Source organism: Heptranchias perlo, chromosome 35 (assembly GCF_035084215.1).
Source record: "Heptranchias perlo isolate sHepPer1 chromosome 35, sHepPer1.hap1, whole genome shotgun sequence".
Classification (NCBI taxonomy): domain Eukaryota; kingdom Metazoa; phylum Chordata; class Chondrichthyes; order Hexanchiformes; family Hexanchidae; genus Heptranchias; species Heptranchias perlo.
This window is the reverse complement of record NC_090359.1, coordinates 3,330,612-3,402,700: the sequence shown is the minus strand read 5'-3', so window position 1 is coordinate 3,402,700 and position 72,089 is coordinate 3,330,612. Positions and strand designations below refer to the sequence as shown.

The 72,089-nt window shown below is 45.4% G+C and overlaps 1 protein-coding gene and 2 non-coding genes across 3 annotated transcripts; 2 read left to right on the top strand and 1 right to left on the bottom strand.

Moving 5' to 3' along the window:
- The first annotated feature begins 13,981 nt into the window (after positions 1-13,981).
- On the top strand, positions 13,982-14,053 carry trnaq-uug (transfer RNA glutamine (anticodon UUG)). The gene has a single exon. It is a non-coding gene; the product is annotated as a tRNA-Gln (tRNA).
- Positions 14,054-26,267: 12,214 nt separating this feature from the next.
- trnaq-cug (transfer RNA glutamine (anticodon CUG)) lies at positions 26,268-26,340 on the top strand. Its single transcript has one exon. It is a non-coding gene; the product is annotated as a tRNA-Gln (tRNA).
- A 9,484-nt stretch (positions 26,341-35,824) lies between these two features.
- On the bottom strand, positions 35,825-40,530 carry LOC137301977 (probable G-protein coupled receptor 139). Its single transcript, XM_067971693.1, has 2 exons — positions 40,458-40,530; positions 35,825-36,714 (listed from the first exon to the last, which is right to left on the bottom strand). Exons 1-2 carry the CDS (start codon positions 40,528-40,530, stop codon positions 35,825-35,827), a joined length of 963 nt encoding a protein of 320 aa, XP_067827794.1.
- Between the last annotated feature and the right edge of the window lie 31,559 nt (positions 40,531-72,089).

The following is a 72,089-nucleotide window of genomic DNA, read 5'->3' as shown; positions in this document are numbered from 1 at the left end:
CAATCATTCCTTCTTGGTGAAACAGTGATTTACTTTTACTTCTTTCAATTTACTATCCGGTATTCGCTGCTCGCAATGCGGCCACATCTCCATTGGGGCGACCAATCGCAGATTGGGTGGCCGTTTTGCTGAACACTTCTGCTCGGTCCGCAAGCTTGACCCTGACCTGCTGGTCGTTTGCCATTTTAATTCTCCGTCCCACTCCCACTCTGACATCTCTGTTCTCGGCCTCAGTCACTGCTCCAATGAAGCTCAACGGAAGCTCGAGAAACAGCACCTCATCTTTCGATTCGTCTCTTTACAACCTTCTGAAGTCAACACTGATTTCAATAATTTGAGATCATAACCATTACTCCCATTTTTTTCGGAGAGCAAGTGTTGGTTTTAATGGTGCCATTTACAGCTCCAAGAGACCCATCATTTGTTTCTTTAATTTTCCCAATACTACCCTTCTTGCACCATGACCCCTTTTATTTTTGATTCACCCCTGCCCTCCACCCTATCAGGAACATTCCCTTATATTCTTTCCTCCCCTCTCCCTCCACCCCCATCCCTGTTCCTGGCTCTGTCGTTGCTTAAAAACGATGTAATCTTCAACTTTTTCCATTTCTGACGAAGGGTCATCGACCTTAACGTTAACTCTGTTTCTCTCTCCACAGACGCAGCCTGACTTGTGGAGTCTTTTCAGCATTTTCTATTTTTAGTTCAGATTTCCAGCTTCCGCAGTATTTTGATTCTAATATCTCCTTATGTGGCTCGGTGTCAAATGTTGTTTAATAAAGTTCCAGTGAAGCGACTTGGGACGTTTTGCTACGTTAAATGCGCGATATAAATGCGCGTTGTGTTTGTAGTTGTTGAAACTGATTAAAATGTCACTGTCAGCCAGTGTCCATGTCAGTGTTTCTGTCAGTCTGCAGCAGAAAGTTATCGGATGATCAATGGCGATTACAACAATTATTCATCTTTCACAGAGTTTCATTACTTTTCTGTAATTAATGTCATCAGGTTCTTGTCGCTGCAACCTCAAACTTTAGCTCGGTGAATTAATGGTTTAGTTTGTAACAAGTCGTGTTACCTGCGCAAAGCTGCCGCACAGGAGTTCCAAATCCACCCTCTCGCCACCATACGACGATAAGACCATACGAGATTGGAGCAGGAGTTGGCCATTTGTCCCTTCGAGCCTGCCCCGCCATTTAATGAGATCATGGCGGATCTGATTTTTACTTCAACTCCAATGTTCCGCCTTTTCCGCATTTCCTTTGACTCCCTCGCCACTCGGCAATCACATTAACTGTACTTTACTCTGGCCCAGTGTCACCGCGTTGAAATCGCGGCTTTCTCTGGCAGATGATTTTAACATCAGTGTTGCTGGTTTACGAGGGTAAAGTGATCCCGCTTCAATCTAGGGGCGTTGGACAACTTTGTAGATGCCGTGTAGTCGGTGCTGGGACCACTGCTTTTCTTGGTATATATTAATGACTTGGACTTGGGTTTCCAGGGCACAATTTCAAAATTTGCAGATGACACAAAAATTAGAAAGGTAGTAACCAGTGAGGAGGATAGTGACAGACTTCAAGAGGATATAGACAGGCTGGTGGCATGAGCGGACACGAGGCACATGGAATCTGACGCAGGAAAATGTGAAGTGATTCATTTCAGTCGGAAGAACGAGAAGAGGCAAAATAATCTAGAGGGCACAACTCAAAAAGAGGTACAGGAACAGTGATATATGTGGGGATATGTGCACAAAACGTTGAAGGTGACACGGCAAGTTGAGAAAGCCGATAAAAAAGCTTACGGGATCCTGGGCTTTATAAATAAATGCAGAGAGTTAAAAATTATGGAAGTCACGATGAACCTTTAAAAAACACTGGTTCGGCACCGCACCTTAGGAAAGATCGGATGGCCTTAGAGAGGGTGCAAAAGAGATTTGCAAGAATGATTCCAGGGATGAGGGACTTTAGTTACATGGATAGACTAGAGAAGCTGGAGTAGTTCGCCTTGGAACAGAGAAGTTAGCGAGTAACTTTGATAGAGCTGTTCAAAATCATTACTGGTCTCGACAGAGTAGATAGAGAGAAACTTCTCCAATTGGCAGAAAGTTCAAGCACCAGAGGGCATAGATTTAAGGTGATTGGCAAAAGAGCAAATGGTGACAAGAGGAAAAACTTTTTTACACTGCGAGAGGTTAGGATACGGGATGCACTGGGGTCAGGGTTGCGAGTTAAGGTGTGGCGCCGAGATCGTCTTGTAATCAGTGCTTTGCGTTGTAATCGCAGCAACATCGATTCGAATCCACATCACGACATGACTTTCTAATTTCCTTTGGCCTCTGCCACACATGCGAAAAGAATGCAGCAACATATGAATCTTTAATGTAGACAAGAAATATTATTTTGTTGGTGGCGAAAACCTACTCATTCCTTCAAACGCTAGCACTCTCACATGCCTGCACTTGATGTTCCACAAACCCGCCTCCTCTCCCAGCTTTTTATTCCTTCCACAGTCAATAGGCCGCCTTTACTTTCCTCCTTTATTTCATGCACACTTTCCTGCGGCATTGCGGACTCCAACATTCACTTTCACGATATCACGCCTTTAAGTTTGTTCTGCTCCGACCGCTGTTTCTATTGGGCACATTGCCCATTCTCACCAATGTTTATTTGTGCCTTGGAACCAGTCGATACATTTCGATCTGCGTGACCGCTCGGCAGACAGGACGACGAAAGCAGGGCTGGACTCTGGAAGGACAGCCGCCCGATTGTTCACGAAATTTACTTGGAGAATCTTTTCAAACAGGGGACGGTAACTGAAGAACTGGTTTTTGTTTTGATACGTGTTGGCTCTTTTCTCCAAGCAGTTGAGGTGCGTGAACGACGGGCAGCGCTGCAGAGCTGCGAATGGCGGTTGAAAGGTGCACATTTGGCTAGTTAGGCCTGTTGAAATTTGTGATTGGATCGAGTCGACCATGAATGTGAAGAGCGGCTGTGCCGAAAAAGGAGCGGTGACAAGCCATGAGCGGGAGGCCTTTCAAATTTTCGTGGCGCAGGACGCTGTGTGTGGAGATGACAGATTTTGAAGCGCGGGTGTGGGAAAGAAAAGTGTGATCTTTTGTGTGAGAAGAGCAGAAGAAAGTTGTGCTTGAAGCTGCGCCCTTGAAGCAAGTTTCAGTTTGTCAGGAAAAACTGCGATAGTGAAAGGTCAAAAAAAAACCCAGAAACTACTGGCAACACTCAGCAGGTCAGGCAGCATCTGTGGAGAGATACTCAAATATTTATTCGATTCTCCTTTTAAAGTTACGATTGAATCGAGCTCCACCATCCGTTAAGGCAGTGCGTTGCAGATCATAACAATTCGCTGTTTAAAATAAGCTCCTAACTTCCCTTCTCGTTCTTTTGCCAATTATCTTAAATCTTCGTCCGTTGGTTGCCGACCCTCCCGCCAGTGGGTGCAGTTTCTCCTTATTTACTCGATCAAAACCCCTGTTAATTTTGAACAGGTGGATGACTTCTACCCTTAACCTTCATTGCTCTCAGTGGAACAATCTCAGGTTCTCGAGTCTCTCTGCACAACTAAACCCATCCCTGGAATAATTCTGGTAAATCTCCTCTGCATCATCTCCAAGACCTTGACCTCGTTAATAAATTATCGTGCCCAGAATTGGAAACATTACTTCAGAAGAGGCCTGAACAATGATTTATCAACTTTCAACATAAGTTCCTTGCTTTTGCCCTCGATTTCTCTATTATTAAGCCAAAGAACCATATGCTGATTTAACAACTTCACCAACTTGTGTTGCCAGACACAAAGATGTTGATGAAAATAACCAGTGACACATTGAATCAGCTCACTCAGCACAGGCCGGGATGGCGGAGAGAGAGAGAGACACGTGTTGTGAACAGTAGCTTTTTGTAAACATTTCAGTTTATTTCACTCCGTGTCCAGAAACGTGCTGTTTTCCCTGTGTTTATATTGAGTGTAATGGATTGAATTGTGTCTTGGATCACACGGAGTGTCAGACGAGGGTCTGTGTGTGGAAGGTTTGGGGGGTGAGCTCTGATTCCCGCCATTTTCTGGATTGAATGAAAAGAATGAATGAGAGAGAGAAGCGATGTGGGAGAAGGGATGATGGAAGAATTTGTCCATGAGCCTGATTAAAGTGGCCCAAAAACAAGATAATATTAAGATATCATCAGCAGAACATTAATACAAGCTGTAAAACATAGGCAAAATACCGCAGATGTTGGAAATCTGAAGTAAAAACAGAAAATGCTGGAAATACTCAGCAGGTCAGGCAGTATCTGCGAACAGAGTTCTGATGAATGGTCATCGACCTGAAATGATGTTTCTCTCTCCACAGATGCTGCCTGACCTGCTGAGTGTTTCCCGCATTTTCTGTTTTTATTATTAATATAACCTGAGCTCTGTCGAGCGTTTGGTGGTCGATTCACTGATGAAGCTGGGAATTGAGGGGAAGCTGGTTCATGGCGAACCCCAGCTCTGAATCCCCCCGGCAGAGAGTTCAAGGAATGTTTGACATAAATGAGATTCAACGACAGTTTCAGAAAATCTTAACTTGATGTTCGGTCTCATTTTCCCGAAGTGAGGAATGAGCGGGAGGGGCAAGTCCACCCGGAGTTATATTTTATTCCAACAGGATGACCAAAAATACGTTTTCTGCTGGGTCCGAAATAGCTCATTTGAGAGAGCGTTAAATTGAAAATTTAAAGGTCTCTGGTTCGATCCCGGGTTTCAGCAGTTTTGGATTATTTTATTTGTTCTTTTGCCGATTCTCGAACATTTACTCACACTGACATTTTTACCCGACACTGAACGGTTGGGGATGGAATAGAGAGACATCAAGAATGTCTGTATTTACCTTTTATTTCTCTATTTCCTTCTGCCTTTCTCTCTGGTTTTTGGTTCTCTCGGTGCCCGATGAACATTTGATTTGATGCATTTGTCCTAAACTGATGCATTTTCCACATCTCAGGGCGGTCAGACACGCTCTGTCTGTCTGTTACTGCTTGTGACCATTAACGGGAACAGGCCGCCAGTTAAACATTTATCAGCACACTGCCAGAGAGATAACACAGCGGGAATAAAACACCTGGGGGGGAAAATAGGATCGGGTTCGGTTTTGGGCTGGTGTATCGTGGTGTGCTATTACCCAACGCCCAATGAGCCCTGCGCAGGCAGGATACAAGTTTCGGCCCACCCCAGGACTCACCTGCAATCAGCATTCCGTTCCGGTCCTTGCACCGGGAATCAATGCAATTCACACTTTCCACCACCAGCAGAAAGCTGAATCTCAGAAAGGGAGGTTGTTTCTCAGAAATCTCTTATAGGCAGCTGGTACCTGTTGTTTGATGAAAATAACAGTCTGCTCTGTGCATGGAGTCTGAATGCAGATCAGACATCGCGCACGTAAAACACAGATGCAGGTCCCATCCGTTTGTTTACACATTGATGAATTATGTTAAAACATTGAATAAAGGTTGCGCACAACGAAATCCCACATCTTCCAATCTGCACGCCAGACCTCACCAATCTACCGATCTGTGTTGGTACCAGGCCTGCGAGAGTGCATGCAACAAGATTCTCTGCTGATGCACCACAGACCTTGGTGCAAGAGGGGGACAGAAGGGGGACATAATATATCCGCAGAGTGGTTTGCGGGGAGCAAGGGGCCCTCCGCACAAATATCCAAAAGGCTGTGGGAGGCAACGGGGGAGAAAGTCAATTTCAGCGCACAGCATCTGGATGCAGTGCAAGAACAAGTTCAATGCTTTGACATGAGTGGGCAAGCTGAGTGAGGTCAACTCTCAAGTGGCGTATCATACCAACTGCACCACGCACGACACCTCCATCTCCGTCCGCGAAAGTGTTGCCAAATATCAGAGCAACAAAACGCTCCAACTAACATCAACACCGGGAACAAACCTCTCACTACAAAATCCCCCATCAGACTAAACAACTCAATTCTCACTTTACCCTCCGACCAGCAACATTTATACACAACCTGCAGTAACCTGACTCCAATTAAAAGAATCGCGGTTTTGATCTGATTGGCTGCTTTTCGGACGCTCCAGAGGGCAGTGAAGAGTCAACCTGGCTGCTCTTCCATCCCACACACCTGAGCTGAGCGGAAATGCGAAAAAAATAAAAAGCTGTTTTTGATACTCCTTTCATTCAATCACGTCCATTTTCCTATTTCATAAGTTTATTTTCTTCATTTTAACCTGCCGTTTGTTTTTCTGTTACTTGTCTGTTTTTTAATCTGTCTTCCGATGATTTCACCCCATGCTCCACATCTGTTCTGCTCTTTTCTCCACATCTACCCCATTCCATTTATAATCCCCAGATTTCCAACAATTCCCATGTCCCCTTGTAACGCCGTGCAGTCTGCAGCCTGTGTGCATGTCCCTGTGCTTCAGTCAGCCTCAGTCTCTCTCAGTTCGTGTGAGTCACTGCACCACATGTTTTTAATCAGCCGTCTCATTGTCTGTTTGCATCACACAGAACAGAGCGGTTCGAGTGACACAGAGAGACACCAGCAGAGGGAGGTAGAGAGCGGTGTGACTGAGCACAGAGATGCAGAGAGACACCCGAAGAGTGAGGTGGAGAGCGGTGTCACTGAGTCCAGAGATGCAGAGAGACCAGGATATGGCGATTGTGAGCGGCATATCTCAGTGAAGAGACATGGAAAGACATCAGCAGAGTGTCCAGCAAAGCCACCTTGTATCTGAAATATTTGGCGAGATCTAATCTGCACAGACTAGAGGAAGCATTTTGTGTATCTAACCTGTGTTGTCTCTGCCCTGGGAGTGTTTGATTTGACGGTGTAGAGGGAGCTTCATTCTGCATGTAACCCGTGCTGTACCTTTCCTGGAAATGTTCAATGGGGCAGTTCAGAGGGAACCTTAATCTGTACCTATCCCGTGCTGTGCCTGCCCTGAGAGTGTTTGATGGGACATTTTGCCAGGAGCTTTAATCTGTATCCAACCTGTGCTGTAGCTGCCCTGGCACCGTTTGAAGTCACAGTGTCGAGCAGCTTTGCTCTTTATCTAACCCGTGATGTTACTGCCCTACTGCAACTGGAAAGTTTCTCCTTATTTACTCTATCAAAACGCTTCATGATTTTGAACAACTCTATCATACCTCCCCTTAACCTTCATTGATCTGAGGAGAACAACTCCAATTCTTCAGTTTCTCCACACAACTGAAGTCCCTCATCCATGGCACCACTCTAGTAAATCTCCACTGCATCCTCTCGAATGCCTTGAGATCCTTCCTAATGTTTTGTGCCCAGAATTGAATAGAATACTCCAGCTGAGGCCGAACCAACGTTTTATCAAGGTTTAGTATTAATTCCTTGCTTTTGTATTCTATGCCTCAATTAAAAAAGAGAAGGACCCCATTTGCTTCTTTAACAGCCTTCTCAACTTGTCCTGTCACCTTCAAAGATTTGTGTACATGCACCCCATGTCTCGCTATTCCTGCACTCCCATCAAAATTGCACCATTTAGTTCATATTGCCTCCCCTCATTCTTTCTACCATAATTTGTCATTTCACAATTCTGAGCATTAAATTTCATGTGCCATGTTACTGCCCATTTCGCCAGTCTGTCTATGTATTACTGAAGTCCTTCACTATCCTCCACGTTGTTTATTACATTTTCGAGTTTCGTGTCATCTGCAAACTCTTTGAAATTATACCCTGTTCACCCAAGCCCCGTTCATTAATATAATATCAAAAAGTGCCGAGGTCCTAATTCCGAGCCCTGGGGGACACCACTGTATACTTGCCGCCAGTCTGAAAAACAACCGTTAACCACTACTCTCTGTTTTCTGCCCCTTAACCAATTTTGTATCCACGCTGCCATTGACCTTTAATCCCATGGGCTTCAATTTTGCAAACAGGTCTATTGTGTGATACTTGATCCTCACTTAATCTCTCCCTGCATCGAAACTCCCCGACGCATATTCACGGCCACCCCCTCGACCTTGCCATCTTAAGTGGCCTCTCGACTCCTGATGTCATTTGGCCCATCGAGTCAGTACCGGCTCTATTCCAGAGCAATAAACCTCGTCCCACTGCCACAATGCACATCACAGAATGAACGCAGGAATCCCACGCCACTTTCTATGAGCGATAACAGGCTGCGGCAATGGTTCAGATCGGGACCCGGAGCTGAGGCTGTGGTCATCAGTCACTCTGGGAGTGGCACAGTCTGGTTCATGACTCGCCAGGGGTGAGATTAATTCCAAGTAGTCAGGCTGGTGTTTGGAAGGTTGTGGGCTCCAACTCCAGTTCCAGCAGTGGGATATGTGATCCAGGCTGACTGTGTCGTGCTGAGAGGGAGCTGCATTGTTTGAGGTGCTGTCCTTTGAATGAGGTGTTTAATGTGGGTCCCTTCTTTCTGCTCCGAGGTGTAAAGTTCCCGTTTCAATTTGTGAAGATCAGAGAATTCTACCGTTTTCCTGGCCAACATTCTTCCCTTAAACATGAACACCCAACAAACAGGAGTTCTGCTCAATATCTTATCAATGTTTATGGGATCTTGCTGGACACAACTTGGCTGCTGCATTCTCTTATAAAACGATAGTGATTGAACTTCCAGTGAAGTGAGTTGGGATGTCCTGATGATCTGAAAGGTCCTGTACAAATCCAAGTTATTTTTTTCTCACAGGGGGCCGTGTCTCGTTCCTCGTCTCATTGAGGCTCTCAGTTTATTGGTCCGTTCTCTCCACAAATGGGGCCGGACTCGCTGAGTGTTTCCAGAATGTTCTGTGTATGTTTCACTGAGACTTATATTTTACAGTAAATGATAAAATGATTGTAGTCAAACACTTGGCCATGAGCTGCTGCTTCACTTCAGCTTTTGGTTTTGGGTTTTTGGAAAAAGCAGCCACAGCCCACACTGCAGGCAAATTGGAAGGCTGGTGCGAAAAGTTGACTAATCCAACACCTGGAGTCGAACTCGCGTTAATTGGATACGAACAAGGAGCCCGACCCGGTGGACAACATGAGAACCGATGAAAAAGCCACCAGGAACGGCACTGAGACTGCACCCAGAAGGTTATGGTGCGATTCAATGGAGCTGTTCACAATTATGAAAACTTTTGATAGAATAAATAAGGAGAAACTGTTTCCAGTAATGGGAGCATAAATAACCATAGGACACACATCTAAGATAAATTGGAAAACAGTCACGGGGGGATGAGGAGAGATTTTCTTTAACGAAGTGATTGCGAGGAGCTCATGGACTTCTTTGTCACTTAGATTGAGAGCCTCAGTACAGCTGTCTCTGCCACTTCCATCCCTTCCTCAAGCCCACAAAGTTTCTGTCCTCTCTCCCCTCATGCCCTCTCTGAGCTCATTTTGAACATGAGACCCACCTCCTGATGCCTCGAACTTATTTCCACCAAACTGTTGGACACCAAACCTCCATTCCTGGCCCCATGTTAGCTGACACTGATAACGGTTCGCTCTCCTCAGTGACTGTCCTCCTCCCGATCAAATTTGCTGTCATCACCCTCCTTATCAAAAGACCCACCTTGACCATCTGACCATGCAAACTGCCACACCATCTCCAACCTTCCTTTCCTCTCAAGTCCTTGAACGTGTTGTCACCTCACAAATCCGTGTCCATCTTTCCCACACATCCGTCCAATCAGGTTTCCACCCCTGCCACAGATCTGAAACGGCCCTTATCAAAGTCACAAATGACATCCTCTGTGACTGTATAGAGGGAGATTTAATCTTGATCTAACCCTTGTTGCACCTGCCCCCGCAGTGTTTGATGGCACAGTGCAGAGCGAGCTTTACGCTGCCATGTACTGTACAGTATCAATCTGTGATGGAGCAGAGCCCTGCTCTTTAATAGAAACCATTCTTTCGATGAGCCACTGAGCCCCAAAAGCAGCCTCCGAGACGAAAAGCCTGTTTTCCATCCCACAATTCCAGCAGTTTGCGAGGGCTGGGCCACGTTAACAGCAGCTCTCTGTTCCTGGTCTGGAGCTGAGGTTTTGTGTATTGTCCCAGACACGGGGACCAGACGGCGAGCTGCTGGCTCCTATTGTTCTGGGATCATTCCCTGCTGCTCTGTTCTCACCTCTTATTACCAGTCATCTTCCTGATCAATAAACAATCGACAGTCTGACCGCGGAGATTTGAGATGAGTGAAACATTTCAGAGAGCCAGGAGATGTGTAACTGATCCAATCCCGCAGGGTATGTGGGACTCAGCACACTGACCAAAAACATCCTGGGCCCTGCTCAGTGTGTGGGACTCCCGCTACCCTTCCTGTGAAGAAGTGTTTCCTGAACGGCCCTGCTCTAATTTTAAGATTAAGCCCCCTTGTTCTAGACACCCTCAAAGGAAATAGCCTCTCGCTCTCCACCCTATCTTTTTAAACATTACAATTAGATCACCCCTTAATCTCCTATAATCAAGAGACTACATGTCTAGTCTGCACGACCTGTCCTCATCATATAACCTTTTTAGCCGCAATATCATTCTGGTGAATCTATTCTCCATCCCATTCAAGGCCAATATGTCCCTCCTGGGTAATGTGCCCCAAACTGAATGCTGTACTCCAGATGTGGTCTAACCATATGTTTATGCATCCGTAGCATTACTTCCACACTTTTTATTCCAGCCCCTTGAGATGAAGGCTCACATTCCATTAATTATTTTTTGTACTTGTCTGCTAGTTTTTAGTGATTTCTGGAGTTGAACCCCTGAACCTCTCTGCTCCTCCATAGCTCCTAGTTTCTCGTCAGATAGAAAATAACCTGATTCATCTTTTTAATGTTCTAAGTGGATTATATCACACTTCTCCACATTGAACTCCAACTGTCATTGTTTTACCCTCTCATTTAATCATCAATGTCCCTTCACTACTTTCTGCTCCCATCTACACTACTTACTGCGCCACCTAACTTGCTGGTTTAAGGGTGAAAACTGTTCCCCGCTTCACTGTAAGTGCAAGAGACAACTTTGTAGATGCCGTGTAGTGTTACAGACCGGCTCGTTGGACCTGCTCGTTTCATCTCATCTCAATTTCAGCAAACCCGAATATTACTGAAATAGACGATGATGAATCACAGCTCGAGAAACCGATCCCCTCTACCAATGGGGACTGCGCCTTCCAACAAGTAGGCATTCATGGACAAGGTAAGTCTGCTGCTCAGAAATAATACAGCACAGATCTTGACTCGTGCAAGCTTCACACCCTTTAGTTTGGAAATGTAAACTGATGGGAGACAGCTGCTGCTTTGAACGGGTTTCCAAAACTAAAATCAAATGGATTTGTCCTGTGTTGTGAATTACTATTTGTCTGATTCGGATAACCAGAGCAGTGGGGAATGCATTTTGTACATTCCGAATACCAACGACCGATCTCGTGAGCCTGTCGTTCCTTTTCCGTCCCAAGTCCTCTTTTAAATTTCGATAACTTCCCCGAACTTTGCTTGGAGGACTGTTCGAATCGCAGTCCAGCCCTTCCCAATGTCGCATCTTCTAAATCTCCATCCAGGATTTTCACTGGTGCAACTTTCATCAACTTGAGCTACTCTTTAATTTCAAAAGCAAAGTGCTGCGGATGCTGGAAATCTGAAATATAAACAGAAAATGTTGGATACACTCAGCCGGTCAGGCAGCATTGTGGAGCGAGTTCTGATGAAAGGTCACCGACCTGAAACGTTCCCTCTGTTTCTCTCTCCACAGATGCTGTCTGACCTGCTGAGAGTTCTCAACATTTTCTGTTTCGAATTTTAATTAGTTCTTCGTGTCGACCCACTTCGCGGCATCTGGTGGTTTGGATTCGGGGCTTTTACCTGCGCGGTGTGGTTTCGATTCACGGTCAGTAAATACTTTTCACAAAACAGTGATGAACTTTATGAAATGAATACTCGAAACTGATGAAACTCTGTGAAAGATGAATTATTGTTGTAATCGCTTTGAATGAAGCGATAATTTTCTGCAAAATGGCTGACGAAAATACCAACATGGTTGCCGAATGACAGTGACACGTGAGTCAGTTATTGTGTTCTGCATGTGATGAACTTTCATCATTTTAAAGACTGTATTTTAAGAGTCTGGTGAAAATGTTCAGTGTTTAAGACACCAGGAAAGTGGTGCAGCCGTTGCAAAATTTAAAAGGAACAACCAATTATCGCCCCCATTTCACAAGAGCAAATTCCCAAATAACGTTCCCGTATGGGATCAAACCAGAAACTTTTCACATGTGAGGCGAACGTGATAACCGCAAAACGACGGAAACCGCTGCTTTTGACATGGCATCGTGTGGCTTCTCCGTTAATCAGCGGCAAGCAGCGGCTGGATTCGGGAGCGGGGAAAATGAGCGGTTGTTGAGACGGCCTGTTTGTATCTCGCCCTCCCTGTTGGAGGAGAATTCACAGCTTCAATCAGTGAGGAGTCTGACAACACCAGGTTGCAATCGAACAGCTTTATTGGAATCACAAGCTTGTGATTCCAATAAAGTTGTTGGACGATAACCTGGTGTTGTCAGACTCGTGACATTTGTCCACCCCAGTCCATCACCGGCATTTCCACATCAATCAGTGATGATCGAGCTATTTACTTTTCACCCCGAACTTCATGCATCAGTGCCTTGCAATGTTTGTGCACTGATTATCCCACAAGACGAGCTGCGCTGAGCAGTGTGAAACAGAAGCAACAACGAGGGAAGCGATGGATTTGACAGTCGCTGTGTGATTGGCTGATCATCTATACTTTTCGGAGGAAAAAGTGGGGAAGCTGAAAGGATGGATGAGAAAGAGCGGAGCCAAAATGGCAGGTTGGGATTGACCAGTGCTTGCAGTTTTGCTGATGGCAGAGGTTTGCCATTAGCCTCCTGCAGTCAATGATGCAGCGCCATGGCGATGCTGATAAAGGAGCCCAGTATCTTTGAAGGGGGGGGGGGGGCGCTTGTTTTAATGAACGGGTTCCATGGGGTCATGGTGAGCACTCTGGACTTCAAATCCAGCGATCCTAGTTCAAATCACGGTGAAACCTCAACTTTTGTCCCATTCGTTTGTAACATTTTGGGAGATCAATACAAGGCACCACGAATCCCATCCCTGTTCCTGGGCAGTTCCCAGCCTCAATCAATGAGGCTCGAGCTCCTGGTATAAATTTGGCCTTTTCTTAAAGGCAAATCGTATTGAACGAACTTGGTAGAGTTTTTGATGAGGTAACGGAGAGGGTTGATGAGGGCAATGCGATTGATGTGGTGTATATAAACTTTCAAAGGGCATTTGATAAAGTGCCTTATGATAGCCTTGTCATCAAGGTTGATAGCCATAGAATAAAAGGAGCAGTAGCAACATGGATACAAAATTGCCTCAGTAACAGGAACCAGAAAGGAGTGATGAACGGTTGTTTTTCGGATTGGAGGGAGTTGCACAGTAAAGTTCCCCACAGGTCGGTACTCGCACCACTGCCCTTTTTGATACAATTTCCAAATTTGCAGATGACACAAACCTTGGAAGTATAGTGAACAGTGAGTCGGGTAGTGATAGACTTCAAGAGGATATGGAAATTTAACGCAGAAAAATGAAAGGTCATACATCTCGGTAGGAAGAACGAGGAGAAGCAATATAAATTCGAGGGCTCAATTCGAAAAGAGGTAAAGGAATAGAGAGATCTGGGGTAGATGTGCACAAATCGTTGAATGTAGCGAGACAGGTTGAGAATGCGGATCAAAAAGCATTTGACAGTAGCTGTGTGATTGGCTAAGCATCTCTACTTATCAGAGGGGAAAGTGGGGAAGCTGAAAGTATGGATGTGAAAGGGTCAAAGTGGCAGTTTGGGATTGACCAGTGCTTGCAGTTTTGCTGATGGCAGAGGTTTGCAAGTCGCCTCGTGCAGTCACTGATGCAGCGCCATTGCGATGCTGATAAAGGAGCCCTGTATCTTTGAAGGGAGGGGGGCCGCTTGTTTTAATGAATGGGTTCCATGGTGTAATGGTGAGCACCTTGGACTTTGAATCCAGCGATGCGAGTTCAAATCTCGGTGGAACCTCAACTTTTGTCCCTTTCGTTTGGAACTTTTGGGGAAACAAAGAGAAGGCACCTGGAATCCCATCCCTGTTCGTGGGAAGTTCGCAGCCTCAATCAATGAGGCTCGAGCTCCTTGTCTAAATTTGGACTTTTGTAAAAGGCAAATCGAATTGAACTAACTTGATAGAGTTTTTGATGAGGTAACGGAGAGGGTTGCTGAGGGCAATGCGATCAATGTGGTGTATGCAACCTTTCAAAAGGTGTTTGATAAAGTGCCTTATAATAGCCTTGTCATGAAGATTGATACCCATAGAATAAAAGGAGCAGTAGCAACATGGATACAAAATTGCCTCAGTAACAAGAACCAGAGAGGAGTGATGAACAGTTGTTTTTGGGATTGGAGGGAGGTGTACAGTAATGTTCCCCACAGGTCGTTGCTCGCACCACTGCCCTTTTTGATATTTATCAATGACTTGGAATTGGGTGTGCAGGGCACAATTTCCAAATTTGCAGATTACACAAACCTTGGAAGTACAGTGAACAGTGTGCAGGATAGTCATCGACTTCATGAGGATATAGAAATTTAACGCAGAGAAATGCAACGTGATACATCTCTGCAGGAAGAACGAGGAGAAGCAATATAAATAAGAAGGCTCAATTCGAAAAGGGGTACAGAAACAGAGAGATCTGGGGTAGATGTGCACAAATCGTTGAATGTAGCGAGGCAAGTTGAGAATACGGTTCAAAAAGCATACGGGATCCTGGGCTTTATAAATAGAGGCGTAGAGCACTAAAGCACGGAATTCATGATGAACCTTTATCAAACATTAGTTCGACCACAACTGGAGTATTGTGTCCAGATCTGGGCACCGCACTTTAGGAAAAATGTGAAGGCCTAAGAGAGGGTGCAGAAAAGATGAACGAGAATGATTCCAGGGATGAGGGACTTTAGTTACGTGGATAGACTGGAGAAGCTGGGGTTGTTTTTCTTGGAACAGAGAAGATTGAGAGGAGATTTGATAGAGCTATTTAAACTCATGAGGGGTATTGACAGAATAAATGGAGACAAACTGTTCCGATTGGCGGAAAGGTCAAGAACCAGAGGACATAGATTTAAGGTGACTGGCAAAAGAACCAAAGGTGACTTGAGGAAAATCCGTTTTTACACAGTGAGTGGTTAGGATCTGCAATGCATTGCCAGGGGTCGTGGTGGAGGCAGATTCAATCGTGGCTTTCAAGAGGGAACTGTATAAATACTTCAAAGGAAAACATGCCGAGGGCTACGGGGATCGGGCGAGGGAGTGGGATTGGCTGGATTGCTTTTGCATCGAGCTGGCAGGACACGATGGGCCGAACGGCTTACTTCCGTGCTGTAACCTTTCTATGAGTCAAAAAACTCAGGCTGTCTTTTGCTTTCCTAAATCTTCAGAAGACAAAGTTGCATTATGTGCAACGCTGCGTTTCACTGCACCAAAAAATGGTGTTTGCTGAATTTTGCTTTGCAATCTGCATTCAGCAGGCAAAATGTGGAAATTCAAAGCACTGTCTCTTGAAATCCAGGCATTGCTTGGATCGTGTCCTCGCCCAAAGTTTACATTTTGTTTTACGCCAATCTTCATGCATCAGTGCCTTGCAATATTTATTCACAGATTATCCGGCAAGACTGCAATTGGAGCTGCGCTGAGCATATTGAAAGAGAAGCAGTGACGAGGGAAGCGATATGTGTGACGAAAAGCTGTGTGATTGGCTGAGCATCGATACTAAGCAGAAGAAAAAGGGTGGAAGCTGAAGGAAGAGATGAGAACGGGCCGAGTCAAAGTGTCAGTTTGGAATTGTCCAGTTCTTGCAGTTTTGCTGATGGGAAAGGGTTGGCAACAGCCTCGAGACGTCAGTGATGCAGCGATGTGGCCGTGCTGAGAAAAGAGCCAAATGTATTTGGATGGAGGGAGCGATCTTTATTACCGAATGGGTTCCATGGTGTAATGGTGAGCACTCTGGATTTTGAATCTAGCCATCCGAATTCAAATCTCGGTGGAACCTCAGCTTTTTGACCCTTTCGTTTATAACTTTTGGGGAAACAAATAAAAGGCACCTGGAATCCCATCCCTGTTCGTGGGAAGTTCGCAGCCTCAATCAATGAGGCTCGAGCTCCTTGTCTTAATTTGGCCTTTTGTTAAAGCCAAATCGTATTGAACTAACTTGATCGAGTTTTTGATGAGGTAACGGAGAGGGTTGCTGAGGGCAATGAGATTGATGTGGTGTCTGTAAACTTTTAAAAGGCGTTTGATAAAGTGCCTTATGATAGCCTTGTCATCAAGATTGATACCAATAGAATAAAAGGAGCAGTAGCAACATGGATACAAAATTGCCTCAGTAACTGGAACCAGAGAGGAGTGATGAACGGTTGTTTTTGTTATTGGAGGGAGGTGCACAGTAATATTCCCCAATTGTCGGTGCTCGCACCACTGCCCTTTTTGATATTTATTAATGACTTGGACTTGGGTGTACAGGGCACAATTTCCAAATTTGCAGATTACACAAACCTTTGAAGTGCAGTGAACAGTTAGGAGGATAGTGATAGACTTCAAGAGGATATCGAAATTTAACGCAGAAAAATGCAAGGTGATGCAACTCGGTAGTAAGAACGAGGAGAAGCAATATAAATAAGAGTGCTCAATTCGAAAAGGGGTAAAGGAATAGAGAGATCTGGGGTAGATTTGCACAAATCGTTGAATGCAGCGAGACAGGTTGAGAATGCGGTTCAAAAAGCATACGAGATCCTGGGCTTTATAAATAGAGGCATAGAGCAGCAAAGCACGGAATTCATGATGAACCTTTATAAAACATTAGTTCGACCACAACTGGAGTATTGTGTCCAGATCTGGGCACCGCACTTCAGGAAAAATGTGAAGGCCAAAGAGAGGGTGCAGAAAAGATGAAAGAGAAATTCCAGGGATGAGGGACTTTAGTTACGTGGATAGACTGGAGAAGCTGAGGTTGTTTTTCTTGGAACAGAGAAGATTGAGATGAGATTTGATAGAGGTATTTAAAATCATGAGGGGTATTGACAGAACAGATGGAGACAAACTGTTCCTATTGGCGGAAAGGTCATGAAGCAGAGGACATAGATTTAAGGTGACTGGCAAAAGAATCAAAGGTGACTTGAGGAAAATCCTTTTTTACACAGTGAGTGGTTAGGATCTGGAATGCACTGCCAGGGGTCGTGGTGGAGGCAGATTCAATCGTGGCTTTCAAAACGGAACTGCATAAATACTTGAAAGGAAAGCATGTGCAGGGCTACGGGGATCGGTCGAGGGAGTTGGATTGGCTGGATTGCTTTTGCATCGAGCCGTCAGGGCTCGATGGTCCGAATGGCCTCCTTCCGTGCTGTAACATTTCCATCAGTCGAGAAGCTCAGCCTGTTTTTTGCTTTCCCAAATCTTCAGAAGAGAAAGTTGCTTTTTGTGCAACGCTGCGCTTCACTGCACTTAAGAATGGTGTTTGATGAATTTTTCTTTTCAATCTACATTCAGCAAGCAAACATGTCGAAATTCAAAGCACTGTCTCTTGAAATGTAGGAATTGCTTGGATCGTGTCCTCGGGCAAAGTTTACATTTTGTTTTACGCCAATCTTTATGCATCAGTGCCTTGCAATATTTATTCACAGATTATCCGGCAAGATGTAACAGGAGCTGCGCTGAGCAGAGTGAAACAGAAGCAGTGACGAGGGAAGCGACAGGTTTGACTAGTAGCTGTGTGATTGGCTGAGCATCGATGCTTCGCAGAGGAGAAGGAGTGGAAGCTGAACGTGTGAGTGGCAAAGGGCTGAGTCAAAGTGGCAGTTTGGAATTGTCCATTGTTTGCAGTTTTGCTGATGGGAGAGGTTTGGCAACAGCCTCGAGAGGTCAGTGATGGAGAGACATGGCCGTGCTGAGAAAAGAGCCAAGTGTCTTTGAATGGTGGCTGCTGGCTGAAGAAATCATCGGGTTCCATGATGTCATGGTGAGTACTCTAAACTCTGAATCTAGCGATCCGAGCCCCAATCTGGGTGCAACCACAACTTTTTTCCCATTCATGTTCAACTTAAGGGCAAACAAGAAAAAGGCACTTGGAATCCAATCCCTGTTGGTCGGGAGTTCGCAGCTTCAATCAGTGAGGATCGAGTTTTTTTCACCCAAAATTTTTTGCACCAGTGCCTTGCAATGTTTATGCACTTATTATCCAACAAGACGAGCTGCGCTGAGCAGTGTGAAACAGGAGCAGCGACGAGGGAAGCGATGGAATTGACAGTAGCTGTGAGATTGGCTGAGCATCAACACTTATCAGATGGGAAAGTGGGGAAGCTGAAAGTATGGATGAGAAAGGGCCGAGCCAAAGTGGCAGGTTGGGATTGACCAGCGCTTGCAGTTTTGATGAAGGGAGAGATCTGCCAGAAGCCTCGAGCAGTCAATGAAGCAGCGCGATGGCGATGCTAATAATGGAGCCAAGTATCTTTGAATGAAGAGGGCCCGCTCTGTTAATGAATGGGTTCCATGGTGTAATGGTGAGCACTTTGACCTTTGAATCTAGCCATCCGAGTTCGTTTTTCCGTGGAACCTCAACTTTGGTCCATTCGTTTTTAACTTTTGGGCAAACAAATAAAAGGCACCTCCAATCCAATCAATGTTGGTGGGCAGTTCGCAGCCTCAACCAATGAGTGCATTGAGTCGCACAACACCAGGTAAAAGTCCAACAGCTTTATTTGAAATCACAAGCTTTCGGAGCGTTGCTCCTTCATCAGGTGAAGTGAAGAGATGCTTATAGGCACAGCATTTATAGTCAGAGAACAATGACCGGTGATTACAGATAATCTTTCCAGCTACCCTTTGTCACACCTCGGCAGAGAGATAATCACAGTAGAATCATAGATCGAATCATGGAAGTTTACAACATGGAAACAGGCCCTTCGGCCCAACATGTCCATGTCGCCAAGTTTATACCACGAAGCTAGTCCCAATTGCCTGCACTTGGCCCATGCACCTCTATACCCATCTTACCCATGCAACTGTCCAAATGCTTTTTAAAAGACAAAATTGTACCCGCCTCTACTACTGCCTCTGGCAGCTGTTTCCAGACACTCACCACCATTTGAGTGAAAAAATTGCCCCTCTGGACCCTTTTGTATCTCTCCCCTCTCACCTTAAATCTATGTCCCCTCGTTATAGACTCCCCTACCTTTGGGAAAAGATTTTGACTATCTACCTTATCTATGCCCCTCATTATTTTATAGACTTGTATAAGATCACCCCTCAACCTCCTACTCTCCAGGGAAAAAAGTCCCAGTCTATCGAACCACTCCCTATAAGTCAAACCATCAAGTCCTGGCAGCATCCTAGTAAATCTTTTCTGCACTCTTTCTAGTTTAATAATATCCTTTCTATAATAGGGTGACCAGAACTGTACACAGTATTCCAAGTGTGGCCTAACTAATGTCTTGTACAACTTCAACAAGACATCCCAACTCCTGTATTCAATGTTCTGACCAATGAAACCAAGCAAGCTGAATGCCTTCTTCACCACCCTATCCACCTGTGGCTCCACTTTCAAGGAGCTATGAACCTGTACTCCGAGATCTCTTTGTTCTATAACTCACCCCAACGCCCTACCATTAATGGAGTAGGTCCAGGCCCGATTCGATCTCCCAAAATGCATCACCTCACATTTATCTAAATTAAACTCCATCTGCCATTCATCGGCCCACTGGCCCAATTTATCAAGATCCCGTTGCAATCCTAGATAACCTTCTTCACTGTCCACGATGTCACCAATCATGGTGTCATCTGCAAACTTACTAACCATGCTTCCTAAATTCTCATCCAAATCATTAATATAAATAACAAGTAACAGCGGACCCAGCACCGATCCCTGAGGCACACCGCTGGTCACAGGCCTCCAATTTGAACAACAACCCTCGACACCCACCCTCTGTCTTCTGTCGTCAAGCCAATGTTGTATCCAATTGGCTACCTCACCTTGGATCCCGTGAGATTTAACCTTATGAATCAAAGGAGTGAATGGTGTTCAAACAGGTTAGTCAGGGAAACATTGCATCCAAGAATACTGAGGTGGGGTCACAAGGGGTCAAATGTAGCAGATGCTGGGGTTTGAATTGAAAACAGATTTTTTTTTTTTGCTGGAAATCGCAGCAGGTCCGGCCGCATCTGTGTATGGAGAACAAGCCAACAACGACTTGAGTCTGGATGACTCTACGTCAGGTGGGGTTACATGCAGCGTGACATGAACCCAAGATCCCGGTTGTGGCCATCCTCATGGGTGCGGAACTTGGCTATCAATTTCTGCTCGACGATTTTGCGTTGTCGTGTGTCTCGCAGGCCGCCTTGGAGAACGCTTACCCGAATATCGGAGGCTGAATGTCTTTGACTGCTGAAGTGTTCCCCGACTGGGAGAGAAACCTCCTGTCTGGCGATTGTTGTGCGGTCTCCGTTCATCCGTTATGGCAACCTTGGCCGAGTCACAGGAGTATGAACCATGTACCTGGTGGGTGGTGTTCTCTCGTGTGATGGTGGTGTAAGTGTCGATGATCTGGCATGTCTTGCAGAGGTTGCCGTGGCAGGGTTGTGTGGTGTCGTGTTCGCTGTTCTCCTGAAAGCTGGGTAATTTGATGCGAACGATGTTTTGTTTGAGGTTAGATGGCTGTTTGAAGGCGAGTAGTGGAGGCGTGCGGATGGCCTTCACGAGGTGTTCGTCGTCATCGATGACATGGTGAAGACTGCGAAGAACATGGCGTAGTTTCTGCGCTCCGGCGAAGTAATGGACGACGAAGGGTACTCTGTTGGTTGTGTCGCATGTTTTTCTTCTGGGGAAGTTTGTGCGATTTTTCGCTGTCACCCGTCGGAACTGCCGATCGACGAGTCGAGCTTCATATCCCGTTCTTACGATGGCGTCTTTCAGCGTCTGTCGGTGTCCATCGCGTTCCTCCTCGTCTGAGCAGATCCTGTGTATTCGCTGGGCCTGTCCATAGGGTATGGCCTCTTTGACGTGGTTAGGGTGGAAGCTGGAGAAGTGGAGCATCGTGAGGTTGCCTGTGGGCTTGCGGTAGAGTGAGGTGCTAAGCTGCCCGTCTTTGATGGAGATTCGTGTGCACAAGAATGAAACCGATTCTGAGGAGTAGTCCATGGCGAGTTTGATGGTGGGATGGAACTTGTTGATGTTATCGTGTAATCTCTTCAGTGATTCTTCGCCGTGGGTCCATGGGAAGAAAATGTCATCGATGTATCTGGTGTTTTGCGTTGGTTGGAGGTCCTGTGCAGTGAAGAAGTCATGCTCGAACTTGTGCATGAAAATTTTGGCGTATTGGGGTGCGAATTTGGTCCCCAAGGCTATTCCGTGTGTTTGGGTAAAGAACTGGTGATCGAAGGTGAAGACATTGTGATCCAGGATGAAGCGGAAGAGTTGTCGGATGGCGTTTGGAGATTGGCTGATGTTGGTTTTGAGTACTGAGGCTGTTGCAGCGATGCCGTCATCGTGGGTGATACTGGTGTAGAGTGCCGAGACGTCCATCGTGGTGAGGAGTGTTCCTGGTTCAACTGGTCCGTGGGTGCTGAGGTTTTGTGGGAGGTCTGTAGTGTCACGACAGAAGCTGGAGGTTCCCTGTACGATGGGTTTCAGGATGCCCTTGACGTATCCAGAGAGGTGCTCACACAGGGTTCCGTTGCCTGGTACGATAGGACGTCCGGGTGTGTTGGCTTTATGTATCTTTGGGAGGCAGTAGAAGTCTCCCAAGCGGGGAGTACGTGGGATGAGAGCGAATAGGATGCCTTGAAGGTCTGGATCGAAGGTCTTGATCAGTTTGTTGAGCTGGTGGGTGTGTTGTTTGGTCGGATCTGCGGGTAACCGTCTGTAGTGTTCCTGGTTGTACAGTTGTCGGTATGCTTCTTTGCAATAGTTCGTTTTGTTCTGTATGACGATGGTTCCTCCTTTGTCCGCTGGCTTGATGACGATGTAACGGTTGGTCTTGAGAGCGTCGATGGCGTTGCGTTGTGCTCGGGTGACATTCTGGACTGTCTTGTGAGTGCGGCTGATGAATCTGGCGTTGATGCATCTCCTGACAGCTTGAGCATACATGTGAAGCTTAGGGCAGCGACCATCCGGAGGGGTCCAATTTGACTCTTTCTTCTTCGGTTGCTGTACCGCGGATCCCTCTGTCCACTGTTCCAGATCATTGATTGTCTCATTGGGTTCGCTGCTGACATCTTGGAATTTGTGGAAGAATTCCCGGAGCCTCATTCTCCTGATGAATTCCTCTGTGTCCGCCGCGAGACCGATGGGGTCCATTTTGGTGGTGGGGCAGAAATTGAGCCCTCGGCTGAGAACTTCGATTTCGTCTGGTTGAAGGGTGTGGTCGGATAAGTTGACGATGGACTTCCCTGCGTTTGCAACCGTGGTACCGGGGGAGGCTTGGTTGCTGCTGGTGGTGATGCCGAGTTTCTCAATCTTCCTGCTCTTGGTTTGCATGTCGGCAGCGTAGTTCCATTTCCTCGTCTGTTTGGAAGTGTCTCGTTGCTGGTCTGCTGTGTCCTGAGCACATGATGCTGCGTTTGCTGCAGAGCTAGTGTACGAAATGGTTGCGGAGTGTGCGAGAGGTATGAAGGCAGAGTCTCTCAGCGTAGTCTATGTTGCATGCCGACTTGAGTGGGTTCGTGATCTGTAGTCCTTTCGGGATCTTGTCTGTTTTCTTGCAGCTCTGTAGAAACTTGATGTCTGTGTCGATCTGTGCGATCTTCTTGGGGATCCTCGCCACTTGGAGCCGGCAGTTTGTGGTGTCGATAGTAGCCATGATGTGGCGACTATCGACAGCCTCAGTACTCAACACCAGCAATAGCCAATTCTCATGGCTCAGGACGATGTGTACGGAAACGGCAGATTTTAAAGCGCGTGTGTAGGAAAGTAAAGTGCGATCTTGTGTGTGAGAAGAGCACAAGAAAGTTTTGCTTGAAGCTGCGCCCTTGAGGCAAGTTGCAGCTTGTCAGGAAAATTGATACAGTGAAAGCACAAAAATAAACCCAGAAACTCAGCCGGTCAGGCAGCATCTGTGGAGAGATACTGAAGTAATTATCCAATTCTCCGTTTAAAGATATGATTGAATCGAGCTCCAAAACCATTTAAGGCAGTGCGTTCCAGATCACAACAATTCGCTGTGTAATAAATCTCCTTATTTCCCTTCTAGTTCTTTTGCCAATTATCTTAAATCTGCACCCCTTGGTTGCCGACCCTCCCGCCAGTGGGTGCAGTTTCTCCTTATTTACCCTTTAAAAACCCATCTTAATTTTGACCTCGTGGCTTACTTCTACCCTTAACCTTCATTGTTCAAAGCGGAACAATCCCAGTTTCTCGAGTATCTCTAGATAACTAAACCCCATCCCTGGTATAATTCTGGTGAATCTCCTCTGCATCCTCTCCAACAACTTGACATCCTTAATCAATTATAGTGCCCAGGATTGGACACAATACCTCAGTTGAGGCCTGAACAATGATTTATAAACGTTTAACATAACTTCCTTGCTTTTCTACTCTATTTCTCATTTATTATTAAGCCAAGGAACCGGATGCTGTACTAACGGCTTCACCAACTTGTGCTGCCACATTCAAAGATGTTGATGAAAATCATCAGTAACACGTTGAGCGAGATCAGATAACAGGGCACCGGCTGGGGATGGGACTTGGTCCTTCATACTCTGCATTAATCTCAGTACCGTAACAAGTGAGATGATCCAACATATCACAGGCAGGTGATCCAACTTGCTCTGTCGGGTTCAGTACGACACCGGGTGAACACAGATAACTAAGCTCAGGCCGAGGAGTGAGCCTCGGCTTTTCTTGCTCCGTGGCTCGGTAGCACAACTCGTGAGATCTTAGTTCAGGCTTGAGATCGAACATGTGGCCAACCTGCTCTGTGTGGAACTCAGTACCACACCAGTTGAAATCAGCTCACTCAGCACAAGCCGGGATGGCGGAGAGAGAAAGAGACACGTGTTGTGATCTTTAATTTTTTATAAACACTTCAGTTTATTTCACTCCGTGTCCAACAACGTGCGGCCTCCACTGGTGGGTCAGCTTTCTGTGTTTGCACAGCCTGTAATGTATTGAATTATCTCTTGGATCACACGGAGTGGCAGACGGCGGCATGTGTGCTGAGGGTTCGGTGGTGAGCTCTGAATCCCACCCTCTTCTGGACTGAAAAAAAAAGAATGAATGAGAGAGAGAAGCGATGTGGGAGAAGGGATGATGGAAGAATTTGTCCATGAACCTGAATAAAATGGCATAAAAGCAAGATAATATTAAGATATCATCAGCATAACATTAACGGAAGCAACATGCTAAAGATAGAGCTGAGCGATTCCACAACCAACGGATCAGATCAAAGCTCTGCAGTCCTGCCACATCCAGTCGTGAATGGTGGTGGACATTTAAACAACGAACGGGAGGAGGAGGCTCTGAAAACATCCCCATCCTCAGTGAGGGCGGAGTCCAGCACGTGAGTGCAAAAGACAAGACTGAAGCAATTCATCTTCAGCCGGAAGTGCCGAATGGATGATTCATCTCGGCCTCCTCCCGATATCCCTAACATCACAGAGGCCAGTCTTCCGCCAATTCGATTGACTCCACGTGATATCAAGAAACGGCTGATTGCACTGGATTTTTTTTATTTTATTCGTTCACGGGATGTGGGCGTCGCTGGCAAGGCCGGCATTTATTGCCCATCCCTAGCGAGATTTTTACAACTGAGTGGCTTGCTGGGCCATTTCAGATGGCAATTAAGAATCAACCACATTGCTGTGGGTCTGGAGTCACATATAGGCCAGACCGGGTAAGGACGGCAGGTTTCCTTCCCTGAAGGACTTAAGTGAACCAGATGGGTTTTTATGACAATCCGGTAGATTCATGGCCACCATTACTAAAACTAGTATTTTAATTCCAGATTTTTATTTAATTAATTGAATTTAAATTCGCCAGCCGCCGTGTTTCATTCCAATCTGCATTCAGGCTATGGGCCCCGACAACATCTCGGCTGTAGTGCTGAAGTCTTGTGCTCCAGAACTAGCTGCACCTCTATCCAAGCTGTTCCAGAACAGCTACAACACTGGCATGTACCCGACAATGTGGAAAATTGCCAAGGTATGTCCTGTCAACAAAAAGCAGGACAAATACAATCCTGCCAATTACCGCCCCATCTGTCTAGTGTCGCTCATCAACAAAGGGATGGAAGGTCGATAGACTGGAGAAGTTGGGGTTGTTCTTCTTGGAACAGCGAAGATTTAGCGGAGATTTCCCAGAGGTATTTAATATCATGATGTGTCGAGCCAGAATAGATGGAGAGAAACTGTTCCTACTGGCGGAAGGATCAATAACCAGAGGACATAGATTTTAGGTGACTGGCAAAAAAAAACAAAGGCGACATGTGGAAAAACATTTCTGGAATGCACTGCCACAGGGGGCGGTGGAGGCAGATATAATCATGGCTTTCAAAAGGGAACTGGATAATTACTTGAAAGGAAAACATGTGCGGGGCGACGGGGATAGGGCAGGGGTGTGCGACTAGCTGGTTTGCTTTTGTATAGAGCCGTCAGGACTCGATGGGCTGAATGGCTTCCTTCCGCGCTGTCACCTTTCCATGAGTCTAAAAGCTCAGCCTGTCGTTTGCTTTCCCAAATCTACAGAAGAGAAAGTTGTTTTTTGTGTAATGCTTAGTTTCAGTGCAACAAAGAATGGTGTTTGCTGAATTATTCATTCCAATCTGCATTCAGAAGGCAAACTTGTTGAAATTCAAAGCACTGTTTCTTGAAATGCAGGCATTGCTTGGATCGTGTCCTCCGGCAAAGTTTACATTTTGCTTTAACGCCAAACTGTACGCATTGGTGCCTTGCAATATTTATACACTGATTATCCGGCAAGACTGGAACTGGAGCTGCGCTGAGCAGATTGAAACAGAAGCAGTGACGAGGGAAGCGATAGATTTGACAGTGGCTGTGTGATTGGCTGAGCATCGATTCTTAGCAGAGGGGAAAGGATGGAAGCTGAAGGTGTCGATGAGGAAGGGCCGAGTCAAAGTGGCAGTTTGGAATTGTCCAATTCTTGCAGTTTTGCTGATGGGAGAGGTTTGGCAGCAGCCTCGAAAGGTCGTGCTGAGAAAAGGTCCAAATGTCTGTGAATGGTGGGTGCTGGCTGAGCTCAATGGTGGTTTCCATGGTGTATTGGTAAGCACTCTAGACTCTGAATCTAGCGATCCGAGTTCAAATCTCGGTGGAATCTGTCTTGTTTTCGTCCCATTGGCTTGCAACTGTGGGGCTCAAAAATATCATGTTCCTCGAAACCAATCCCTGTTGCTGTTAATTTCGCTGCCTCAATCAATGAGGGTGCAGCTGCCTCTATCGATTTCAGGTCATCAGCTCAATCGCTCTTTTGCTTTCCCAAAAAAAAACAGAAGAGAAAGTTGTTTTTTTGTGTAATGCTGAGTTTCACTGCAGCAAAGAATGGTGATTGCTGAACGTTTCATTGCAATCTGCATTCAGCAGGCAAACATGTAGAAATCCATAGCATTGTTTCTTGAAACATTGTTGCTCGGATCGTGTCCTCGGGCAAAGTTGACATTTTCATTTCAAGAAGTCGCAGTTCTGCTGATGGGAAAGGTTTGCCGGTAGCCTCGAGGGTTCAGTGATGTCGCATTCTGGCAGTGCTAAGGAAAGAGCCAAGTGTCTTTGGCTGGTTTGTGCTAGCTGAAGTAATGAATGAGTTCGTCGTGTAACGGTGAACATTAATGACTTAGACTCCAGCGATTCAAATCTCGATTCAGCCTCGAATGTTGTCCCAATCGTTTGCAACTTAAGGGCAAACAATTAAAAGGCACCTGGAATCCAATCCCTGTTGGTAGCATCGAGCAGTCAGTCACGCGGCGCCATGGCAATCCTGATAAAGCAACGAAGTGTCTTCCATGGGAGGGGGCCAACCTTGGTAATGAGTGGGTTTCATGGTGTAATGGTGCGCACTCTGGACGTTGAATCCAGCGATCGGAAATCAAATCTCGATGGAACCTCAACCTTTGTCCCATTCGTTTCTTACTTTTGGGCAAACAAATAAAATACACCTGGAATCCCATCCCTGTTGGTGGGCAGTTCGCAGCCTCAATCAATGAGGATCGAGCTCCTTGTATAAATTTGGCCTTTTTGTTAAAGGCAAATTGTGTTTAACTAACTTGATAGAGTTTTTGATTAGGTAACAGAGAGGTTAGATGAGGGCAATACGATTGATGTGGTGTATATAGAGTTTCAAAAGGCGTTTTATAAAGTGCCGTATAATAGGCTTGTCATCAAGATTGGCCCCCATGGAATAAAAGGAGCAGTAGCAGCATGGATACAAAAATGTCTCAGTGACAGGAACCAGAGAGTAGTGATGAACGGTTGTTTTTCGGACTGGAAGGAGGTGTAGAGTGGTGTTCCCCAGATGTCGGTGTGATCACCACTGCCCTTATCGATATATATTAATAACTTGGACTTGGGTGTAGGGAGCACAATTTCTAAATTTTCAGATGACACAAACCTTGGAAGTGTAGTGAACAGTGAGGAGGATAGTGATAAACTTCAAGTGGATATAGACAGGCAGGTGGAATGGGCGAACATGTGGTAGGTGAAATTTAACGCAGAAAAATGCGAAGTGATACATTTCGGTCGGAAGAACGAGGAGAAGCAATATAAACTAGAGGGCACAATTCTAAATGGGGTATAAGAACAGAGAGATCTGGGGGTACATGTACAGAAATGGTTGAATATGGCAGCGTAGGTTAAGAACGCGGTTAAAAAAACATACGGGATCCTGGGCGTTATAAAAAAATGCATTGAGTACAAAAGCAAGGAAGTCATGATGAACCTTTATAAGAAACTGGTTCGACCACAACTGGAGTATTGTGTCCAGTTCTGGGCACCGCAAGTCAAGTGGGATGTGAAGGCCGAAGAGAGAGTGCAGAGGGCATTGGATTGATTCCAGCGATGAGCGACTTTAGTCATGTGGATTGACTGGAGAAGCTGGGGTTATTCATCTTGGAACAGAGAAGATTGAGAGGAGATTTTCCAGTGGTATTTAATATCATGAAGTATCCAGTCAGAATAGATAGAGAGAAACGGTTGGCGTCAGGGTCAAGAACCAGAGGACACAGATTTTCGGTGACTGGCAAAAAAAACAAAGGTGACATGTGGAAAAAACGTTTTTATACAGCTGGTGGTTATGATTTGGATTTCACTGCCAGAGGGGGCGGTGGAGGCAGATTCAATCATAGCTTTCAAAAGGGAACTGGATAAGTACTTGAAAGGAAAACATGTGCGGGGCTACGGGGATAGGGCACGGGTGTGCGACCAGCTGGTTTGCTTTTGCATACAGCCGTCAGGACTCCAAGGGCTGAATGGATTCCTTCAGTGCTATCACCTTTCAATGAGACTCGAAGCTTAGCCTGTCTTTTGCTTTCACAAATCTACAGAAGAGAAAGTTGTTTTTTTGTAATGCTTAGATTCCCTGAAACAAAGAATGGTGTTTGCTGATTTTTTTCTTTCCAATCTGCACTCAGCAGGCAAACATGTAGAAATTCAAAGCACTGTTTCTTGAAAGGCAGGCAAACTTTATGCATCGTGTCCTCTTTCAAAGTTTACATTTTCATTTCAAGAAGTTTCAGTTCTGCTGATGGGAGAGGTTTGCCTGGTCGCCTCGAGGGTTCAGTGATTTCGCATTCTGGCAGTGCTAATGAAAGGGCCAAGTTTCTTTGGCTGGTTTGTGCTGGCTCAGGTAATGAGTTAGTTCGTCGTGTAATGGTGAACATTCTATACTTGGACTCCAGCGATCCAAATTCAAATGTCGATTAAACCTGAGGTCTTTTCTTTTCACTCCAAACTTTATGCATCAGTGCCTTGCAATGTTTATACAATGATTATCCAACCAAGCGAGCTGAAAGTATGGATGAAAAAGGGCCGAGCCAAAGTGGCAGGTTGGAATTGACCAATGCTTGAATTTTTGCTGATGGGAGAGGTTTGCCAGCAGCATCGAGCAGTCAGTCATGCAGCGCCATGGCAATGCTGATAAAGCAGCGAAGTGTCTTTCAAGGGAGGGAGCAACTTTATCAACGAGTGGGTTCCATGGTGTAATGGTGAGCATTCTGGACTTTGAATCAAGCAATCCGAGTTTAAATCTCGATGCAACCTCAAGTTTTGTCTCATTCGTTTCTAACTTTTGGGCAAACAAATAAAAGGCACGTGGAATACCATCCATGTTGGTGGGCAGTTCGCAGCCTCAATCAATGAGGATCGAGCTCCTTGTTTCGATTTCGCCTTTTGTTAAAGGGAAATTGTGTTTAACTGACTTGACAGAATTTTTGATGAGGTAACAGGTCGGGTAGATGAGTGCAACGCGATTGATGTGGTGGTTTTCGACTTTCAAAAGGCGTTTGATAAAGTGTCGTATAATAGGCTTATCATCAAAATTGATTCCAATGGAATAAAAGGAGCAGTAGCAGCATGGATACAAAATTGGCTCAGTAACAGGAACCAGAGTGTCGTGATGAACGGCATGCAGTGGAGGGAGGTATACAGTGTTGTTCCCCAGAGATCGGTTTTGGAACCACTGCATTTTTGATATATATTAATGACTTTGACTTGTGTGCATAGGGCACAATTTCCAAATTTGCAGATGACACAAACCTTGGAAGTGTAGTGAACAGTGAGGAGGATAATGATAGACTTCAAGAGGATATGGACAGGCTGGTGGAATGGGCGGACACGTCACAGTTGAGAATGAACGCAGCAAAATGCGAGGTGATACATTTCGGTAGGAAGAACGAGGAGAAGCAATATAAACTAGAGGGCACAATTCTAAAAGGGGTACAGGAACCGAGAGATCTGGGGGAATATGTGCACAAATCGTTGAATGCGGCGAGACAGGTTGAGGAAGCGGTTAAAAAAAACATACGGGATCCTAGGCTTGAAATGGAGGAATCTAGTACAAAAGTATTGAAGTCATGATGAACTTTTAAAAAAAAATAGTTCGACCACAACTGGAGTATTGTGTCCAGTTCTGGGCACCGCGCTTTCGGAAAGATGTGAACGCCTTCGAGAGGGTGCAGTCGAGATTTACTGGAATGATTCCAGGGATGAGGGACTTTAGTTTGGCGGATAGACTGGAGAAGCTGGGATTGTTCTTCTTGTAACAGAGAAGATTGAGAGGATGCCGTTTGCATTAATGAATGGGTTCAATGGTGTAATGATGAACAATCTGGACTTTAAAACCAGTGATTCCGAGTTCAAATCTCGGTGGAATTTCAACTTTTGTCCCATTCGTTTACAACTTTTCGGCAAATAAATAAAAGGGACCTGGAATCCAATCTCTGTTGATGGGCAGTTCGCAGCCTGAATAAATGAGAATCGATCTTTTTGATAGATTTCAGGTCCTAAGCTCAACCTGTCTTTTGATTTACCAAATCAGCAGAAGAGAAAGTTCTTTGTTTTCTAATGTTGCGTTTCACTGCACCAAAGAATGGTGTTTGCTGAACTTTTCTTTGCAATCTGCATTCAGCAGGCAAACTTACAGAAATTCCACGCATTGTTTCTTGAAATGCAGGCACTGTGTCCTCGGGTAAAGTTTACATTTTATTTTGACGCCAACCTTTATCCATCAGTGCCTTACAAACTTTATACACTGATTATCTGGCAAGGCTGTAATACCAGCTGCGCTGAGAAGTGTGAAACAGAAGCAGTGACGAGGGATGCGATGGATTTGACAGTCGCTATGTGATTTGCTGATCATCGATACTTCGCAGAGCGGACATGGGGAAGCTGAAGGTATGAATGAGAAAGGGCCGAGTCAAAGTGCAAGTTTGGAGATGGAATTGTCCAGAGCTTGCAATTCTCCTGGTGAGAGAGGTTTGCAAATTGCCAGCAGCCCAATTCAGTTAGATTTACCGTCGTTTCGGAAAAGGACAAAGTTGGACCTGGAGTTAAAGTTCTTAATTGGGGAAAGGCCAATTTTACAAAGCTGAGATGTGATTTGGCCAAAGTGGGCTGGAAACAGTTACTTGAAGGTAAATCAATGTCAGAGCAGTGGGAGGCATTCAAGGGGGAGATAGTGAGGGTGCAAAGCAAATATGTTTCAACAAAGAAAAAGGATGGGAATCACAAATCTGGAGCCCCCTGGATTTCAAGGAGCATCCAGGGTAAGATGAGGCAATAAATGGAAGCTCATGTCAGACACCGAGAGCTCAATACTGCATAAAGCCTAGAGAAGTATAGAAAGTGCAGGGGTGAAATTAAATAGGAAATTAGGAAAGCAAATAGGGGACATGAAAAAATATTGGCAAGTAAAATCAAGGAAAACCAAAAGGTGTTTTATAAATACATAAAGATCGAGAGGATAACTAAGGAAAGAATAGAGCCTAGTGGGGACCATAAAGGTAACCTATGTGAGGAGGTGGAAGATGTGGGAATGGTTCTTAATGATTACTTTGTGTCTGTCTTCAAGAAAGAGGGAGATGATGCAGAGATTGTAGTTAAGGAGGAGGAGTGTGAAATATTGGATGGGATCAACTTAGTGAGAGAGGAAATATTAAGTGATTTAGCATCTTTGAAAGTAGATAATTCGCCAGGCACGGATGAAATGTATCACAGGCTGCGAAGAGAAGCACGGGAGGAAATAGCGGAGACTCTGAGCATCATTTTCCGATTCTCTCTGGCGACAGGCGTAGTGCCGGAGGATTGGAGGACTGCTAACATTCTATCGTTGTTTAAGAAGGGAAAAAGGGATAGACCGAGTAAATACAGGCCAGTCTGCATAACCTCGGTGCTGGACAAATTATTGGAAAAAATTCTGAGGGACAGTTTTAATCGTCATTTCGAAAGGCACGGATTAATCAAGGACAGTCAGCATGAATTTGTTAAGGGAAGGTCGTGTCTCACTAGCTTGATTGAATGTTTTGAGGATGTAACAAAGCGGATCGATGAGGGTAACACGTTTGATGTCGTCTGCAGGGATTTTAGCAAGGCTTTTGACAAGGTCCCACATGGCAGACTGGTAAGAAAAGCCCCTGGGATCCAAGGGAAAGTGGCAAGTTGGATCCAAAATTGCCTCAGTGACAGGAATCAAAGGGTATCTTTGTGACAGGAAGGGTCTTACCAGTGGAGTTCCGCAGGGGTCAGTACTCGGTACAATGCTGTTTGTGGTATATATGTGTATTCAATGTAGGGTGCATGATTAAGAAGTTAGCTTATGACACAAAAATTGTCCACGTCCTTGTTAGAGAGGAAGGAAGCTGCAGTCTGCAGAGAGCTGTCGATAGACTGGTCAGGTGGGCAGAAAAGTGGCAAATGGAATTCAATCCGGAGAAGTGTGAGACAATGCATTTGGTGTGAGCAAATAAGGCAAGGGAGTACACAATAATTGGGAGGATACTGAGAGGTGTAGAGGAACAAAGGGACCGTGGACTGCACGTCCACAGAGCCCTGACGGTAGCAGGACAGGTTGACAAGGTGGTGAAGAAAGCATATGGGATACTTTAAGATTTTAGCTGGGGCATTGAATATAAAAGGAGGGAGGCTCTGCTGGAAATATATAAAACACAAGTTTGGCCACATCTTGAGCACTGTGTACAGTTTTGCTCCCCACATTACAGGAAAGATGCGATGGCACCAGAGAGGGGACAGAGGAGATTTACGAGGATGATACAAGCACTGGATAATTTTAGCTATGAGGAAAGATTGGATAGGCTTGGGTTGTTTTCTTTGGAACAAAGGAGGCTGAGCGGAGATTTAATTTATTATATCAAATTATATGGGACCTAGATAGACTGGGCAGGAAGGACCTGTTTTCCTGGGCAGAGGGGTCAATAAACTGGGAACATAGATTTAAAGTAATTGGTAGAAGTATTGGAGGGGAGTTGAGGAGAATGTTTTTCACCCAGAGGGTGGTGGGGTCTGGAACTCATTGCCTCAAAGGATGGGAGAGGCAGAAACCCTCATCGCATTTAAAAAGTATTTGGATGTGAACTTTAAGTGCCATAACCTGCCGGGCTACGGACCAAGAACTGGAAAGTGAGATTGGGTGGGATAGCTCTTCTCCGGCCGAAATTTCTATCTTTCTAAGATTCTATTCAATACCTCACTGTGGAGAACGTGAAACACCCCACAAACATCTAACTTGGGAGATGCCAGAAATACCCCACAAACATACATAACTGGAGAGACCCGGAAACACCGCACAAAAACCGAACTGGTGATACCCAAGAATCACCCCACATACATCTAACTGGGGAGAGTCGGGAATTACCCCACGATCACCAAACTGGAAGTTCCAGGAAACGATCCACAAATATCAGACCTGGGAGACATCCCACGGACACCTAATAGGGGGACCAGGGAAACACCTCACAAACATCTAACTGGGGAGACCCGATCATTTGTCCCCTTCATGGTCAGGGCCTATCTGAAGGTGGTGAGGATCTGTTTCGGGGGGGCCAGACCTGCACCAAGAACTGGGAGGAACGGGTCGCCAAGGTCAAACATAAGCCTGGTATTTGGGGGGTGCGCCCTGTCCATAACTAGCAAGAACCTGATGATAAGGTGTGAGGGACTCGCGGTGTTGCTCTACGTGGCCAAGGTATTGGCCCATTCACCGCCAATGTGCAGTCACAGTTACCCGAGCTATTTTCCACTTTCTCTGGATTTCCAAGGGAGAACGCTTCCAAAGGGACACCATGTACAAGCCCCCAGACAAAGGGGGGAACTGCAATACTTAATCTCGCTCTGATCCCGATGGCCACCTTTGTGTGTGGCTGCCTCCGTATAGGTGTAGAGCCCAAGTACGCAAATACCAAGTGTCGCTACGTGCTGAGTATCTACCTGTCCAACACAGGATGCAGGATGTTCCATCGAGCTGGACCGTCCCCCACTACCAGGTTGAGAAATGTATGAGGAGGAACCCTTCGACCACAAGGCCGGCAGGCAGTGGTCGGCACAGAACGTTCTGAGAATCCAGGAGGGAAAGGAGAGGATGGATCCGATTGGGCAGTTCCCCGACCAGAGGGTCGATGCCATGTGGCAGAACGTCTCGTCACCAGAACTGATGCACCAGGGTGTAGCCTTGATGGTGGAGAGAAGGGCGCTATCAGTATGGTCGTTCGAACACGCACCGAATCTCAGCACCACCGCAAGCTCGAGGCTGTGGCCGGGACGAGACCATCGCCCACCACCTGATGGACTGCCCATTATGTGGAGAATGATGCGTTGGTATCTGTCCCAGTTCATCCCCAACATCTCGGTAACACAGGACGCAGTGCTGTATGGGCTGACCTCGGGACAAAGACCAAGACAGATATCGACTGCTGCTGGAATGCCATTAACTCGGTGAAGGAGGCCCTTTGGTCTGCCTGACACATGCAAGTGTTCCAGCTGAAGGAGCTGTCCACGACCGAGTGTTGCCGACTGGCACACTCCGAGGTTCACACACTGTGGGACGCAATGAGGAGAGTTGCGACCTATGCAAAGGCTCGATGTGGAATCATCCTAGTAAATCTTGTATGCACCTGCTCCATTGCATCTATGGTCTTTTTATAACATGGTGACCAGAACTGTTCAAAGCACACCAACTCTTGTCTAACCAGGGTTTTATACAAATTCAACATAACTTCTCTGCTTTTCAATGCTATCCCTCTGGAAATGAATACCAGTGCCTGGTTTGCTTTTCTTATGTCCTTATTAACCTACGTTTCCCCAGATCCTTCTTCTTCTCTACCGCATTTAGAATTATTATCCAAGCAGTATGTTATATACTGCTTGGATAATAATGTTTATACTTCCTACCAAAATTCAATACGTCACACTTATCTATATTGAAATTCATTCGCCAATTACATGCCCACTTTAGAAGTTTATTAATGTCTTCCTGCTTTGTGTCACAGTCCTCCTTGGTTTTAAATGTGCAACAAATTTGGTGTCATCAACAAATTTTGAAATTGTGCTTCCAATTCCTGAGTCCAAATCGTTAATGTAAATGGTGAACAACAGTGGCCCCAGCACCGATCCTTGTGGCAAAACACCTGCACCTTTTGCCAGTCTGATTAACTTCCTTTAACCACTGCTCTCTGTTTTCTGTTTTGTCGCCAGCTTGCTATTTTATCTGCTACTTTTCCGTTGATTCCACAGGCTCTGACGTTAGTCATGAATCTACGATGTGGTACCCTTATCGAAGGCCTTTTGAATATCAAATATATTCCATCTACTGCATTCCCCTTGTCCACACTTTCTGTTGCTTTTTGAAAGAATTCTATAAGTTTGGTTAAGCATGACATTCCCTTTTGAAATCTTTGAATAAGGATTTCATTATCTTTCCGACCATCGATGTTAAGCTAATTGGGCTATAGATCACTGGACTGGTTCTATCTTTTCTTTCAACATCGGGATCAAATCAGCCGTCATGATGTCCTCTGGCACTATTCCCTTTTTAATGAATTTTTATATGTCTGTAATAGTGCATCTGCGATCTCTTCCTTTTGTCATAATTTCGCCCACTCACTTCATCTCTCCTGTTCCTTTTGCAATTTCCTGCCCCATGTACAGAATTTGCTGTTCCTCTTAACACAGTGCCATCGACAAACGTGACAGTTTTCAGTTCATGTGACCCATTATGTCCCGATCACTGAGTCGAGTCGGTGGTGGAACTGATAAAATTTCAGACGAGATTGAGTTCTAGTGTTGAGTTGTTTTCATCTTTTAATTCATTTAACAATTACAGTAAAAGGATATTTTAACAGATTCTTCAACTCATCTCTGAATTTGGGCTGCGTCACCGCATAAATACAGGTGTTTGTGCAACAACCCATGAGTTGAAACATGAACCCTAACTCCCGTACAAACACAGGTAGACAAATAGCCTCATAACCCAGGTAAGCCATTCGCCAATAAATAGAATATATCATATATATCGTCCATAACAGAATAAAATTTGCTGATATAGCGTACAGTATAATCATGGATTTCCTGCGGTTCTCCATCTCTGGGTCACTGGGAATCTCCCCACCGACGCGATTCAGGAGCCTCTTGCGGGCTCTGTTGGCCACTAAAATGTATCTGACGGTTAAAGCATTGAACAGTAAGACGAAGAGAAATGGAATGCATGGAGTTAAAATATAATGAAAGAATTCAAACGCGCCCCACACCTTTGACTCTGCAACGCTGTCTTTTACAACACAAAACCAGGATAGATTGCTGAAATTATATCTCTTCGTGTACATAAAGAACCAGAAAATATTTTTGAAAGAGAAAAACACAGTAATTGTTGCTCGAACCACAGTCGCCGTTTTCTCCACACAGTACTTGGTTTTCAGATTCTGGCAACAAATGGCGATGTATCGATCAAAGGTAAAACTGACCGTGAACCAGACAGAACAGTCAGTGACTGTGTAAAGCAGGACGGCGTGGATATTACACACCGGGATATCCCTTATGAAATAGAACTCTACATTATAAACAACACGGGTATGGCACAGTATCAGATCGATGATAATAACGAGTAGGTCCATTGCTGCCATTGCCACCAGGTAGCGAGTGACACATTTGGAGAGACCGCACTTTCCCCGAGACAGGATCACAATCGTCACCACATTAACTGGAAGGAATAAAAAGAGTAAAGATCGGAAACAGGGCGAAGGCATCTGATTGATTGAGTTTTTGGTAAAAATGTGATCTTTGTTATTGCATCAGTTGAAGAATCTAATTATTTCACCCGTCACCAGGACTGGTTGCGAGATACATTTTATTTACCATAAAATATTAGATAGTAACATAGAATTTACAGCTCTGAAACAAACGATTCATCCCAACTGGTCCATGCCTGCTCCACGTGCGCCGCATCCCACCTTTCCCCATCTAACCCTATCAACACATTGTTCTCGTCTTTTATCCCTTGGGGAGGAAAAGAAAGATTTGGGGGTATATGTGCACACATCGTTGAAGATGGCAAGGTAGGTTGAGAAAGGGGTTAAAAAACATACGGGATCCTAGGCTTTACAACTAGAGGTATAGAGCACAAAAGCAAGGAAGTTGCGTTGAACAATTATAAAACAGTGGTTGGGCCACAACTGGAGTTTTGTGTCCAGTATTGGGCACCGCACTTTAGGAAGGATGTGAAGGCCTTAGAGAGGGTGCAGATGAGATTAATTAGAATGGTTCCAGGGATGAGGGACGTCAGTTACGTGGATAGACTGTAGAAGCTAGGTTTGTTCTCCTTTGAGCAGAGATGGTTGCGAGGAGACTTGATAGAGGTATTCAAAATCATGAAGGCCGAGACAGAGTAGAAAGAGAGAAACCTTTACCATTGGTGGAAGGGTCAAGAACCGGAGGACATAGATTCAAGGTGATTGTCAAAAGATTCTTAGCGACATGAAGAATAACTTGTTTTACACAGCGAGTGGTTTGGATCTGGAATGGACTGAGTGATGCGTTGGTGGAGGCAGATCCAATCGTGGCTTTCAAAAAAGAATTGGATAAGTACTTGAAGGGGAAAAAAAGCAGGTCTACGTGGATAGGGCGGGGGAGTGGGACCAGCTGGATTGCTCTTGCAGAGAGCAGGCACGGATCCGATAGTCCGAATGGCCTCCTTCCGTGTTGTTACTATTCTATGATTCTTTGTGCTTATCCAGCTTCTACTTAAATAAAGTGCATTAAATTGGAAAATAAATAAATGGCGACATATTAATCAGAAAAACCGCAGTAATAAAATGAGCTCCTGACATGCTTCAATTGTGAAAGCAAGAATGGTTGGAGCGGGGCACTGAACTGTTCTAGAATGTGCCAAGCCAAGTTCTCTGTGGGAATTGAGTTAGCAGTCACATTGATGTAATTGTGCTCAGTGACCCTGGATTGGCGAAGGTAAATGAGTCCGAGATCCTGCTCTTGCTCACTACTAAGAAGATCGTTCAGCCAAGCTTTCTGCTCCTGACCATTGTCCAGGGACCCTGGGTTATGGAGGAGAGATCAGCCCATGTTGCAGCTTCTGTTCGTTGCCACTTAACCTTGCACCATCATCACTTTTGTCATTTAATCACTCCTGCCCTCCACCCTATCACAGACCTTCCCTTTTATTTTTCCCCACCCTCCCCCTTTCCATGGCCCTGCACTTGCTTTAAAACTGCTTTACTTTCCTTTACTTCTTCCAGTTCTGACGAGAGGTCATCGATCTGAAACATTAACTCTGTTTCTGTCTCCAGAGATGCTACCTGATCTGCTGAGTATTTCCAGCATTTTCTGCTTTGATCAGAACACTTCCTACGTTAGGAAAGTGACCACATTCCAAGAAGTACTTCTTTGACTGTAAAACGGTATCGGAGGTCCCGAGGTCGGGAAAGGCGCTATATAAATTCAATATTTTCCTTTTCTTTTTTCGAATGCGTCTCTCACTTCAGATAGTTTGATTACATGAATGATAATTTAAGACTATCTCTCGGGTTTCATAAACAAAATATACGAAAAATTTCGAAGTTTGGTCTCCTGTATGGTTTTACTTGTCAGTGAGGAATGAGAGTTTTCCTAATTGATACTGGAACATGAGCTTCAAATGACAAATTAACTCGAGGTTCAACAAAACGAAGACCATTTACATTAAATTAGAGGAGGCGATAATAGAAAATTACTCTCCGTTTCCCTGTTGCATCCGTGAACTGACCTTCACAGGTATGACATTACATTTCGAAAAAATGAATGGGAATCAAATCACTGATGTATAAAGAGGAAACATTTTGTTGAACGAAAGCTACAATTGTAATGAAAACAGAAAATTCTGGAGAGACTCAATAAGTCACTTCCTGAATCCCCAAAGCCTTTCCACCATCTGCAAGGCACAAGTCAGGAGTGTGATGGAATACTCTCCACTTGCCTGGATGAGTGAAGCTCCAACAACACTCAAGAAGCTCGACACCATCCATGACAAAGCAGCCCGCTTCATTGGCACACCACCCACCACCCTAAACATTCACTGCCTCCAACAGCGGCGCACCGTGTCTGCAGTGTGCACCATCTCCAAGATGCATTGCAGCAACTCGCCAAGGCTTCTTCGACAGCACTCCCAAACCCACTACCTCCACCATCTAGAAGGACAAGGGCAGCAGGCGCATGGGAACAGCACCACCTGCACGTTCCCCGACAAGTCACACACCATTCTGACTTGCAAATATATCGCCGTTCCTTCATCGTCGTTGGGTCAAAATCCTGTTAGTCTCAACCTAACAGCACTGTCGGAGAACAAACACCACACGGACTGCAGTGGTTCAAGAAGACGGCTCACCACCACCTTCACAAGGGCAATTAGGGATGTACAATAAATTATGGCCTTTCCAGCGATGCCCACATCGCATGAACGAATAAAAAAAAGTTGAAGTTTTAACAGTTTTTATGCAATTTCAGAGCCACAGCAAAGGGGATGGTGGAGGGAAGGAAAGAACAAAAGGGAATGTCTCTTATAGGGTGGAGGGCAGGAGTTATTAAATGACAACAGGGATGATGGTGCATGGCAAGAATGGCGGTAATGGGACAAGTAAATGTTCAAAAGATGGGAATCGAGGCCCTGTAAATGACAACATCAGAACCATTACCAGGAACTGCTTTCCGAAAAAACCTGAGCAACCGTTATGATCTGAAGTTATTGAAATAAATGTCGAGTCCAGAAGGTTGTAAAGTGTCGAATAGAAAGAGGAGGTGCTGTTTCTCGAGCTTCATAGGAACTGTGGAAGAGGTCAAAGACAGAGGCACCATGTCAAGGGCCCTGTCAATTACGGTGAAGGGGAATCCTCGTTTGAGGAAAAAGTAAGAGATGGGAAAAAGCAAGCACTGGTGCCGAAGGTGTCATCATCTGAACAGATGCGACCGAGACAGAGAAACTGGAAGAATGGAATAGAGTCCTTACTGGAAGCGGGGCGGGAGCAAGTGTAATCAAGACAGCTGTGGGAGTCGGTGGGCTTACAGTTGATATTGGTTGACAGCCAAACACCTTAAATGCCATTGGAGAAGTCGAGGAAGGGAAGGGAATAGTCGGAGATGGACCATGTCATGGCGAGTGAATGGTGAAAATTGGATGAAAAGTTGATGAAATTTTCCAATCGAGAGCAGAAAACGGCACCAATACAGTTATCAATGCACCGGAAAAAGAGGTGAGGGAGGGCCCTGAGTAGGACTGGAACAAGGAATGTTCCACATATTCCACAAAAAGGCAGGCATAGCTAGGACCCATATGGGTTCCCGTGGCGTCACCTTTTATTTGGAGGAAGTGAGTGGGTTCAAAGGAGAAGTTGGTCAATGTAAGAACAAGTTCAGCCAGGCGGAGGAGGTCGTTGGTGGATAGGGAGTGGCTGGGCCTACTTTCAAGGAAGAAGTGGAAGGCCTGCAGGTCGTCCTGGTGGGGGATGGAGGTGCAGACGGACCGGACGTCCATGTTGAAAAGGAGACGGTTAGGGCCGGGGAACTGGAAAATGTTCAATTGTCAGAGGGCGCCTGAAGAGTCGAGAATGTAAGTGAGAAGAGACCGGACAAGGGGAGAAAAAATAGCGTCGAGCTTGGAATAAATAAGTTCCGTGTGGGAAGAACAGGCTGAACAATGGGTTTACCGGGGCAGTCCTGTTTCTGGATCTTGGGAAGGGGGTTGAAGCGGGCTGTGCAGGTTTGGGGGGCTATAAGGTTGGAGGCCGTAGAGGGAAGATCTCCAGAGGAGTTGAGGTCAGTGACGGCCTGGGAAACTATGGCTTGATGTTCGGCTGTGGATTCATGGTCTATGGGGATGTAGGAACAGGTGTCAGAGAGTTGGCGTTCATCCTCCGCAAGGTGGAGATCTGCTCGCCAAACAACAACTGCACAGCTCTTGTGAACAGGTTTAATGACAATGTCGGCGTTGCACCCGAGAGAACAGAAAGCTGCAAGTTCAGAAGGAAGGAGGTTAGAGTGAGTGAAGGGTGAAGAGAAATTGAAATGCCCAATGTCACGCCAGCCATCCCCAAGGGAAAGATCAAGAAAGGTAAAAGGCCACTGTTCAGTTGGAACGAGAAGGCTGGAGAAAGGGTCCATTGTGCGTGGATTGGGGGCGGGTGGAAGACTCCTTTCCAAAGAATTGGGCTTGGAGATGAAGGCAATGAAAGAATAGCTCAGCATCGTGTCAAGCTCGAAATTCATTGAGGTGGGGGTGTAAGGGAATGAAGTTGAGGCCTTTGCTGAGGACTGATCGCTAGAGTTTAAAGACGGGAACCTCAGAGGGGATTGTGAAAACACGGCAAAGGGTGAGATTAGAGGGAGGGATGGGGTCAGAGAAAAGTGAAGGGGAATAGAGATCAGAACGGGTGTTGGTATCTAAAAGGTTTTGCTACTTCTGGCCCTTGACACCTGAAACGAAGAAAAAAAGTGTTTTTGTTGAAGCGCCGGATGAGGCGAATGATGAAATGGAACTGCGGATCAGGACATCTGTGAGGTCGGGTGGGTCGGTGCTGCTGAAAAGAGAGATTGAGAGTGTGCATGTGGCAGCGTGGATCTCAGGAAGCGTTGAGAGTAGTGGTTCGAGGAAAGCTGAACATCATGGAGATATCTGTAATCATGAAGCGTGGGATTTAGTTTGGAAGCCCGGTGGAACAAGTCAGAGCCGGAGACAATTGTGAACCTTTCCGAACAACCCAGAAACACGCGGCAGTAACAAAGGGCTTTCGTGGTATACAATGAGAGCACTGAGCATTCAATCATCAGAGGATTGTGGCAAAGATTTTAAAGTGTATCTGTGATCCTAGCTAAATAATTCAAAGTGAAGATGTACCATTTATTGAACTGATGCCGGAAGAGGGAGCCGTAAAGTTGAATCAATTGTTACAGGCTACATTATCATAAGGGGAATACAGGCGAAGCAATTAAAGGGGGATATAATGATATAACCGACACCGCCAATAATAGTAAAACATAATTACTCAAATAATGCATGATTATAGTGACCTTATGATATAAACAATGATATTGTTAAACATGATTTACATAAACCATATTGCAACCAATCAAAAGCGGTGATACTAATTCAAAGTGGTCGGTAAGGGAGATTGAGATAATGACGGGAGCTGAATCATTTCAAAGATTGACCATCTGTCCATCTGATTTCGTTCTACAACTCCGCATTACAAAGTATCTCCACAGATACGATTAAATCGTGCAAGGCCTCTTTCTAACTCGATACGAGAGCTCAATGCAGACAGCACAATATAATCCGTTCATCACAAAGAATTATCCAACAATACTCATGGTGTCACAGACTCAAAGAAAGCCTGACTCTTAATAAGATTGCACCACATCAAACAAGCTGTGAAAAATGAAGACACTGAGATCTCAGACCAGTGAATAAGCGACTGAGAAAGAATCATGTCAGGGGAACATGGAGCGTTAATATCCATACAAAACACTGAATATACTCTACACAAATAACAACCGATATCGTGACAGAAATAATCCGAACATATATAAAGTGAAAGCGAGTTTATAAAACTAATAGCTGAATATAGTGACTTACGTGGTCCATTAACAGTAGCGAAGGTGGGATAACAAATGATAAGAACAGTCATTCAAATGAACATGGTTTACAGATGTTAATAGAGTGAATTACCTGGCTCACTAACAGTAATGAGGATAGGTCAATAAACGGCAAGAACAGTAATACGTTAAAGCATGAATTACAGAAATAATATCTGCATAGACCGACTTACAAGGAACACCAAAAGCAGCCAGGATTGGATAGTAAACCCTCTGTATTTTCCGAAATTGAAACATTATCTTGAGCAGTGCCATATAAGACCACCCTGACCTTTCACTTTGTTTTACACCTGACGATCTGTGAATCCCCTGCATTTGGCTGCGATCCATGTTCCCCCTTTCCATGAGAAACACAGTCCGATGACACTGCGAGATGAGCCTGCTTACTTATATCACTGGGAAAACCCTCCAGTGAGTCAATTGTGATCCATTGAGATTGAAATTAATCACAGTCATTGAACAAACAGGTTCAGCTATTCCCCTGCACTCGGACTCTTTTTATAGAACAAAGTCCATTTATGACATGTTATGTTAACGTCAGTGGAAACCACCAGAAGATGATTCGAATGATTGATGGAAAACCAGGACATTGCGAAATTCTGTGTCTTCGAATCCAGATGACAAGTGAGCGGAGATTCGTTCATTTATTTGAGATTGTTTATGTGATGCAATCCTGTGATCTGAGAGAAATCTGATCCTACTCGGCTGTTACACCAGTTGACCGGAAGAATCCCGAAAGAATTCACGGTATCATTTGCAAATATTCTAGAACTGGTGTACTGTCTGCAAACACAAACACTTTCAGGGACCTTAAAGGGAGAGAATTGCAGGACTATGGGGAATGAGCGGGTCCGTGGGACCAATTTGGCAGTTTTTTAAAAGATCCATCACAAGCACGATGGGCCGAGTGGACTCCTTCCACGTGATAAGATTCTATGATGATTCCATGACCTCTCCAAATATAGAAACATTACCTACAATCCCCTGCAAAAACCGACCCATTCTCTGGTTCGCTTATAAATATTAGCCGCTGTACCCCCTGCAAATATTGTGAAAAACTTTAGATTATTGTCAAAATCGACTCCCCTGCGGGCATCCTGATGATATTGAATTAGATAACGTGATTCTCCCTTCAAATATAGACTCAGTCCCAGAAATAAACGGATGTTTGATTGAATCCCCTCCTCAGGAACACCTGTGAGAAAGGAACTCAGGTCTGGTTACCGCCTGTGAATATTGGCACATTTCTGGGAACTCCGTGCCCGCCACAGATTGTGCAAAGACTATCACACTGTGCGATGGGGTTGGGTGGCGGGGGGGGGGGGGGTGGAACTGTCTGACACGCCCTACAAATATTGACCCACTCTCACGGACCCCTGGAAATATCGAACTTTATCCTGGATCTCACCCTGGGGATTCCTTGGGGAGAAAGAACTAACATTCTCCTCTGACAAACTTTCACAAACCGTTGGAAATGCTTGTCATGAACGGGAACTGCCTGATTGTTTAACATCTTCTCTACTCAATGTAAATATTGACATAATCGCAGATCTCTTGCAGATGTTGATACACTGCTGGGGAATATGAATACTCCCACAGACCACTGAACACAGTGACACAATACTGAGTATCAAAAGGCTCCTATAAATTGTATCTGAATATTAAAATGTTCCCCGGCTGTCCTGTAAAAATTGTAAACTCCCCAAAATCCTCTGAGAATTGTGACTCCCTCCTATAGACATCCCGCCTCCTATCGTCTCCAGACGTCCTGAATGCATGAAGTCCGCAGTAACCCATGCAAATATTGCTTCACTTTCAAAAACTCCATTCGAGGCAAACATGGTGCAGGAGGCCCATTAGACAGACTGACCAACGGACACCTGAACAAATATTGTCTCAGTTCCACATGCTCCATTAAAGATGGAGCTCTTAGAAGAGCTTTCTCCATTCGGAAAATCTCCGCACTCCCTGAAAATATTGTAGCATTGTGCTCTCTAAAGATTGACACAATGTGCTTGAATGTGTTGTCCCCTGAAAATATTCGCTCACACCTCCGAACTTGTTCGCAGCAGCTGAAGTAAATCTGTTTACAAAATCTGGAAATAAAATTCTGGTCTCAATAGAAGTGACCGTGAAGCTGTCGGATTGTCATAAAAACCCTACTCGTTCACTGATGTCCTTTTTAAGGAAGGAGACCTGCTGTCCTTATCCAGTCTGGGCCTATATGTGACTCCAGTCCCACACCAACAGTGTTGACTCTTAACTGCCCTCTGAAGTGAACCAGCAAACCATTCGGAGATATCAAACCCGCTGCAGAGAATAACAAGAATAAAACCATTAGACTGCAGCGCATAAAGGAGGCCCACCACCACCTTAGGACAACGAGAAATGGGCATTAAATGCTGGCCTTGACAGCGACGCCCACAACCCGAGAATCAATTTTAAAATATGTTGGTTTTGAATGTTAATAAAGTTATCCATGTTCATTCAATCTTGGATTGAACCAAGAGCTTTGTTTTGTACGGCCTCTAGTGCAGGGCAGTCTGTGGCGTGGCATTTATGAAGATCTCAACTGTTTAGACAACTTCCATCTCCACCTATGTCGCCAAATATGTGGCCAACCATGCAAGTTGTCATTGTTGTTGGTACTGTGTGTTCTCCCCATCGCCCACCCCCCTCCCTCGAATTGTTGGTCCAGTCTTCATTCACCACATTCTAGAATCTGTTTCGTAAACTCTTCCCCCTTGACCACACTTCCCCTCGCACTCCCTGATCCTTCCACCATTCGTTGTGAAGTCATGATTCTCTCCAAGTGCACTTACACTGAGATGGGGAAAACCCATCTGTTTCTGCTCTGCGTTACTGGAACTCTGTGTCACTGGAGCTCTGACAGTGTGTGATCTCCCTTCTCGCAACAATGTATTTAACGTAGTAAAACGTCCCAAGGTGCTTCACACGGGCAATTATCAAACATTTGACACCGAGCCACAAAAAGAGTAAAACGGATACGGTAGCTAAGGATTATGTTACTGGACGAATAATCCAAAGGCCTGGACAAATAATCTCGTGAGCCATGAGTTCAAATCCCGCTACAGCAGCTGGGGATGTTAAATTCAATTAATTAAATTAAATATGGAATTTTAAAAATCAAGGATCAGTCATGGTGGCCATGGAAACGACCGGAATGTCATTAAAAAAAATCTGGTTCACTAATGCCCTTTTGGGAAGGAAACCTGCCGTCCTTACCGGGTCGGGCCGATAATTGACTCCAGACCCACAGCAATGTGCTTGCTTCTTAATTATCCTCTGAAATGGCCCAGCAAGCCACTCAGTTGTCCAATCTCTCGACAAAAATTCATAATAAGAATAAAACCAGATGGACCACTCGGCACCGGAGACGACGAAAGGCAAACCCAACACAATCGACCATACAGACATCTGGGAACTTGTACAAAAATTGGGAGAGCTGTCCCACAGACTATTCCAGCCACAGCCACACTCATATACTCAGCCCACATCTCAGAATCTTGCATCACCATCCCAAGGTATGTCCGGTCCCACCGGCAGGAGAGACCAACCAGAGGTGGCGGTACAGTGATATACAGTCAGGAGGGAGTGGCCCTGGGAGTCGACAACATTGACTCCGGACCGAATGAAGTGTCATGGCATCAAGTCGAACATGGGCAAGGAAACCTTCGGCTGATTACCACCGACCGCCCTCCACAAGCTGATGAAACAGTCCTCCTCCATGTTGAGCACCACTTGGAGGAAGCAATGAGGACAGCAAGGGCACAGAATATACTCAGGGTGGAGGACTTCAATATCCATCATCAAGAGTGGCTCGGTAGCACCACTAACTGACCGAGCTCGCTGAGTTCTGAAGGACACAGCTGCCAGACTGGGCCTGTGGCAGGTGGTGAGCGAACCAAAATGAGGGAGAAACCGACTTGATCTCGGCATCACCAATCTAATCTGTTGCAGATGCATCAGTCTATGACAGTGTTAGTAGGAGTGACTACGGCACAGTCCATGTGGAGATGATGTCCCGTCATCGCACTGAGGACACCATCGAACGTGTTCTGTGGCACTGCCACCGTGCCAAATGGGATAGTTTTAGGACAGATTTAGCAGCTCAAAACTGGGCATTCATGAGGCGCTGTGGGCCATCAGCAGCAGTAGATTTGTATTCCAGCACAATCTGTAACCTCATGGCCCAGCACACTCCTCAGCCTACCGTTACCAATAAGCAAGGAGATCATTCCTGCTTCAAAGAGGACTGCAGAAGAGCAAGTCAGGAGCTGCACCAGGCTGCACTCAAAAATGAGGTGCCAACCTGGTGAAGCTGCAACACAGGACTGCATTCATGCTAAACAGCAGAAGCAACATGCTGTAGACAGAGCTAAGCGATTCCACCAACAACGGATCAGATCATAGCTCTGCAGTCCTGCCACATCCAGTCGTTAATGGTGGAGGACAATTTTAACAACGAACGGAAGGAGGAGGCTGTGCAAACATCACCATCCTCAATGATGGCGGAGTCCAGCACGTGAGTGCAAAAGACAAGGCTGAAGCGTTTGCAACCATCTTCAGCCAGAAGTGCCGGGCAGATTATCCATTTCGGCCTCCTCCCAATATCCCCAAAATCACAGAAAACAGTCTACAGCCAATTCGATTCACTCCACGTTTTATCAAGAAACGGCTGAGTGCACTGGATACGGAAAAAAGCTATGGGCCCCGAAAACATCCCGGCTGCAGTACTGAAGTCTTGTGCTCCACAAATAGCCGCGCCTCAAGCCAAGCTGTTCCAGTACAGCTACAACACTGGCATCGACCCGACAATGTGGAAAATTGCCCAGGTATGTCCTGCCCACAAAAAGCAGGACAAATCCAATCCTGCCAATTAACGCCCCATCAGTCTACTCTCGATCATCAGCATACTGATGGACGTTGTCATCGACAGTGCTATCAAGCGGCACTTACTCACTAATAACCTACTCACTGATGCTCAGTTTGGGTTCCGCCAGGACCACTCGGGTCCAGATCTCATTACAGCCTTGGTCCAAATCTGGAAAAAAGAGCTAAATTCAAGAGGTGAGGTGAGAGTGATTGCCCTTGACATCAAAGCAGCATTTGACCGAGTGAGGCACCAAGGAGTGCTTGTAAAATTGATGTCAATATTAATCAAGGGGAAAAGTCTCCAGTGGCTGGAGTCGTACCTAGCGCAAAAGGAAGATGTGATGTGGAGATGCCGGTGATGGACTTGGGTTGAAAAATGTAAGGAATCATACAACACCAGGTTATAGTCCAACAGCTTTATTGGAAAATCACAAGCTTTCGGAGGCTTTCTCCTTCGTGAGGTGACTTGACGAAGGAGAAAACCTCCGAAAGCTTGTGATTTTCAAACAAAACTGTTGGGCTACAACCTGGTGTTGTAAGATTCCTTACAAAGGAAGATGATATTGGTAGTTGGAGGCCAATCATCTCAGCCCAAGAACATCGCTGCAGGCGTTCCTCAGGGCAGTGTCCTGGCCCAAATATCTTCAGCTGCTTCATCAATCACCTTTCCACCATGATAAGGTTGAACAAGGTCATCTATGTGCGGAACCGCAAGAGATGGGTGAGATCCTAATTCAATATTTCACATCGGTATTTACGGTTGAGAAAGGCATGGACGATAGGGAACTTGGGGAAATAAATAGTGATGTCTTGTGGAGTGCACAGATTACAGAGAGGGAGGTGCTGGAAGTCTTAACGCGCATCAAGGTAGATAAATCTCCGGGACCTGATGAAATGTATCCCAGGACGTTATGGGAGGTTAGGGAGGAAATTGCGGGTCCCCTAGCAGAGATATTTGAATCATCGACAGCTACAGGTGAGGTGCCTGAAGATTGGAGGGTAGCAAATGTTGTGCCTTTGTTTAAAAAGGGCGGCAGGGAAAAGCCTGGGAACTACAGACCGGTGAGCCTGACATCTGTAGTGGGTAAGTTGTTAGAGGGTATTCTGAGCGACAGGATCTAAGGGCATTTGGAGAGGCAGGGACTGATTAAGAACAGTCAGCATGGTTTTGTGAGAGGAAAATCACGTCTCACAAATTTGATTGAGTTTTTTGAAGGGGTAACCAAGAAGATAGATGAGGGCTGTTCAGTAGACAAGGTCGACATGGACTTTAGCAAAGCCTTTGACAAAGTACCACAAGGTAGGTTGTAACATAAGGTTAGATCTCACGGGATCCAAGGTGAGTTAGCCAATTGGATACAAAATTGGATTGACGACAGAAGACAGAGGGTGGTTGTTGAGGGTTGTTTTTCAAACTGGAGGCCTGTAACCAGCGGTGTGCCTCATGGATCGGTGCTGGGTCTGCTGTTTTGGATGAGAATTTAGGAGGCATGGTTGGTAAGTTTGCAGATGACACCAAGATTGGTGGCATTGTGGACAGTGAAGAAGGTTATCTAGGATTGCAACGGGATCTTGATAAATTGGGCCAGTGGGCCGATGAATGGCAGATGGAGTTTAATTTAGATAAATGTGAGGTGATGCATTTTGGTGGATCGAATCGGGCCAGGACCAACTCCGTTAATGGTAGGGCGTTGGGGAGAGATATAGAACAAAGAGATCTTGGAGTACAGGTTCATCGATCCTTGAAAGTGGAGTCACAAGTGGATAGGGTGGTGAAGAAGGCATTCAGCATACTAGGTTTCATTGGTCAGAACATTGAATACAGGAGTTGGGATGTATTGTTGAAGTTGTACAAGACATTAGTTAGGCCACACTTGGAATTCTGTGTACAGTTCTGTTCACCCTATTATAGAAAGGATATTATTAAACGAGAAAGAGTGCAGAAAATATTTACTAGGATGCTACCGGGACTTGATGGTTTGACTTATAGGGGGAGGTTGGATAGACTGAGACTTTTTTCCTGGAGTGCAGGAGGTTTAGGGGTGATCTTATAGAAGTCTATAAAATAATGAGGGGCATAGATAAGGTAGATAGTCAAAATCTTTTCCCAAAGGTAGGGGAGTCTATAACGAGGGGGCATAGATTTAAGGTGAGATGGGAGAGATACAAAAGGGTCCAGAGGGGCAATTTTTTCACTCAAAGGGTGGTGAGTGTCTGGAATGAGCTGCCAGAGGCAGTAGTCGAGGCGGGTTCAATTTTGTCTTTTAAAAAGCATTTGGACAGTTACATGGGTAAGATCGGTATAGTGGGAGATGGGCCAAGTGCAGGCAACTGGGACTTGCTTAGTGGTATAAACTGGGCGACATGGACATGTTGGGCCGAAGGGCCTGTTTCCATGTTGTTAACTTCTTTGATTATATGATCAGGTCAGAAATGGGAATGTTCGTTGATGATTGCACAGTGTTCAGTTGCATTCGCAACCCCTCAAATAATGAAGCATTCCGTGCCTGCATGCAGCAAGACCTTTACAACATCGAGGCTTGGGCTGATAAGTGGCAAGTAACTTTCGCGCCATACAAGTGCCAGGGAATGAACATTTCCAACAAGAGAGAGTCTCACCACCTCCCCTAAACATTCAGCGGCATTACCATCGCCGAATCCATTAACATGCTGGGGGTCACCATTATTCAGAAACTTAAATGGACCAGCCACATAAATACTGTGGCTGCAAGAGCGGTTCAGAGGCTGGGTATTCAGCGGCGAATGACTCACCTCCTGACTCCCCAAAGCTTTTCCACCATCCACGAGGCACAAGTCAGGAGTGTGATGGAATACTCTCCACTTGCCTGGATGAGTGCAGCTCCAACAACACTCAAGAAGCTCAATACCATTCAGGACAAATCAGCCACTTCATTGGCACCCCATCCAACACCCGAAACATTCTCTCCCTTCATCACTGACGCACATTGGCTGCCGCTTGTACCATCCACAGCATGCACTGCAGCAACTCGCCAAGATTTCTTCGGCAGCACCTCCCTAACCCACGACCTCTACCACGTATAAGGACAATGGCAGAAGGCACATGGGAACAACATTACCTGCACGTTCCCTTCCAAGTCACACACAATCCTGACTTGGAAATATATCGCCGTCCCGTCACCGTCGCTGGGTCAAAACCCTGGAACTCCCTCCCTAACAGCACTGTTGGAGAAACTTCACCACACGGACTGCAGCGCTTCAAGAAAGCGGCTCAACACCACCTTCACAAGGGTAATTAGGAATGGGCAATAAATGCTGGCATCGCCATGCGACGCCCACAACCCATGAACGACAAAAAATAAAATTGCTTCTGGAAGCACCTTGGGATATTTTATTTTGTGAATGGCGCTATATAAATGCATGTTGCTGTTGCTGTGTTTGCCATTACTTCCTGTACCTCTTGCTGGGTTTATCTGTGTGTTTCTATCTGAGGGTTGATTCTGAATGAATAACTGTGCTTATGTTTACAACGTGGAACCAATGAGCTCAATTTGTGATAAACTCTTCAATTGCAAACCGGTACGCAGAACTTGGATGAGTGTCCATTCACCCTTTCTCAATGAAGCTTCCACCTGTTAAATAATAGCGGGGACAATTCCTCCCAAATGGGCCCGCCCTCCTTTGATGCACCTCCTGGGGTCGGAATTCGGAGGTTTTGACATAAGAATTAGCCGCTCTGCCCACAGGTCTCCAAAGTATCCATGTCAATAATTGGTCAGCTCCTCTAACACCACTCCTTCTGCTCTAAAATCAGCTGCCCTCCCTGATTCTGAGCTCCCCGGCCCGGTGTGCTATAGGCCGAGCCAACGGGCAATGTTTTCATGTTTCATAGCAAGTTTTACAATTTGATCATCTTGGTTATCCGCAGAGTAGATACACAGAATGAAGAGAGATTCGTTCGCTTCATTGTTAGTCGTGTCTCTGTGATATTCCCCTCCCCTCTGAGTCAGAATTTTGTGGGCTCAAACAACAGGCCAAGAGACTTGAGCACATAATCCAGGTTAACACTCCCAGTGCAGTACTGACGGAGTGCTATTCTATCCGAAGTGCCACCTTTCAGATGGGATGTTAATCCTCGGCCCAAGGCACTACTGGGAGAAGAGCAACGCAGTTCTTCTCTGGTGTTCTGGCCAATAATTATTCCTCAAACAACCAAACAACATCTTTAAATGCCAGATGACCTGGTCATTGCTGGTTGAGGGATCTTGCTATGCGAAAATTGGCAGCTACATGTCCTACATCACAACAGTGACTGCACTTCAAAAGTGGGCATTTACTGTAAAGCGCTTTGGGAAGTCGCGATAGGCGTTATATCAATGCAAGTCTTTCTTCAGTATCATTGCATGTCATTTGCTATTGTTGGTCCGCTATGATGACGAGCTAACAATGCAAATGATGGAACAAAACCATCAATATCATCGCGTCTTTATATTTTAGAATGAATGTAATTTACTAATATGTTGTAGAATGGGAATCAGAAGATTCACGCTTCTCCTTTACACCAGCCTCAAATTTACAACCTTACCCCTCTTCCTGCAATCTGCTTTACTCTCATTCTTGATCTTCCTACTGTTTGTGCTGTTTTTAGTCCTTTTATTGTTGTTCTGTTTGTCTGCCGTGGAATTCCTCCTGCCCCGGATGCTCTCTCTGATGCTACAGTTGTGAGGTGAATTCTCTTTCCTTGTACTTCCCCTCACTCTCAGCCTGTCGTCATTCCTCCTCGGCCGCCGATCTCAATGAATCAATGTCTTTCTCTTTTAATCTGCTTGATTTTTTTTTAGGTATTTCAGCTTTGTTTCATTTATGGTTCAATTTAAATGAATTACTTCACGTTGGACACCGGTATTACACGCTACGCCAGGTAGCTGTCACCAATTGTTAAAAGTTTGGGTCTTGCATTCGACATTCTCTCAGGTACAGCGGTGTTGGTCACTCCCGTTAGGTGACTGAGCATCTTGCGACTAGTAATGTGTGCTTACTGCATAGTATCTAACTTTGCAATTGGATAATCATCATGTACTGGAACAATTGTACCAGCTTGAACTCTCAAATGGACATACCTATATTTTGCAGAGACACGCACTTCTACAAACCGTTTTAAAGGCGTACTGAAAGCACACTTGTCAAGATGAGACCAGATATAAATTGCCAAGATACTATGTTTCATATCCTGGATAAACAGACAGCATCAGTTATTATTATAATTAATCATATTAGCATAACTTTTCTGAGCATAATGATACAAAATAATGAACCCGCTACACTTCCTCACCTCTGTGGGTCGTCTTGACTGAAGCATTGCAACTTCTAATTGCCCCCATGCATTATTATCTTCTGAATCCAGCTAAAGATTGAGCTTGGAATTTTTTATTTAAAAGGCTTGATTGCGATTGAATGTTTCTGTCCCTGCTTTTATCGAATTCTGTACATGACCGGAGTCTCGGAACTATTGCAAATAACCATCATCCAAATGCCCGGGACCAAGACCATTTAACACAAGGTTGTTTTAAAAATGTTTTTTTATGTTTTATTGTTTCATGTCTTGTTAAAAAAAAACACAATTCAATGACGAGCGTATTATCACTTTCGGCACAGTTCATGCGAAATCACTTTGATTTACAACACAACACTTCAATACAATTCTTTTGCAAATCTTTTTTTCTGGAAAAATGGTCAAAAATCCTAAAACGTTACTCTCAAATTGTGTTCTGTTCGGTTATGTTGTGATGTGTTATGTTTTGGGACTTCGGTGAGACAATGTACAGGGCTTTGGTGAGTCCACACCTGTAGTACTGTGTGCAGTTTTGATCCACTTATGTCAGGAAGGATGTATTTGCTTTGGAGGCGATGCAACGATGATTCACTAGATTGATTCCTTCGATGAGAGGGTTGTTCTGTGAGGAGAGATTGAGTACAATGGGCCTTTCCTTTCTGAAGTTTAGAAGAATGAGAAGTGATCTCATTGAAACATGTAAGATTCTGAGGGGGCTTGACAGGGTAGATACTGAAAGATTGTTTCCACTGGCTGTCGAGTCTGGAACGAGGTGACATATCCTCAGGATAAGGGGTCGGCCACTTAAGACTGAGATGAGGAGGAATTCACTCAGAGGCTTGGGAATCTTTGGAATTCTCTACCACAGAGGCCTGTGGATGTTGAGTCATTGAAAAACAAAATTTGACACCGAGCCACATGAGGAGATATTACCATTATAAAACACTGGATCGGCCACAACTGGAGCATTGTGTCCAATTCTGGGTACAAGACTTTAGAAAGGATGTGCACGCCTAAGAGAGGTTGCAGAAAAGATGTACTCGAATGTTTCCAGGGATGAGGGACTTCGTTTAAGTGGAGGGACGGCAGAATATGGGGTCGTTCTCCCGAGAACAGAGAAGGTAGAGATGAGATTTGACAGAAGTGTTCAAAATCATGAAGGGTTTAGATTAAGTAAACAAAGAGAAACAGTTCCCATTAGCGGAATGGTCGAGTACCAGAGGATACATTTTTAAGGTGACAGGCAAAAGAACCAAAGGCAACGTGAGGAAAAACGTTTTCACAGTCAGTAGTGTGATCTGGAATGCACTGCCTGGAAGTTTGTTGGAAACAGATTCAATCGTGGCTTTCAAAAAGGAATCACCCGCAATCCCATGATCCCTAATCTTGTGTAACAACCTCTTGTGTGGCACCTTATCGAATGACTTTTGAAAATCTAAATATGCTACATCCACTGGTTCCCCCTTACCTGCCTTGTTAATTACACCTTCAAAAAAACTCTAATAAATTTGTCAAACACTGGATCGGCCACAACTGGAGCATTGTGTCCAATTCTGGGTACAAGACTTTAGAAAGGATGTGCACGCCTAAGAGAGGTTGCAGAAAAGATGTACTCGAATGTTTCCAGGGATGAGGGACTTCCTTTAAGTGGAGGGACGGCAGAATATGGGGTCGTTCTCCCGAGAACAGAGAAGGTAGAGATGAGATTTGACAGAAGTGTTCAAAATCATGAAGGGTTTAGATTTCACTTCTATGGAAACTGTTGACACTGCCTAAACATATTATGATTTACTAAATGCCCTGATTCGCTGTCCTTAATAATGCACTCCAGCATTTTCGCTAATACTGTTGTCAGCCCAACTGGCCTATGCTTCCCTGTGCTTTTTCTCCCTCCTTTCTTGAACAGCGGGGTTACTTTTGCTAACTTCCAATCCACGGTGACCGTTCGAGAATCGAGGGCATTAGGGTAGATCAAAACCAATGCATCCACCTACTTCTAATGTCCCTATCCATGACATTTTAATGATCTGTGTACATGAAGCCTTAAGTCTCTTTGGACCTCCACTGCTTCGAGATTTTCACATTTAGAAAACACTTTGATGTATCCTTTTTAAGTCCAAATGGATGACCGTTATTCATTCTCATTAGACACTTGGTTCCCTAGTTTTTCCAATATGCTTTTTGTGTCTTCGACGTTGAAGGCAGATACAAAATATTTGTTCAATATCTTTGCTATTTTCATAATCCCCATTTTAATTTTCCTGTCTCTGCCTCGAAGAGACCCACGTTTACTTTCGCTAATCTGTCCCTTGTTATGGACCTGTAGAATGTCTTACAATCTGTTTTATTTATTTCTTGCTAACTTGTTCTCGTGTTCAATTATCTGCCTCAGCCTATATATCTGGGTTTATCAGAGTTCACTGAGATCACCAGCTGATATTATCGAGTTTATTTGGATCACCAACGTATATGTTGGATTTACCAGGGATTGCTTGGAACACAAAACTATATAATTGGGTTTTTCATTCTTTACTACCATCAGTATCCCATATATCGGGTTTATCTGGGTTTTCTCGGATCACCAGCCTCTATATCCGTGTTTCATGGAGTTTACTGGGATAACCAGCCTATATTTCGATGTTTACTGGGCTCACCAGCGTAGTATCGCAATTTATTGTGATCACAAATCGATTTGTCGCGATTTATTCGGATTAGCAGCCTATTTATCGGGCAATGCTGGGTTCAGCAGCCTTTATATCGTGGTTCATCGGCATTGGATAGGACCACCAGCCTATTATCTGTGTATATCCGGTTTTACTGAGATCACCAGTTGATATATGTGAGTTCAAAGGGGAGTTTACTGTGATCACCAGCATAATTATCTGAGTTTCTCAGGGTAAAATGGGATCATCAGCCTAAATATATGGATTTATTGATGTTCACTGGGATCACCAGCCGAGATTTGTTTTTATTCGTTCATGGGATGTGGGCTTCGCTGGCAAGGCCAGCATTGATTGCTCATCCCTAAATGCTCTTGAGTAGGTGGCGGTGAGCCGCCTTCTTGAACCGTTGCAGTCCGTGTGGTGTACCGTAAATTGAAAGAAGTACAAGGAAATCTCTGTTTCACCTGGAAGGAGTGTTTGGGGCCCTGGACGGTGGGGAGGGAGGAAGTTAAAGGGGCAGATTTTGCATATCCTGCGCTCGATCGGGAAGGCGCTGTGGGGTGGAAAGCGGGTATTGGGAGTGATGGACGAGTGGATCAAGGGGTCACAGAGGGAGCAGTCCCTTCGGAATTCTTAAAGTAGAGGGAGGGGGAGGTGTGCTTGGTGGTGGGATTGTGCTGGAGGTAACGGAAATGGCGGAGGATGAAACGTTGAATGTGAAGGCTGGTGGGGTTAAAGGTGAGGGTAAGGGGACCCTATCATGGCACTGGGAGGGAGTGGAAGCGGTTAGGACAGAAGGGTGGGAAATGGGATGCAGAAGATCGGGGTCCCATTAACTACACTGGAGGGGAATCCTCGGTTGAGGAAAAAGGACGAAATGCAGCAAGCACTGGTGTGGAAAGTGGCATCGTCAGAACAGATGGTACAGAGAGTGAGAAACTGGGAGAATGGAATAGAGCCCTTCCAGGAATCGGGGTGGTCGGAAGTGGAATCAAGGTAGCTGTGGGAGTCCGTGGGCTGATAATACATATTGGTGGACAGCCTATCCCCAGGTATGGAGATAGAGAAGTCGAGGAAGGGAAGGGAACCGTCGGAGATGGACCGTGTGAAGGTGAAGGAAGGGTGGAAATTGGAAATAAAGCTCACGAAATTTTCTAGTTCGGGTCGAGACCACGAAACGGCATCGGAAAAGTCATCCATGTCCAATAAGAAGAGGTGAGGGAGGGGTCCTGAGTAGGAATGGAACGTGGAATTTTCCACGAATCCCACGAAAATGCAGGCAAAGCTAGGGCCAATATGGGTTCCCATAGCGACACCATTTATTTGGGGGAAGTGAGTGAAATCAAAGGTGAAGTTGTTGAACATAATGACCAGTTCAACCAGGCAGAGGATGGGGACTGGTTGGGCCTCCGATCAATGAAGTAGCGGAAGGCCGGCAGGCTGTCCTGGTTGGGGATGGATTTGCTGAGGGACTGGTCGTCCATGGTGAAACGGTAATAATTCGGGCCGAGGATCTGAAAACAGTTAATGTGGCGGCAGGCTTCGGAAGAATCGCGGATGTAGGTCGGAAGATTCTAGATAAGGGGAGAAAAATTCGTGTTGACAGGGGAAGAACAGGCTGAAACGATGGGTCTCCAGGAGCAGTCCTGTTTGTGGAACTTGGGAAAGAGGTGGAAGCGGGCTGTGCGGTGTTAGGTGGCTATGAGCTTGTTGTTGTCCCAGTTGTTCAAATCTCGATGGAACCTAAAGTTTTGTCCCATTAGTTTGTAACTTTTGGGTAAACAAATAAAAGGCACCTGGAAAACCATCCCTCTGAGTTCGCGGCCTCAATCAACGAGGATCGAGCTCCTTGTATAAATTTTGCCTTTTGTTAAAGGCAAATCATATTTAACTAACTTGACAGAGTTTTTGATGAGGTAACGGAGAGGGTTCATGGGGGCAATGCGATTGATGTGGTGTAAACAGAATTTCAAAAGGCGTTTGGTAAAGTGCCGGATAATAGGCTTGTCATCAAGATTGATACCCATGGAATAAAAGGAGCAGTAGCAGCATGGATACAAAATTGGCTCAGTAAAAGGAACCAGAGATTAGTGATCAACGGTTGTTTTTCGGACTGGAGTGAGGTGTACAGTGGTGTTCACTAGCGGTCGGTGCGAGCACCACTGCCCTTTTTGAGATATATTAATGATTTGGCTTGGATGCACAGGGCACAATTTAAAAATTTGAAGACGACACACAACTTGGAAGTGCCCTGAACAGTGAGGAGGATAATGGTAGATTTCAAGAGGATAAGGATAGGTTGGTGGAATGGGCAGAAGCGTTGTAGGTGAAATTTAACGCAGAAAAATGCATGGTGATACATTTCGGGAGGAAAAACGAGGAGATGCAATCTAAATTAGAGAGCACAAATGTAACAGGAACAGAGAGATCTGTGAGAATATGTGCACAAATCGTTCAATCTCTTGAGGCAGGTTGAGAAACGGGTTAAAAAAGGCATACGGGAACCTGGGCTTTATAAATAGAGGCAGAGAGCACCAAACCACGGAATTCAAGATGAACCTTTATAAAACACTAGTTCGACTACAACTGTAGTATTGTGTCCAGTTCTGGGCACCGCACATTATGAAAAATGTGAAGGCCTGAGAGAGGGTGCAGAAAAGATGAACGAGAATGATTCCAGGGAGGTGGGACTTTAGTTACGTGGATAGACTGGAGCTGGGGTTGTTCTTCTTGGAACAGAGAAGATTGAGAGCAGATTTGATAGAGGTATTTAAAATAATGAGGGGTGTTGACGGAATAGATGGAGAGAAAGTGTTCCTGTTGGCGGAATTGTCAAGAAGCAGAGGACATCGATTTAAATTGACTGGCAAAATAACCAAAGGTGACTTGAGGAAAAACCTTTTTTACACAGTGAGTGGTTAGGATCTGGAATGCACTGCCAGGGGTCGTGGTGGCGGCAGATTCAATCGTGGCTTTCAAAAGAGATCTGGATAAATAATTTAAAGGAAGACAAATGCAGGACTACGGGGATAGGACAAGGGATTGGGATTGGCTGAATTGCGTTTGCATAGAGCCGGCAGGACAAGATGGGCTGAATGGCCTCCTTCCGTACTGTCACCTTTCTTTGAGTCTGGAAGCTCAGCCTGACTTTTGTTTTCCCAAATCTTCAGAAGAGAAAGTTGCTTTTTGTGCAACGTTGCGATTCACTGCACCAACGAATGGTGTTTGCTGAATTTTATCTTTGCAATCTGAATTCAGCAGGCAAACATGTAGAAATTCAAAGCACTGTCTCTTGAAATGCAGGCATTGCTTGGATCGTATCCTAGGGCAAAGTTTACATTTTGTTTTACGCCAATCTTCATGCATCAGTGCCTTGCAATATTTATTCACAGATCATCCGGCAAGACTGTGATCGGAGCTGCGCTGAGCAGAGTGAAACAGAAGCAGTCACGAGGGAAGCGATCGGTTTGACTAGCAGCTGTGTGATTGGCTGATCATCGATACTAAGCAGAAGGGTGGAAGCTGAAGGCAGAGATGAGAAAGGGCAGAGTCAAAGTGGCAGTTTGGAATTGCCCAGTTCTTGCAGTGTTGCTGATGGGAGAGGTTTGGCAACAGCCTCGAGAAGTCAGTGATGCAGCGACATGGCCGTGCTGAGAAAAGAGCCAAGTTTCTTTGGATGGAGGGTGCGGTTTTTGATTAATGAATGGGTTTCATGGTGCAATGCTGAGCACTCCAGGCTCTGAATCTCGCGATCCGAGTTCGAATCTCGGTGGAACCTGATTTGTTTTTGTCCCATTCGTTTGCAACTGCAGGGCGAAAAAACGAATTGTGGCTGGAATCCACTCTCTGCTGGTGGGAAGTTGCTGCCTCAATCAATGACGTTCCAGTTGCTTCTTTCGGTTTCAGTTCATAAGCTCAACCGGACTTTTGCTTTCCCAAATCAGCAGAAGAGAAAGTTGTTTTTTGTTTAATGCTGAGTTTCACTGCACCAAAGATTAGTGTATGTTCAACTTTTCTTTGCAATCTGCATTCATTCGTCAAACATGCAGAAATTCAAAGCACTGTTTCTTGAAAGGCTGGCATTGCATGTATCATGTCCTCGGGCAAAGTTTACATTTTCTTTTCAAGAAGTTGCTGTTTTGCTGATGGGAGAGGTTTGTCCCTAGCCTCGACGTGCCAGTATTGTGGCATTATGGTAGTGCAAAAAAAGGAGCCAAGTGTCTTTGTCTGTTGGGTGCTGGCTGAAGTAATCATGGATTCCATCGTGCAATGGTGAGCATTCTGGACTTGGACTCCAGCGATCCAAATTTAAACCTCGAATTTTGTCCCATTCGTTTGCAAATTGAGGGCAAACAAGTAAAAGGCACTTGGAATCCAATCCCTGTTGGTGGGGAGTTCGCAGCTTCAAACAGTGAGGATCGATCTCTTTTCTTCCCATCTCAAACTTTTGTGACAGTGCCTTGCAATGTTTATGCACTGATTATCCAACAAGACGAGCTGCGCTGAGCAGTGTTAAACAGAAGCAGCGACGACGGAAGCGATGGATTTGATAGTTGCTGTGTGATTGGTGAAGCATCCATACTTCGCAGAGGGGAAAGTGGTGAAGCTGAAAGTATGGATGCGAAAGGGCAGAGCCAAAATGGCAGGATGGGATTGACCAGTGCTTGCAGTTTTGCTGATGGGAGAGGTTTGCCAGTCGCCTCATGCAGTCAATGATGCAACGCCATGGCAATGCTGATAAAGGAACCCAGTATCTTTGAAGGGAGGGGGCCAGGTTTCTTAATGCATGGGTTCCATGGTGTAATGGTAACCAATTTGGAATTTGAATTTAATGTTCCGCGTTCATATCTTGGTGGAACCTCAACTTTTGTCCCATTCGTTTGCAACTTTTGGATAAACAAATAAAAGGCACCTGGAATCACATACCTGTTAGTGGGCAGGTCGCAGCCTCAATCAATGAGGATCGAGCTCCTTGTTTAAATTTGGCCTTTTGTTCAAGGGAAATCGTGTTCACCTGACTTGATAGAGGTTTTGAATTGGTAACGGAGAGGGTTGATGAGGGCAATGCGAATGATGTGATGTGTATAATCTTTCAAAATGCGTTTGATAAAGTGCCTTCCGATCGGCTTGTCATCAAGATTGATACCCACAGAATAAAAGGATCAGTCGCAACATGGATATAAAATTGCCTCAGTAACAGGAACCAGAGAGTAGTGATGAACGGTTGTTTTTACGGACTGGAGGAATGTTTACAGTGGTGTTCCCCATAGGTCGGTACTCGCATACTGCCGTTTTTGATATTTAATTATGACTTAGAATTGGGTGTGCAGGGCACAAATTTGCAGATGACACAAATCTTGGAAGTGGAGTGAACAGTGAGGAGGACAGTGATAGACTTCAAGATGACAGAAATCTTGGAAGTGCAGTAAACAGTGAGGAGGACAGTGATTGACTTCAAGAGGCTTTAGATCGGCTGGTGCAATGGGCGGACACGTGGCAGGTGAAATTTAACGCAGAAAAATGCAAGGTGATACATTTCGGAGGGAAGACCGAGGAGAAGCAATATAAATTAGAGGGCTCAATTCGAAAAGGGGTACAGGAACAGAGAGATCTGGGGTAGATGTGCACAAATCGTTGAATGTGGCGAGGCAGGTTGAGAAAGCGGTTTAAAAAAACAACCGGGATCCCGGGCTTAATAAATAGAGGTATAGAGTACGAAAGCACGGAATTCATGATGAACCTTTATAAAACATTAGTTCGACCACAACTGGAATATTGTGTCCAGTTCTGGGCATCGCACTTTTGGAAAAATGTGAAGGCCTTCGAGAGGGTGCAGAAAAGATGGACGAGAATGATTCCAGCGATGAGAGACGTTATTTCCGTGGATAGAGTGGAGAAGCTGGGTTTGTTCTTCTTGGAACAGGGAAGATTGAGAGAAGATTTGATAGAGATAGTTAAAATAATGAGGGGTGTTGACAGAATAGATGGAGAGAAACAATTCATATTGGCGGAAGGGTCAAGAAACAGAGGACATAGATTTCAGGTGACTGACAAAAGAACCAAAGGTGACATGAGGAAAAACCTTTTTTACACAGCGAGTGGTTAGGATCTAGATTGCACTGCCAGGGGTCGTGGTGGAGGCAGATTCAATCGTGGCTTTCAAAGGGGAACTGGATAAATACTTGAAATGAAAACCTGCCGAAGGCTATGGGGATAGGGCGAGGGAGTGGGATTGTCTGGATTGCTTTTGCATGGAGACGGCAGAATTCAATGGGCCGGATTGCCTCCTTCCGTGCTTTCACATTTCTATGAGTCTAGAAGCTCAGCCCGTCTTTTGCTTTCCCAAATCTTCAGAAGAGAAAGTTGCTTTTTGTGCAACGCTGCGCTTCAGTGCACCAACGAATGGTGATTGTTGAATTTTTCTTTGCAATCTGCATTCACCAGGCAAACATGTAGAAATTCAAAGCACTGTCTCTTGAAATGCAGGCATTGCTTGGATCGTGTCCTCGGGCAAAGTTTACATTTTGTTTTACGCCAATCTTCATGCATCAGTGCCTTGCAATATTTATTCACAGATTATCCGGCAAGACTGTGACAGGAGCTGCGCTGAGCAGAGTGAAACAGAAGCAGTGACGATGGAAGCGATTGGTTTGACGAGTAGCTGCGTGGTTGGCTGAGCATCCATTCTTTTCAGAAGGGAAAGGGTGGAAGCTGAAGGTATAGATGAGAAACGGCCGAGTCAAAGTGGCAGTTTGGAATTGTCCAGTTCTTGCAGTGTTGCTGATGGGAGAGGTTTGGCAAGTGCCTCGAGAAGTCAGTGATGCAGCGACATGCTCTTGCTGAGAAAAGAGCCAAGTGTCTTTGGATGGAGTTTGCGGCTTTGATTAATCAATGGGTTCCATTTTGTAATGGTGAGCACTCTAAACTCTGAATCTAGCAATCCGAGTTCGAATTTCAGTAGTACCTGTTTTGATCTTGTCCCATTTGTTTGCAACTGCAGGGCGAAAAAACAAAATGCCGCTGGAATCCACTCCCTGCTGGTGGGAAGTTGCTGCCTCAATCAATGAGGTTACAGTTGCTTCTATCGGTTTCAGTTCATCAGCTCAACCGGACTTTTGCTTTCCCAAATCAGCAGAAGAGAAAGTTGTTTTTTGATTAATTCTGAGTTTCAATGCACCAAAGAATGATGTTTGCTGAACTTTTCGTTACAATCTGCACTCAGCAGTCAACCATGCAGAAATTCAAAGCATTGTTACTTGAAAGGCAGGCATTGCTTGTATCATGTCCTCGGGCAAAGTTTCCATTTTCGTTTCAAGAAGTTGCAGTTTTGCTGATGGGAGAGGTTTGCCGGTAGCCTCGAGGTGTCAGTCATGTGGCACTATGGCAGTGAAAGAAAAGAGCCAAGTGTCTTTGACTGGTGGGTGCCGGCTGAAGTAATCACTTGGATTCCATCGTGCAATGGTGAGCATGCTGGACTTGGACTCCAGCGATCCAAATTCAAATCTCGATTAAACCTCGAATTTTGTCCCATTCGTTTGCAAATTTAGGGCCAACAAATCAAAGGCACTTGTAATCCAATCCCTGTTTGGTGGTGAGTTCGCAGCCTCAATCACTGAGGATGGAGCTCTTTTCTTTTCACCCCAAACTTTATGCATCAGTCCCTTGCAATATTTATACACTGCCTATCCAACAAAACGAGCTGCGCTGAGAAGTGTGAAACAGAAGCAGCGTCGAGGGAAGCGATGGATTTGACAGTAGCTGTGTGATTAGCTGAGCATCCATACTTAGCAGAGGGAAAAGTGGTGAAGCGGAGAGTATTGATGAGAAAGGGCTGAGCCAAAGTGGCTGGTTGGGATTAACCAATGCTTGCAGTTTTGCTGATGAGAGAGGTTGCCAGTAGCTCCGAGCAGTCAACGATGCAGCGCCATGGCGATGCTGATAAAGGAGCCCATTATCATTAAAGTGAGCGGGCCGGCTTTTTTAATTAATGGGTTCCATGGTGTTATGGTGACCGTTCTGGCTTTTGAATTCAGCTATCTGAATTCAATTCTCGGTGAACCCTCAACTTTTGATCCATTCATTTGTAACTTTTGGGTGAACAAATAAAGGGCACCTGGAATCCCACCCCTGTTGGTGGGCAGTTCGCAGCCTCAATCAATGAGGCTCGAGCTCCTTTTATAGATTTGGCTTTTTGTTAAAGGCAAATCGTGTTTAACTAACTTGATAGAGTATTTGGATGAGATAACGGAGAGGGTTGATGAGGGCAATGCGATTGATGTGATGTTTGTAAACTTTCAAAAGGCGTTTGATAAATTGATATATAATAGGCTTGTCATCGAGATTGATACCCATGGAATAAAAGGATCAGTAGCAGCATTGAAACAAAATTGGCTCAGTAACAGGAACCAGAGTGCAATGATGAACGGTTGCTTTTCGGACTGGAGGGAGTTGTCCAGTGGTGTTCCCCAGAGGTCGGTGCTCGCTCCACTGCCCTTTTTGATATATATTAATGAATTGGCCTGGGTGCACATAGCGCAATTCCAAGTGTCTTTGAATGGATGTTGCGGCTTGCATTAATGATTGGGTTCCATGGTGTAATGACGAGCACTCTGATCTTTAATTACAGCGATTCCAGTTCAAATCTAGGTGGAATCTGAACTTTTGTCCCATTTGTTTTCCATTTTTTTAAAGCAAATCGTGTTTACCTAACTTCATAGAGTTTTTGTTGAGATAACAGCGAAGGTGGATGAGGACAATGCGATTGATGTGGGGTATATAGACTTTCAAATGGCGTTTGATCAAGTGGCGCATAATAGCCTTGTCATCAAGATTTTAGTTCAGAAGCTCAACCGGACTTTCGCTTTGCCAAATCAGCAGAAGAGAAAGTTATTTGTTTCTAATGCTGAGTTTCACTGCACCAAGGAATGGCGTTTGCTGAACTTTTCTTTGCAATCTGCAATCAGCAGACAAACATGTTGAAATTCAAAGCATTGTTTCTTGAAAGGCAGGAATTGCTTGGATCGTATCCTCGGTCAAAATTTACTTTCTGTTTTCACCGCAAACTTTATGCATCAGAGCCTTTCAATGTTTATGCACTGATTATCTCGCAAGATGTAGTACGAGCTGCGCTGAGATGTGTGAAGCAGAAGCAGCGACGAGGGATGCGAAGATTTGACAGTCGCATTGTTATTTGCTAAGCATCGATTCTTGGCAGAGCGGAAAATGGGGAAGCTGAAGGTACGAATGAGAGCGGGCCGAGTCAAAGTGGAAGTTTGGAGATGGAATTATTAAGTGTTTGCAGTTCTGCTGGTGGGAGAAGTTTGCAAGTAACCAGTAACTTAATTCAGTTAGATTTATCGTAGTTTCGGAAAAGGACAAAGATAAACCAAGAGTAAAAGTTGTGAATTGGGGAAAGCCCATTTTTTCAAACCTGTGATGTGATGTGACCAAAGTGGACTGGATCCAGATACTTGAAGGTAATTCAATGCCTGAGCAGTGGGAGGCATTCAAGGGGGTGATAGTGAGGGTTCAGAGCAAATATGCTTCCACAAAGAAAAAGGGTTGGACTCCCAAATCTGGAGCCCCTGGGTGTCCAGGAACATACAGTTTCGGTTAAGCCAAAGAATAGAAGCTTTATTTGATACGGAGAGTTCAAAACTGCAGAAAGCTTAGATGAGTATACTAAGTGCAGGTGTGAAATTAAAAAGGAAATTAGGAAAGCAAAGAGGGGACATGAAAAAAATATTGGCAAGGGAAACACAAAGGTGTTTTATGAATACATAAAGAGCCATAGGATAACAAAGCAAAGAACAGGGCCTCGTGGAGATCAAAATGGTAACAAGTGTGTGGAGGCGAAAGATGTGGGTATGGTTCATAATGAATACTTTGCGTCTGTCTTCGTGAAAGAAGGAGTCGATGCATTCATTGTAGATAAGGTGGTTTGGGACAAACATAGCGAAATATGAAATATTATACGGATTAGCATAATTGAAAGTAGATAAATCGCTGGGGCCAAATTAAATGTATCCCAGGCAGTTAAGGGAAGCAAGGGAGGAAATAACAGAAACTCTGACCTTCATTTTCCAAGCCTCTCTGGCTTTCGGCGTGGTGCCGGAGGACTGGAGGACTGCTAATGTTCTATCATTGTTTAAGAAGGGTGGAAGGGATAGACCGAGTAAATGCAGGCCAATCAGCCTAACCTCGGTGGTGGACAAATTGTTGGGAAAAAATCTGAAGGACAGTATTAATCGTCATTTTGAAAGGCACGGATTAATCAAGGAGAGTCAGCATGAATTTGTTCAGGGAAGGTCGTGTCTGACTGACTCTATTGATTTTTTTTAGGATGTAACAAGGCGGGTCAATGAGGGTAGCACGTTTGATGTCGTCTAAGTGGATTTTCCCAAGGCTTTTGACAAGGTCCAACATGGCAGACTGGTCAGAAATGTAAAAGCCCCTGAGATCCATGGGAAAGTGGCAAGTTGGATGGAAAATTGCCTCAGTGGTGGGAATCAATGGGTGTTTTTTGTTAATGGAAGGCTCTTTTCAGTGAAGTTCCACAGGGCTCAGTATTGGGTACATTGTTGCCTGTGGTATATACAGAGTTAAATGTACGGTGCATGATTAAGAAGTTTGCAGATGATACTAAAATTGGCCGTGTGGTTGATAGTGAGGAAGGAAGCTACAGTCTGCGTGGAGATGTTGATAGACTGCTCAGATGGGCAGAGAGGTCGCAAATGGAATTCATTCCGGAAAATTGTGAGGCAATGCATTTGGGGAAGGCAAACATGTCAAGGGAATACACAATAATTGGATGGATACTGAGACGTATCGAGGAACAGAGGGACCTTGGACTGCATGTCCACTGAGCCCTGACGGTAGCAGGACAGGTTGATAAGGTGGTTAAGAAAGCATATAGGATACTTAAGTTTTTAGCCGAGGCATAGAAGAGAGCAGGGAGGTTATGCTAATAATGTATTAAACACTAGTTAGGCCACATCTTGTGTACTGCGTACAGTTCTGGTCACCATATTACAGGAAAGATGTATTGCACTGGGGAGGGTACAGAGGAGATTTACGAGGATGTTGCAAGGACTAGATAATTTTAGATGTATGGAAAGATTTGATCGACTGGGGTTGCTTTATTTGGCATAGAGGTGGCTGATGGGAGATTTAATTGAGGTGTACAAAAATTATATGGGGCCTAGATCGGGTGGAGAGGAAGGACCTGTTTCCCTGGGCAGAGTGCTCAATAACCAGGGGAGAGAAATTTTTAGAAGGATTGGAGGGGAGTTGAGGAGAATTTTTCACCCAGATGCGATGGGATCTGAAACTCATTGCCTGAAAGGGTGGTGGAGGCAGAAAACCTCATCGCATTTAAAACGTATTTGGATGTACAATTTAAGTGCCGTAAACTACCGGGCTATGGACCAAGAACTGGAAAGTGCGATTAGGCTGGATAGCTCTTCTCCGGCCGAAATTTCGATCATTCGAAGATTCTATTCAATTCCTAACTGTGGAGACCAGGGAAACACCCCATAGAGATCTAACTAGGGAGACGCCAGAAACACTCCACAAACATAGAACTGGAGAGACCCAGGAAACACGCACAAATTACCGAACTGGGGATACACGTGAAATACCCCACTATCATCTAACTGGGGAGAGTTGGGGATCACCCCACGAGCCCCAAACTGGAAGTTCCACGAAATGCCCCACAAACATCTAACTAGGGAAACCGTGGGGGTCACTCCACAAAAATCTATCTGGGGAGACCCTGGAAACACACCACAAACTTATAACTGGGGCATCCGGGAATCATCCTTCCAACATTCAACTGGAGAGACCTGATCACTTGTCCACTTCAACGTCAGGGACAATCTGAGGGTGCTGGGGAATAGGTACGTGAGTGCCCCAGGCCTGCATCAAGAACTGGGAGGAGCGGGCAGCCAAGGCCAAACATAAGCCTGGTATGTGGGGGATGCACCCTCTCCATAACTGGCAGGGACTTGGTGAAAAGGTGTAAGGGATTCGCATTGTTGCTCTTCGTGGCAAAGGTTTCGCCTATTTCCCGCCAATGTGCAGTCACAGTCACCCGAGCAAGCTTCCACTTTCTCTGGAGGTCCATGGTAGGGCTCTTCCGCAGAGTCAGCATGGATAAGCTCCCAGACAAAGGGGGGAAATGTGAACTCAATGCCGCTCTGATCCTGATGGCCACCTTTGTGTGTGTCTGCCTCAGGATATGTGTGGAGACCCAATACTCAAACACCAATTGTCATTACATGCATAGTAACCAGCTCTCCAACACACTGAGAAGGCTGGGTCTGGCCACCCTGCCCGAGCAGACGCAGGATGCCCCATCCAGTTCGACCGTCCCCCACCACCAGGTGGTGAAGTGACTGAGGGAGAACCCTTCGACCACATGGCCGTCAGACAGTGGTCGACACGGAACGTTCTGAGAGTCCTGCAGGGAAATGAGAGAATGGATCCGATCGGGCAATTCCCCGACCAGACGGTCGATGCAATGTGGCAGAACGTCTCATCACCAGAAGTGAGGCACCGAGTGTAGCCTGGATGGTGGTGAGACGGGCCCTCTCAGTGCAGTCATTCCAACACGCACGGAATCTCAGCACCACTGCAAGCTGCCCTCGAAGCTGCGGCGGGGACGAGACCGTCGCCCACCTCCTGATGGACAGCCCATTCGTGTGGAGAGAGAAGCGTTGGTATCTGTCCCAGTTCATCCCCAACAGCTCGGTAACATAGGACGCTGTGCTCTACGGGCTGAATCCGGGACAAAGACCAAGACAGATATCAACTGCTGCTGGAATGCCATTAACTCGGTGAAGGCGGCCCTTTGGTCCGCCTGACACATGCAGGTGTTCCAGCTGAAGGAGCTGTCCATGATCTTGTGTTGCCGACTGGCACACTCCGAAGTCCACACACTCTGGGACACAATGAGGCGAGGTGCGATCTGTGCACAGGCTTTATGTGAAAAGGCCACAGTGTAAGGCCACCCGACTTTGTATTGTAAAGAATGTTTCAGAAGATATGTACTTTGTATTGAATTGTAAAAATGAGATCATAGTGTGTACGATCTGCATCACATTGTTTCGAACTACATTGATTGAAATTGTGTCTTCTTGCATTGGACTATGTGTATCTTTCATTTTCATGAAATAAAGTAAAGTTGTACAGATGAAAAAAGAAAAACCCACAAACACTTAACTGGGCGACCTGGGAAACATCGAACGGGGGAGAAACGAAAACACTCCACAGACATCTAACGACCGAAATCCCCAAGATACCCCTTTAAAATCCATGCAATGTTATTAATTTGACATTGAACATCAATATGTATGGTCCCAAAAAGAGTAACTAATGTTATTGCAGCATTATTGATTTACTGAATTGATCATTATTGAGGTGGGTGCAAAGTAAAAGGTCACGAACCTGGGCTGTATCAATAGCAGAGACTTTGTGGAAAATGTTGGCCGAACCCTTTGTGCTTGTCTTTATTTGAGTGGAACTGGTGAGCATTCGATCGGTCAGTCCTGCTGGTCATGTCTGATGCCACTCGCTGTGAATTGGATATTGCTGTAGGAGTTTTAAGGATGGAGCTTGGTGTTTTGATCAGAGGGAAGTTCTCGATTTGGGAGCAGCTGCACAGATTGCCAAGGCTGAAGTAAATCGCAGCATTTAAACACATCCCATTAAAGATAATCAATCATTATTATCAGTGCCTAATACAATCACACGATCACCACAGAGTACATTTGATACTGATCACTCCGCATTAATAAACCTGACACCATGAGGTAACCGTGCTGGGAATGAGGAGATCACTCCTCCAACTTACTCCAAGGCCAAATTTCATTTGAGTCTTCATAAAATTTCCTCACAGATAATATCACCGCCGGAACCGTTTAACCCCTGATTACCCAACTATAGGGCATGGCTGGAATCCTCGACCGTGGCTGGGATTCATACATTTCAGCGATGTGTAAAACAGAGATATTCGAATTCCATACAAGGAAAATCAGGCGGGCGATTTAACAGGCTGGTCCAATATCGCCGATTTCATAACTGTTGCTAGCTGAAACTTCCCAATCTTCACTCTTCCCACTCTTCACTCTCCCCTCTCTTCACTCATCCACCTCTCTCTGATTCACACTTTTCACATTACCCCGATTCAAACGTCACACTCCCCCTGATTCATATTGTTCCCACTCCCTCGATTCACACCGTTCACATTCCACATAATTCACCCAGTCCACACTGTCATTATTCTCCCTGATTCACACTGTTTACAATCCCAGTAATTCACATTGTTCCCTCTTTCTCTGATTCACACTGTTCCCATTTATTCTGATTCTCACTGTTCCCATTCTCTATTATTCACACTGTTCCCATTCTCCATGATTCACACTGTTCTCATTCTCTCTGATTCATACTGTTCCACTCTCCATGATTCACACTCTTCTCACTCTCTCTGATTCACATTGTTTCCAATTACTCTGAGTCTCCGAAAAGTTGTGATTTTAAAATATTTTTTTTTATTCGTTCATGGGATGTGGGCGTCGCTGGCGAGGCCAGCATTTATTGCCCATCCCTAATTGCCCTCGAGAAGGTGGTGGTGAGCCGCCGTCTTGAACCGCTGCAGCCCGTGTGGTGACGGTTCTCCCACAGTGCTGTTAGGAAGGGAGTTCCAGGATTTTGACCCAGCGACAATGAAGGAACGGCGATATATTTCCAAGTCCGGATGGTGTGTGACTTCGAGCGGAACGTGCAGGTGGTGTTGTTCCCATGTGCCTGCTGCTCTTGTCCTTCGAGGTGGTGGAGGTCGCGGGTTTGGGAGGTGCTGTCGAAGAAGCCTTGGCGAGTTGCTGCAGTGCATCCTGTGGATAGTGCACACTACAGCCACAGTGCGCCGGTGGTGAAGGGAGTGAATGTTTAGGGTGGTGGATGGGTTATCAATCAAGCGGGCTGCTTTATCTTGGATGGTGTCGAGCTTCTTGAGTGTTGTTGGAGCTGCACTCATCCAGGCAATTGGAGAGTATTCCATCACACTCCTGACTTGTGCCTTGTAGATGGTGTAAAGGCTTTGGGGAGTCAGGAGGTGTGTCACTCGCCGCTGAATTTCCAGCCTCTGACCTGCTCTTGTAGCCACAGTATTTATATGGCTGGTCCAGTTAAGTTTCTGGTCAATGGTGACCCCCAGGATGTTGATGATGGGGGATTCGGCGATGGTAATGCCGTTGAATGTCAAGGGGAGGTGGTTAGACTCTCTCTTGTTGGAGATGGCCATTGCCTGGCACTTATCTGGCGCGAATGTTACTCGCCACTTATGAGGCCAAGCCTGGATGTTGTCCAGGTCATGCTGCATGCGGGCTCGGACTGCTTCATTATTTGAGGGGTTGCGAATGGAACTGAACACTGTGCAGTCATCAGCGAACATCCCCATTTCATACCTTATGATGGAGGGAAGGTCATTGATGAAGCAGCTGAAGGTGGTTGGGCCGAGGACACTGCCCTGAGGAACTCCAGCAGCAATGTCCTGGGTCTGAGATGATTGGCCTCCAACAAACACTACCATCTTCCATTGTGCTAGGTATGACTCAAGCCACTGGATCGTTTTCCCCCTGATTCCCATTGACTTCAATTTTACTAGGGCTCCTTGGTGCCCCACTCGGTCAAATGCTGCCTTGATGTCAAGGGCAGTCACTCTCACCTCACCTCTGGAATTCAGCTCTTTTGTCCATGTTTGGACCAAGGCTGTGATGAGGTCTGGAGCCGAGTGGTCCTGGCGGAACCCAAACTGAGCATCGGTGAGCAGGTTATTGGTGAGTGAGTGCCGTTTGATCGCACTGTTGGCGACACCTGACATCACTTTGCTGATGATTGAGAGTAGACTGATGGGGCGGTAATTGGCCGGATTGGATTTGTCCTGCTTTTTGTGGACAGGACATAACTGGGCAATTTTCCACATTGTCGGGTTGATGCCAGTATTGCAGCTGCACTGGAACAGCTTGGCTGGAGGCGCAGCAAGTTCTGGAGCACAAATCTTCAGCACTGCAGCTGGGATGTTGTCGGGGCCCATAGCCTTTGCTGTATCCAGTGCACTCAGCCGTTCCTTGATATCACATGGAGTGAATTGAATTGGCCGAAGACTGGCTTCCGTGATGGTGGGGATATCGGGAGGAGGCTGAGATGGATCATCCACTCGGCACTTCTGGCTGAAGATGGTTGCAAACGCTTCAGCCTTGTCTTTTGCACTCACGTGCTGGACTCCGCCATCATTGAGGATGGGGATGTTTGCAGAGCCTCCTCCTCCCGTTAGTTGTTTAATTGTCCACCACCATTCACGACTGGATGTGGCAGGACTGCAGAGCTTTGATCTTATCCGTTGGTTGTGGAATCGCTTAGCTCTGTCGATAGCATGTTGCTTCCGCTGTTCAGCATGCATGTAGTCCTGAGTTGTAGCTTCACCAGGTTGGCATCTCATTTTTAGGTACGCCTGGTGCTGCTCCTGGCATGCTCTTCTACACTCCTCATTGAATCAGGATTGATCCCCTGGCT

What these genes read in the sequence shown, in the direction of transcription:
- LOC137301977 (XM_067971693.1), bottom strand. Translation starts at nt 40,530, where the DNA reads ATGGACGTCCGGTCCGTCTGCACCTCCATCCCCCACCAGGACGACCTG. An exon ending in CTTCCACTTCTTCCTTGAAA is followed by an intron (nt 36,715 to 40,457) that starts GTAGGCCCAGCC and finishes TATTCCTTCCAG; the next exon opens with TTAATGTGGTGACGATTGTG.